General features: G+C 38.6%; 1 long non-coding RNA gene across 1 annotated transcript; it reads right to left on the reverse strand.

Moving 5' to 3' along the window:
- Nucleotides 1-1,153: 1,153 nt before the first annotated feature.
- Nucleotides 1,154-1,799, reverse strand: LOC145807452 (uncharacterized). Its single transcript, XR_014350564.1, has 3 exons — nucleotides 1,677-1,799; nucleotides 1,499-1,588; nucleotides 1,154-1,369 (listed from the first exon to the last, which is right to left on the reverse strand). It is a non-coding gene; the product is annotated as an uncharacterized LOC145807452 (long non-coding RNA).
- Between the last annotated feature and the right edge of the window lie 70,290 nt (nucleotides 1,800-72,089).

Below are 72,089 nucleotides of genomic sequence, written 5' to 3' on the forward strand. Positions count from 1 at the left end.
CTCACCAAGTCGGAGAAATTCTTCCTCTCCAAATCATTTAACCCAGAGAAATTCATAACTCAGAAATTCCATTTTTTGTCAAATTCATCCAAAGAAATTTTCCACCATCAGAGAAAACTATTTGGGCATTGTGTTCTGAAATTTGAAATTCATGCAATGAAATTTTCCAGTGGCAGATAAAATTACTGTGTGCTTTGTGTTTTGTTGAGTTTGATGATTGTTGTACCAACACAAAGTATTACAGATTACATGATCATATAGGCATCCCCTTGGGACGATACAAGTTAAATTTCTCTGTGAATTTCTGGTAGTTCATACCAGAGAAATTTCTGTAGACAATTTTCTCTGGTAGACAATTTTCTCTGTGAATGACAATAATATATATATATATATATTTAACCATCGATAGGTATGAAATTTACATTAGTCGAAATAAAAAAAAATATGAAATTTAGATTAGTCAAGAAAGGATATATACATATATGTCAAGGATCATCATTCCTTCAATGTATCAACAAGAAAGGATATATGCATATATGTGAGACAATTTTCTCTGTGTGGATATGTACATTGTCTTCCTTTCACTAGTTTCACTATTACATTTGTGGTTCTTCTGGAGGTATTTCAATTGGTTCAGTCCATGACCGGCCAACTTCGGTCACAAATCTCTCTATGAGTTCTGCACTCATCAACCTTATCTCTTGTGTGGACAATTTGGAGCTGATAGGTTCATGCTTGCTATATTGTTTCATTATATAGCAGACAAAGAGGCCACAATCCAGACTTCATACAAATTATAGGTATGGTTAGTTTTAAGAAACATGCAATTCAGATTATCTTATTTATAGATGTATGAAACTTACGAATCGTTTTCTTGTTGTGGAGCATTATTGACATACTCAAAGTCGTAACTTGTGTTTTGTGAGTTTATTAATTTGAAAGAGGGTTGTGATTGAGCGTCTCTTTCAAGGCAAGCTTTCAAAAAATTCTCCACGTAATCTTGCTACAAAAAAATAATTTTTATATAACAGAGAAATTTACGGACAAGTCAATAGGATTCTATGAAAATTATCATCACATAAAGATGATGATGAATCAGAGAAATTTGCACTCGTTACCAATTGTTTGCATCTTTGACATATTTGTCTTCTGCATTATCCCTCCTTGGCCTCAGTGAGTTGTAGAACCTCCATAAATTGTCTTGTTTGTCCAGGACAAGCAAGGTCCAGTGATTTCCATGTGTGGACTTCTCATTACCTCCAGTATTTATTGGGAAATGGAGGAACCTGTAGTTCCTCCATGCTGTTTCAATATGCTTGTCAAATAAGGACACTCGAAAAGTTTGATTTTCTGTCATCTTGATGAAATTCTGTGTTCAGAGAAAATCAAAAAATGGTTTTGTTATGACTAGTGACACAACTGGCTTCAAGAAGTATATTAAGAAGAGAAAGTAGTAAGTAAATTCCAGAGAAAATCAAATAAAATAGTAGTAACATACTAAGCACATGGATGTGAAAAAAAATGAGGTTGGTTGTTGTCTCTCTCTCATTTGGTCAGCCAAAAGGATCTCTCCATAGCCATCAATGACCTGAAAAATATGATTTATAATTGTAATATTGTTTTATAAAGGCTGATGGAATATTGTAGAGAAATTTTGATGAAAGGGAAAGACTTACATTGTTGGCAATTTCTTTTTGCTTTATTAGGTTTCCAATGTCTTCAAAGGTAATGAGATTCAACTCACTTGTCCAAATTAAAGCTCTACAAGATGACAAAGAAGGGATTGAATTGTTGTTAATGCAACATAAGTTTGTAATTTGTTGTTTGTCATGTTCTATTTTGTTTGTTGTACTTACTCAAGCCCAGATACATTTGATATGTGCTGCAAGATGTCTTTTATATGATCTTTTATCAATCTGGAAATTGGAAGAGTTTGTGGAAAGACCCAAAATTTTCTGATGTTTATAGGTTGAGGCAAGACGTACGCATCAGCATCAAGCACTTCTTTGTCCTTCGTGCTTTGCTCAAATTGCTTTGCAGCTTGTTTTGAAGCTCTAGTCACTTTCGCAACTTTGGGATATTGGAATTCTGGATCATGCTGCTTTTCCTTCCTTTCTTTTGCCTTTAAATTTTTTATCATTGACGTCGGATCTTTTTTGACTGTAGACAGTGAAAATATTAGGAAAAGTGAAATTTCTCTGAAGCAACAGATGATATTTCAATATGTAAATTTATATAATTCAATATTTTGCAGTTACCATAGAGTTTCTTCTTTTGTTTCGGTTGTTGTTTGTGTGGCATTTGTTCTTGTTGGGTTGTTGGTTGTTGTTCCACTTGCATTCCAACTATACACAGTGAAAATCAAACAAGCCCCAAAAATGGAATAAGAAAATATACAGAGATATGAAATGAGCAGTAGAAATATAACTAATGTGTTCAGAGAGATATAACTTCCAGAGAAATTTACCAATGACAGAGAAAATTATAATAAATAGAAATTTCTCTGAGTTATGTTGGCACAAGGACATAACTTTTTGTGGCTCAAGATTTTCACTGACCTTGTGGTTGAAGTTGTGTTGGTGTTCGGTATGGTTGTGTTACTAGTTGGACGGATAGTTCTTGAACTTGTTCATGCAATTTAGCATTTTCAGTTTCAAGCTCCGAATTTGAACACCTCAACTGTTGAATTGTTTTTGTATCGTCTGCTTTTTCAACCTCCAACATCCTTAGTTTCATTCGGATTGTGTTTTCTTTTTCTTGAAGTTCTGAGTTATGTGATGTCAGGATTCTTATTGAAATATCCTTTTCAGCAAGTAATTCAATCCAATTTTTGTCTTCTTCTTTTTTAGATTGAGAAAGTGCCTTCAGTCTTTGACGTAGATTAGCAATTTGGGCATCTTTTGATTCCTCAAATTCTTCAGGCTGATGCATTGTTGAGCCACAAATGCCATCATGTTGTTGGTCCATCAGCTCATTATTTTCTTCTTCATCACTTTCATCCTTGTTCTCTTCTTGTTGTTCATCTTCTTCTTCATCTTCTTGTTCACTGTCTTCTTCTTTCTGTTCATTTTGTTTTTTGTCTTCTGGTTCTATTTCTTCACTTTCTTCACTGGTTTCTTCTTCTGTGCTGCTTGCTTGATGTTCTTGTCCATTGCTGGCTTCGTATTCTTCTGTGTTGCCTTCTGCTTGTTCATTCCCTCCATCTTCAGATGGATCTTGTAATGTCTCCTTGAATATGACAATTGCCTTTTTTAATTCTTTCTTCGTCTTTTTGCCAAGACAGAACTCCTCTGATGGGTTTTTGACTAGCTGCTTGTTATCAATCTGTAACAGGAGACTCTTTTATTAGAGAAATGTTACAAAATTCACTGAGAGAAAAAATTCAAATAAGGAAAATAAAATTCATCTAAATGATACTAATGGGAAACAAACTTCAGAGAAAATTGTATGGGCCGGACAAAATTAGAGACATGGAGTTAATTTTATGAGGCAAAGAAAATTATGAAACAAGCAACATAATTTAGATATCAGAGAAAATCAATCAAGGCATATAAGTTAATGTTTTACTATAATTGTGTCAGAGAAATTTGAATTCCAGTGAAAATTCATTAGAAAGGTAGAAATAAACAGTGTTTATCAAAGATGCAAGGCACATAAGTTATAGGCAGAGAAAATTACACACAAGGAGATAAAATTTGATGGGCCAGAAAAAATTATGAAACAACCAACATAATTCAGATATTAGAGAAAATCAATCAGGGCATATCAGTTAATGTGTTACAATTGTGGTTAGAGAAATTTGGATGGCAGAGAAAATTGATTACAATGGCAGAAGTAGACCAGTGGTAAGCCAAGAAGAAAACATAAATTGATAGTTCAGAGAAAATTGATCTTAATCAATCAATGCACAAGGAGGGAAACAAAGCAGTGGTCAGAGAAATTTTGGAATTTCACTGAGATTTCAGTAGCAATAGGAATCTAACATGTCGAGGTGCAAGAGAGTGGACTTGTGTCTTCTACAGCTGTTTCGTCAAGGTTTGCAGGTTCCACTTGGCACATCTTGGGAAGTCAGTTGTGTTACTGTCTTCCGAGTCAATGATAGTTGCATGTTCACATAGCCAATACTGTGATGAAAATGAAAGTAAATAAAATTTTGTAAACGCACAAATTTGTAAGTATGATAACTGCAAATTTGAATGGATATTATACTTACCAGCAATGCAATGACACACCCCGTAACTTTTTCTGGAGTTTTGTGCAATGCCATGATAGAATCAATCAATGTTGATGTGATTGCTTCCGGCCAATCATACTGTTTCATTGATTCAAGAGGTTCCACATACTCTATAAAAACCCAACCTATTGAATTCTCACTTGTTGCAAAAAATAAGGTAAGACACAAGTACAATGTAACAATGATTGCTACATCTTTGAAGTCAGTTGGTTGCTTGCCTTTCATTGCTTTGACCAAGGCATTTTTAAGAACAGGACCAGTGAGCCTTGTGTCCTTTTGGAATCTTCTCCTGAGGAATGTAGATTTTGGCTTTTTAGAGTATCTTAATGACATGGCTCCTTTACCTCATTCCAAACCAAAAATCAAGGTCATGTCATTTGTTGTAAAGGTCAGGTTCTTCTTCCCAACTGTGAATGCTTTTATTTTTTCATTGTAACATTGGATTATGGCAACTACATCATCATCGGATTTCCTAGACTTCTTTGGATCCATCCTTCCAGTGGTTAGAGCTTGGATCAAATACCAGAATGGGGTCTTTTGAAGCTCTAGAAGATGTTTTGAATTGAATTTAAGTGTTTGAAAGAAGGAGACGACATATGAGAGGTTGGATCGGAATTGAATGCTGTAGTGAGCTCTCTTTCTGTGGAGTTTAACAGGTTTTTTCCCCCTTGAGCTTGAGTCTTTTGAAGTTGGGGTACTCATCTGGATGCTAGTTACTTCATCAGCTTGGACTTGTGTGTTTTGGGGAGGAGTTTGTGGTGTTTTGGTGCTGGTTTTTGATCTTAGATGATAAGAAGACTGAGAGAGTTGTTCTTTCTTGCTTGGTGTTTCTAGTGTTTTGCTGCTGGTTTTTTATTCTAGTCCATAAGAAGACTGAGAGAGTTTCTGTTTTTTGCTTGGTGTTTCCGGTGTTTCGCTGCTTTTACGTTTTGCCATTTCTAGACAATGATTAAAACATAGAGATTTCAACATTAAATCCCAGAGAAAAATGGACATGTCAGAGAAAATTACAGATAAGAGAGAAAATTACAAAAAAGAGAAAATTGGAGATGGAAGAGAAAATTACAGATAAGGGAAAATTACAGAAAATTGTACATGCCAGAGAAAATTTGACATGCCAGAGAAAATTGGACATTAAAAATTAAATGTCAGAGAAAATCAACACAGCATCATAAACATGGGAGAGAAATTTTCAATAATTGTTTAAATTATATATAGAAGTAAATATACCAGAGAAAATGAATGATAGAAAAAAGTAAACATGGCAAGCGAAAGAAAATTTCCATTCCACAATTAGCAAAGATAAAATAAACAAAGTAATGTAAACATGCCACTGAGAATTACACCATATTGAAATCAAGAATTGAACAAAATAAACATACCAGAGAAAAATGCACATTCTGGAGAAAATTACACATTCTTGAGGAAATTTCCATTCCAGAGAAAATTTCAATTCATAATATTAAAATGCAAGAGAAATTTACATACACAACCAGAGAAAATTAACCATGATAGAGACACTCAAGGGAGGAAAGTGGTGTGATGTGGTCAGAGAAAATTATAAATACCAGAGAAACTTAGAGAGGGGCAAGAGTGTAATAGACATTGCAGAGAAAAATACATATTCCAGAGAAATTTACAAAGCAGAGAAATTCATAGACAAAATCACAGAAACATGTTCAAGAATAAGATCAAAATTCAGAGAAATAACTTTTTCTCAAAGTACACATGGCAGAGAAAATTCAAAGAAGAAACATTCATTCCAGTCCATAATATTAAAATTCCAGAGAAAATTAAAAATGACAAAGACACACAAGGGAGGAAAGTGATGTGATGTGGTCAGAGAAAATTATAAATACCAGAGAAACTTAAGACAGGCAAGAAAGCAATAGACATTCCAGATTAAGATAGACATTCCAATTAAAAATACATATTACAGAGAATTTTACGGAGCAGGAAAATTTATAGACAAAATTACAGAAACATGTTCAAGAATAAGATAAAAACACAGAAAATTATTTTTGTGAAAATAAACATGCCAGAGAAAATTGAAAGAAGAAACGTACATTAATAAAAAATCAGAGAAATTCAAATGCCAGAGAAATTTACAGATAAAATCACACAAATATGTTGAAGAATAAGTTCAAAACACACAGAAATAACTTTTTCCAAATTCAGGTAGCTTTTTATTACGAAATTGAAACCCTAATTTATGGAAGGTTATTATAAAATGCTATTAACTGTGTTTCTAGAGAAAATCTAGTTGTATTGTAGAAAAACTGACCAGAGTTAGGATGAAACTTGAATGACGAGCTGATATGGCCCGAGATAAAGATGCGACGTGACGAAGATGGATTGAGATGATGATGAGCAGTGAAAACGAAGCTTTAACCTAGGTTAGGGAAATTTGTGAGGAAGGAATGGGAATGATTTTTGGAGAAGATAACGAAGCTCTAATGTTGATGGTGCAGATGATGTTGAAACCCTAATTCTGTTGTTCTCCTGTTCGTGAAGATACTGGATGTTTGTAATGTAACTCAGACGTCGGAATGAGTTTGTTTCTGTGTTGATTTTGGCAAGGGTATTTTGGTCCACAAAATAATTAAAAACGCGCGCCAATTTGTTTCAGGGACCTGATGCATGACTATCTTTTTGGGTGTCCTTTATCCTCTAAATTGTTATTATTAGGGACCTTAAAAAAAATCCCCTTTACATAAATAGATGGCCACGGCTTTTCTTTTTGTCTAAGGTGCTGGGCTCAACTTTTTTTTAATTTTAAGGAAAGAATAGAAGAACTGTAATAACAAAAAGGAAAATGACAAATGGAAAAATAAAAGTACAAGTCTCAACAATCTCTTATAGTCTATAGATATATAAATAAATCATGGTTGCATAAGAAATGATCATGATTTATTAAGTCAATTAAATGATGGAGAAATTTTCATTTTTACCCCTATACTTTGCCTTAATTTTCAATGACACTCTCAGACTTCAAATAATTTAAATTTTATCCTCAAAATTTTTGAAATCATATTGTTTTTACCCTTACTGTCACATTTGAAATGGAAAATTTTTTTTTTTAAAAAAAAACTAGATTTTGGCCCCAAATTTCAAAAGAAAAATGCAAACTCACCATCTTTCCCCACCTCTTTCACTTTTTCCTTCAGCAACCTTTATTCCCAACCGTTTCCCACTTCTGCCACCCCCTGAATTACTCAAATCCCTCGTCACCCTCTACCTCCGTCCTCCGATGTCATCTTCCACAATGACCACAAATTTTTATCCATAAATTAAAATCATAAATGAATGTCATTGATACATTAAAGAAACCATTCTGGGTTTATCAATGAAACCATTCTCAATGGCATGTAATCCAGAACCATATTACAAAAAACCCTCATCGACTCACCAAAGAAACAATTTTTTACTAACCCATAAATCATTGTATTCCGCAAAATAGTGTCTAGTTTAGGAATTTCATCAAACACCTTATATGTAGATAAAACCTTTGAAAAATTAAAATACATATCAACAAGAGCATACCCAACGAACAAATCTAAGCAAAACCCATCAATAAGTGAATGGGAATGAAGTAACAAGCCTACTTTTTCAGACAACGAAAACGATGTGTATACAATGAAAGCATAAGTAAAGTTATCTGGCTTAAGGGTTGTGTTTGTATGAAGATAAAGATAGACAGAAAGAGCATTGTAAGGTGATTTGTTCTTTGAGAAGCCTCTGATGAGGACATTGAAGAGGAATAGATCAGGATTAGGAAATATGGAATAGAGAAGACTTGCGTGGTATATGTGATTGAGGTCTGAGAGCTTGTGGGTGAGCTTAGTGACCGTTATGAGGTTGTTATAAAGGCCGTTGATGTCAAGACCCAAATTCGCCCCTATAGGTTTAGCGTCTTGACCGGCCAGTAATCCTAAATTACCTACGGCCTCCATACAAATAAACTCTTTAATATAATACGGGGCTTAGTGGAAGTCTAGAATAACATAAAAAAATTTACATTGAGCCGTGCATACATGAAACGAACTTCATATCATAAGTAAGGATTCACTCTTTATATACGTACACCACATTAGTTCCAAATATTCACATCTTATAGTTATACAAAACCCAAAGATATACACACATACAAAAAGTATTTGTCAAGCAAAAAGGATTCAACTAGCATGGCTCCAACTGAGCCTAGTTACTTCTCTTGGAAGCTCCTCAAAAGGCTGACCCAGGTTGACTCTAGGCTTTCTTAATTTTAATGTTCAGCTTGCCACCTACAAATATATAAATAAATAGTGAGCTAGGCCTAGTGAGTAATAACAGAATAAAGATGTTATATGAATGAAGCTCAATAACATTGCCAAACCAAATTTCATTTCTGTTCTCAATAATTCATTAACTTCATCAAGATCTTTCGCTATCATTTTATGTGGTACATCCATGAAGTAATAACATTCCAATGATAATGGATCATAACTGTCTAACACTAGAGATCTCTGTGTGTCAATCAATCCAAAAGCCATGGTATTGTTTCCCCCAAGCAAGGGCCTAACTATGATATTGTCTCCCCTAGGCAAGGGCCTAGCCATGGTATTGTCTCCCCTAGGCAAGGGCCTAGCCATGGTATTGTCTCCCCTAGGCAAGGGCCTAGCCATGGTATTATCTCCCACAAGCAAGGGCCTATGTTCAATAGATGCCACAATACCATTTCAAAGCAGAACTTCATTCATCATTACAAATTAACTTTTCAATAAACTATTCAATCAATCACATTACGATTTCGAAAATAGTAATCATTTTGAAAATAAATATAATTTGAACATATCTTTATAAAGTTACTACTCACAGTGGTTTGTGTTGTCACCAAGCCTCGGACGTCCACCTAAACAAAGCACATAACAAAAGCACAATTGAAGCACCATTTCATTTCAATTCAATTCTCTTTATGTGTTTCTAACTTATTCCATGACTATGTGAGTCCAATTGGTGCCTAATAGTACTTGAAATGACATGAGGATGCAAGTATGCACTTAAAAAAGTTAGTCAAACTTTGCTGAAAACAGGGTCTCTGGTCGAGCGCAACTTCCTTTGCTTAAGCGGGGGTTTAAAAATAAGGGTGGTTGCTCGATCGTAACTTCTGTCGCTCGAGCGATCTGCACACTTGGCAAAAGTACTGGTTGTGTGAAATTCCCGCTCAATGGTCACTCAGGCGGAAGACTGAGTAAAAAGGGTCCTCGTTCGAGCGCCACTTTGGTCGCTCAAGCGATCTGTAAAATTTTGTAAAACTTCTAGGAGCTCAATTTTCATGCTCGAGCAACACTTTCTTCACTCGAGCGGACAGTGCGAATTATGGAATTTCCAGAGCTGTGTTTGAAGTTCAAAAATGATATTCCAAGCCCCAAAACTTGTATTTCTGGTACAAAAACATGGAAAATCATTATATAACTTGAAAACACTCCCAATTTGAAACCATTTACTCAAAACCATGATCCATTTAATAACCCAAAATTTGAAATTCTACATTATGAACCATGCATGCATCACATTGAATTTGTATCTTCTTATATCTTTCCAAAACTTGATCAACCTACATGACAAGTATGAAAGCATGATAAAACCCTCAAGTTAAGTTGTAAAAATGCCATGCATGTGAAAATTTCATGAATTCTAACTCAAAATGTACATGCATGTATGCAATTCAACTCTTCTTCACCCAATTCATGGAAATCTAACACATATCTCCAAATTACATGCAAAAGAGTTCTAGAACTAGTTGAATTAAAGTTCTCCATGCAACATTTCCAAGAATTAAAGGTGGATTTCATACCTAGTGTTGAATACAAGTGTAATGCTAGCTCAAATCTTCAAGTCTTCCACAAATTCTCTACAAATTCTCCTTTCTCTCTCTAAGGTGTTGAGTTCTTCCTCTCCCTTTCTCAAAATCTCAGCCAAATCATGTATTTGAGTCTATTTGAGCTTATGTAGCTCATATATATGTAGGTAATTAGCTTAAGTTAATTAAGCTTAGTTAGGACTAATTAATCCCACTTAATTCTAATGAAGTGTAATCAATTACTTTAATTATTTTGATCCGAATCAAATTTCAATTAAAGTTGCCATAAAATTCTAAATATTCTAATTAGCCTGTTGGGCTAGTCAATTTCAGTTTCTGAAGCTGTCTTGGCTCTCAATTTCTGTCTCCAAGTTATCAATTCGAATAGATATTTCATGTAAAAATCGATAATTACAAAATTAAACATGTAATCACATAAGTAAACACACAATCATGCAATTGGACTTATTAAAATAACATAACATACTAGTTTGGAGGTTAGGGTCGTCACAGTCTCTCCCCCTTAGAAAGGTTAGTCCTCAAAACTTAAGTTACCTTCCAAAGGAAATAAATGCGGATATCGTTGCAGCATCTCTTCTCCTTTCTCCCAAGTGGCCTCCTTTCCATAATGTTCTTTCCATTCGACTTTTACCATAGGGATTGTTTTGTTTCTCAATTGCTTCACTTGCCGATCAATGATTTGCACGGGCCATTCTTTATACATCATATTCTCGTCTAGAGCAATCCAGTGGTGATCAATCACATGGAACGGATCTCTAAGATACCCACGAAGCATGGATACATGGAAAACATTATGCACTTGTTCCATTCCTAGTGGCAAGACAATACAGTAAGCAACAGGACCTAACCTCTCGAGAATCTAAAAAGACCCAATATAGCGAGGAGTTAATTTTTCCTTTCTGCTAAATCTCGTCTGCTCCTTCATTGGTATTACTTTGATAAATACATGATCTCCCGCTTCGTACTCTAAGTCCCTTCTTCGCTGATCCGCATAACTTTTTTGTTGGCTCTGTGTAGTTTTAAGCCTCTGCTGAATGATTTTAATCTTTTCGGTCGTTTCTTACACAAGTTCGGTTCCATAAATAGCCCTATCTCCAACCTCTGTCCAACAAATTGGCGATCTATACTTTTTGCCGTATAGTGCATCATATGCTGCCATACTGATGCTAGTGTGGAAACTATTGTTATAAGTAAACTCAGCCAATGGCAAATATGTTTCCCAGCTGCCCTGAAAATCCAAAACACACGTACGAAGCATGTCTTCTAAGGTCTAAATAGTTCTCTCAGTTTGCCCATCGATCTGTGGATGAAATGCCGTACTAAACCTCAATTCCGTTCCCATTGCATCCTGTAGACTATGCCAAAATCTAGAAACAAATTTAGGATCCCTATCTGATACAATAGACACTGGAACCCCATGCAGTCGAATAATTTCATCAATGTAGATGGTAGCAAGTCTATATGTAGTAATTGAAGTCTTTACAGCAAGAAAGTGGGCAGACTTAGTTAGTCTATCAACTACAACCCAAATAGAGTCCATACCTCTAGGTGTTTGAGGTAGGTCAACGATGAAGTCCATGGTGATATGCTCCCATTTCCATTCTGGAATCAGGAGAGACTGAAGCAAGCCTGCTTGTTTCTGATGCTCTGCTTGCACTTGTTGACATTGCAGCATTTAGAGTTGAAGTCAGCAATCTCTCTTTTCATGTTGGGCCACCAATATACTAATTTCAAATCTTGGTACATCTTGGTGTTTCCTAGGTGCATAGCAAACACGGACTTGTGGGCTTCCTCCAAAATTTTCCTTTTCAAATTCGCATCATTTGGAATACACAATCTCCCTTGAAATTTCAACATGGAATCTTCAATTATGAACCCCGATTTAGGCTTGGTGTCAAGCTTATCACAAATCTTCTTCAAAAGCTCATCATACATTTGTTTTTGCTTAATTTCCTCAATAATGGCAGGCTGGGCAAATATCGCAGCTATCAAGCTATCTTGTTCAAAATGCACCACTTCAATTTCGAGTTTTTCAAACTCCAGTAGCAGCTCTCTCTGATCTGTGAGTAAATAGGCAAGATTCCCTACATTCTTTCTACTAAGTGCATTTGCTCCAGCATTGGCTTTACCCGGATGATAGTGAATTTGCAAGTCATAGTCCTTAATTAGTTCAAGCCATCGCCTTTGACGCATGTTCAACTCTTTCTGTGTGAAAAAGTATTTCAAGCTCTTATGATCGGTATACACTTCACATTTGGCCCCATACAAATAGTGACACCATATCTTTAATGCGAACACAACTGCAGCAAGTTCTAGGTCGTATGTAGGGTAGTTCAATTTCTCAATTATAAATGCACATCAATTGTAAATTCAATTTCTCTATCCGCCAGTTGTCCAGGTAATTCATCCGAAACCACATTGGGAAAATCTCTCACCAGTGGTATATTGTCTAGAGTAATGTTCGCAGTGGGTTCGGTTATTACACTACACAAATACCCTTGACACCCCTTATTCATTAGTTTTTGGGCTTTCATGGCAGATATAAGGTATGGTGGTGGAACTACCCCTTTTCCCTCGAAATAAAATTCATCTTGCCCCGGAGGTTAGAATATCACTCATTTCAAAGCACAATCAATAGTTACATGGTATTTAGTTAGCCAATCCATTCCCAAAACAACATCAAAATGTCTCATGTCTAAAGGTATTAAATCAGCATGCAAAATAGCATTCTCGAGAAATAATTCACATGCAACAAATACAGTTGAATATAGCATGGATCCCCCCGTAGGTGATGCAACACATAATATATAGCTCAATGTTTCCATAGGTCTATTTAAGATTTCAGCAAAAACCATAGAAACAAACGAATGTATAGACCCTGAATCAATTAAAGCATAAGTAGGTTTACCACAAATGGAGATTGTACCTGACACTACTGCCTCAGTATTTGGAGTATCCCTCAGAATCAGTGCAAAAACCCTTCATTGCTTTTGTTCATTTCTTGTGGTAGATGGTGTTGCAACTAGTTTTGTTGTGGGAACTGATCTAATTGAGCTTGTGGCACCTCAGTTGCCACCCTGATGTGATTGTGTACAATCCTTGGCGATGTGTCTCATCTTTCCACAGTGATAACAAGCTCTTGATGCACGGTAGCAAACACCCCAATGTTTCCTTCCACATGCGGTACAAGTTGGCATTGAATTACCACCTTGGCTTGAACCAGTATTGCTAGAACTCCTATATTTGAACTTTTTATTTGTTGACATAGCCCCCTTATTAAAATTTTGTTTTCTGCCCTTCCACTCAAACTTCTATTTGCGATTAGCCACATTACCTTCTGTTATCAGTGCCCTATCAAGTACATCCACATATGTTGGCAATTTGAGCACATTGATTTTATCCAGAATTGGGTCACATAAACGTCCCTTAAATTATCTAGCCTTTTTGTAGTCTGTATCTACCATATAGGGTGTAAAACGAACCAACTCCATAAACTGAGCCTCATACTCGGCAATTGATTTGTTTCTCTGCTTAAGTTCCATAAATTCAGACACCTTCCTGTCCCGCACACATTGTGGGAAATACTTTTCATAAAAGATCTCTACAAATCGAGCCCAAGTAACATCTTTATTCTCATCTCGAACCAACATCCAATAACGCCTTGCATCATCTTCCAATGTAAATGCAGCTAGTTGTACCTTCTGAGCTTCGGTACATGGGAATTCTTCAAACAACTTCTCAATCCCTAAGACCCAAGCCTCGGCCTTCAGTGGTTCAATTCCACCATGAAACACTGGTGGCTTCATCTTCTTGAACTCTCTAGTCAGAGCAATAGTACATTCCCCTGTCTGACACTCAGGAGTTGGAGGCGGTACAGACATTGGAAGTGGAGGTGGCGGTTGTTGTTGTTGTTGCCACTGCTGTTGTTGTCTAATGGCTTCAGCCATGTCCTGCATCATTCACTTCATTCTATCCAGTCTTAAGGAGGTCGCCTCCTCTAGTTCATCACCTCCTGTTCTCACCATGTTCTATATAAAACTTGTATTATAATAAACACAAAATATATATTCATGCACGCAATTGCATATATATATATATATACGCGAAATCATCTCACTCAATATTTCAAATGCACATGAATGTAATCTTGAAGTCTTTTCTGGACCCTCTATAGCTCAATGGATAAGTGAGTGAGATATAACTCATGCTCTGATACCACTCTGTGAAGACCCAAACCCGCCCCTATAGGTTTAGCGTCTTGACCGGCCAGTAATCATAGATTACATACGGCCTCCATACAAATAAACTCTTTAATATAATACGGTGCTTAGCGGCAGTCTAGAATAACATAATTTTTTTTCCATTGAGCCGTGTATACATGAAAAGGACTTCATATCATAAGTAAGGATTCACTCTTTATATACGTATACCACATTAGTTCCAAATATCCATGTCTTATAGTTATACAAAACCCCAAGATATACACACATACAAAAAGTATTTGTCAAGCAAAAGTGGTTCAACTAGCATGGCTTCAACTGAGCCTAGTTACTTCTCTTGGAAGCTCCCTAAAAGGCTAACCTGGATAGACTCAAGGCTTTCTTAATTCTGATGTTCAGCTTGCCCACCTACATATATATATATAAATAAAAAGTGAGCTAGGCCTAGTGAGTAATAACAGAATAAAGATGTTATATGAATGAAGCTCAATAACATTGCCAAACCAAATTTCATTTCTGTTCTCAATAATTCATTAACTTCATCATCAAGATCTTTTGATATCATTTTATGTGGTACATCCATGAAGTAATAACATTCCAATGATAATGGACCATAACGGTCTAACACTAGAGATCTCTGTGTGTCAATCAATCAAAAAGCCATGGTATTGTCTCCCCCAGGCAAGGGGCTATATTCAACGGATGCCATAATAGCATTTCAGAGCAGAACTTCATTCATCATTACAAATTAACTTTTCAATAAACCATTCAATCAATCACATTATGATTTCGAAAACAGTAATCATTTTGAAAATAAATATAATCTGAACATATCTTTATAAAGTTACTACTCACAATGATTTGTGTTGTCACTAAGCCTCGGACGTCCACCTAAACAAAGCACATAACAAAAGCACAATTGAAGCACCATTTCATTTTAATTCAATTCTCTTTATATGTTTCTAGCTTATTCCATGACTATGTGAGTCCAATTGGTGCCGAATAGTACTTGAAATGACATAAGGATACAAGTATGCACTTAAAAAAGTTAGTCAAACTTTGCTGAATACAGAGTCTCCGCTCGAGCGCAACTTCCTTCGCTTGAGCAAGGGTTCAAAAGTATGGGTGGTCGCTAGAGCGTAACTTTCGTCACTAGAGCAGTCTGCAAACTTGGCAAAAGTACTGGTTGTGTGAAATTCCTGCTCGATGGTCGCTCGAGTGGAAGACTGAGCAAATAGTGTCCTCCCTCGAGCGATCTGTAAAATTTTGTAAAACTTCTAGGAGCTCGATTTTCACACTCGAGCAACACTTTCTTCGCTCGAGCAGATAGTGCGAATTCTGGAATTCCCAGAACTGTGTTTGAAGTTCAAAAATGATATTCAAAGCCCCAAAAGTTGTATTTCTGGTACAAAAACATGGAAAATCATTATGTAACTTGAAAACACCCCCAATTTGAAACCATTTACTCAAAACCATGATCATTTAACAACCCAAAACTTGAAATTCTATATTATGAACCATGCATGCATCACATTGAATTTGTATCTTCTTATATCTTTCCAAAACTTGATCAACCTACATGACAAGTATGAAAGCATGATAAAACCCTCAAGTTAAGTTGTAAAAATGCCATGCATGTGAGAATTTCATGGATTCTAACTCAAAATGTACATGCATGTATGCAATTCAACTCTTTTTCACCCAATTCATGGAAATCTAACACATATCTCCAAATTACATGCAAAAGAGTGCTAGAACTAGTTGAATTAAAGTTCTCCATGCAATATTTCCAAGAATTAAAGGTGGATTTCATACCTAGTGTTGAATACAAGTGTAATCCTAGCCCAAATCTTCAAGTCTTCCACAAATTCTCTACAAATTCTCTTTTCTCTCTCTAAGGTGTTGAGTTCTTCCTCTCCTTTTCTCAAAATCTTAGCCAAATCATGTATTTGAGTCTATTTGAGCTTATGTAGCTCATATATATGTAGGTAATTAGCTTAGTTAGGACTAATTAATCCCACTTAATTCTAATGAAGTGTAATCAATTACTTTAATTATTTTGATTCGAATCAAATTTCAATTAAAGTTGCCATAAAATTCTAAATATTCTAATTAGCGGGCTAGTCAATTTCAGTTTCTAAAGCCGTCTTGGCTCTCAATTTCTGTCTCCAAGTTGTCAATTCGAACATATATTTCATGTAATAACAGATAATTACAAAATTAAGCATGTAATCACATAAGTAAACATACAATCATGCAATTAGACTTATTAAAATAACATAATATACTAGTTCGGAGGTTGGGGTCGTCGCAGTTAAGGATGATTTGAGTATGGGTTTGGTTGCGATGAGAGAGAGTGGTGGCTTTGTAAATGAGATTTAAAAAAAAGTTCCAATTGCAAATCATCAATTTATGATAATGACAACAAAACTACCAAGAAATAGCGCCTAATATATATATATATATATATATCTACTTCTATTTAAATGCTATATAGAAAAAATTCTTAAATTTTAGTTTTCAATTGTCATTTTTGTCCCAAACAAATCCGAACAAATCCTAATCAAAACCCAATTTGAACAATAACCCATGAACCTCCTTACCTTTCCGAACCTTCGAATTGTGATGTCCTGGGTTTTGGGCTTGAATAGTATTGTGTAGTGCAGTAGTATGTATTTCTTTCGGTGTTTTGTTCATCATTTTGAGTCGTTGAAATTTCTTTATACTTTACTTAACCTCTCGTAACTTTTCCGGGTTGAAAACTTTGAGTTTTGGGCATTTGAACTTGCCTTGATTTGCAAAATCAAACTTTGGTTTCTGGGTAAAACTGCTTGTGCGGAATTAGGAGTCGCTTGAGCGGATTCTCACAGAGTTTTTCAAAATTTTTAGTGGTCTTTGGGAGGGAAACTGCTCGGGCAGATTTTGGTGGAATTTTCTAGGAAGCTCTCTAGAGCAATCCTCCCTTAAGGATGAAATTTCCACTCGTGTGGATTAGAAATTCTGCTCGAGTGGAATTCAAACCGCTCGGGCAGATTTCGACTCGTCTGTCTTGAAATTTGTGCTATTTTCCTCAAAATTGATGCTAAAAATGTGTTTATACAGATTTTTTATTTCTCTCTCTCTCTCTCTCTAAATTCATCTTTGCTCTCCCTTGTCTCTAAAAGCACACCCAAATCTAACTTCTCTCTAAGATCTAGGTCAAATCTTCAAGAGTTTGAGAGGGCTTTTTATACCAAATCGATGAGGGCTACGAGAGCTATGTTTATAACCGATTGGATCGTGTTTTTGTTGACTTTGATTTATAGGATTTTCTTCCTCCTCATCTCCTAAGCTTGAGGTAGGGATTTTCTTTGAGTTATATATATATATATATATATTTGCAAGTCTATGGTTATTTTGATATTGGTTAGAGTGTGTTGAACTAGGGTTAATTTTTATGAGATTGTGTTTTGCTCAAAGAGGGGTTTTTCTCAAATCTTTGATTTATGAACTATGAGAATGTTTGGGAGTTTCATGAGTAGAAACTTTATTTTAAATGAGGAAACCCTAATTTTGTAAAACCCTAAGCTTGAAGAAGTTGAGAAAAGAGTAGTATCAATGAAAACTATGAGTTGTATGATAGTTGGGGTTTTAATTGCATAAAATCTTTCAAAAAGAGAAAACTCTAATTTTCCTTGTGATAACTTATATTTTGGAAATTTGGAGAAAACTTGGGATTTCGTGAAATCATGAATTGTTGAGATCTATTTTTTTTTGGAGAAATAATGAAAAAGTTGTTATATTTACCCGTATTATTGAAATCTCTTGTAAGAGAGAAATTGATATTGAGAAAATAGTGAATGGTATGTTGTTATACTTATCTTGGAAGGATGAAGATTGAGAATGATGAGTTTCATGTTGAGAATTATTTGGTTTTAAAGGGAAAAGAAATGTGTTTGATGATATGCTCTTATCTACCTCTTGGAATATATATTGTATACATGTATATTAAGTAGATACGTGGAAATTGATCACAATGGAATATTGTAATGTTGGGAAAGTCCAAGGCATCAATATAGATATATGTTGCATTGGCACTTTTAATTATCATCACTTTTTGAATTGGCATTGTTGAGATATTTAAATGGAACTTTATTATTGTATTGGACATTGCATTGCCATTCCATTTTATCATTGATGCAATTGATTTTGAATATTGCATTGGAAAAAGTATTGCATTGAGAAAGGAAATTATTTTGTGAAACATGATTCGTATTGAACCATTTTGGGGTAAATACGGTGGAAAATCCTGTTAGGGGGTGTAGTTTAAAAAATTAAGTTGGCGTGAGTGTCCTTGGTGTAAGACCAGAAAGACACGCATGCAGGTACCTAAGCCCTTCGATTAGAAGTTGGTAAGGTAGGATTTGGTAGTGCCTGATAAGCCTAGTTATAGACACTAGCCCTGGGGATTTGCTTAAGTCGTATTTATCACCCCTTGTGCTATATGGAAATCATTGGATTGATTATATTTTAGAACGAGCATTGTGCATGAGATTTTCAAAAGCGAAAAATTATTTTTGAGCATGGCATGGCATGTGCATCCATTTCTTGAGACTGTATAATGTATATACTTTGTTAAGAATTTTCTGCTAGGCTTTGTGCTGCCCTTAGTGGATTTGTTACAGGAAAAGCTGTTGTGATCCACCCAAAGTAGAGGCACGGATAATTGTCTTGGGAGCACGAGGCTCTTATCTCTTGTTGTTGTTATGTTGATAAGCCAAGGGCTATATTTGTATGGGTTAGAAAGCCATTTACTTGTAACCATGCTTAAGCCTCGAAACGTGTAGCCCATGGAGGCATTATTTTGTGTTTTAATTTCTATTGAATCCTCGTTACATGCTGCCAAATATTGTCTTAGAAATTATAAAAGCATAATGGTATGTGGAACCCTTGCATCTCTTGTATAAATGTCTTGAATATACATGTATAAGAAGCTTGATTGAAAATTTTATGATTCTTTAGTTGTAAAGGATTCATGATTAATGAGGATTAGGAATTATTGATGAGTTCATCTGTGTTATCATATGTTAATTTTGGGGGCATTACACGAATAGTCCACACAAACCATAAGAATAAAATAAAGTATGGTGGTGGTGGTGAGGGAGAGAGATGGGTTTTGGGTTTGAATTTGAAATTATTTGCATTGGGTTGAAAGAGTGGAAGCTAGGTTGTAGCAATTATGAGCATAAGAGAGAAAGCTGCAGTCACCGATGGTGGCCAGCGGAGTTGTAGAGGTGCAGAGAGGAGAGAGAGTGAGTTTAGGTAGGAATGGATGGGCCAAAATGTAATTTTTTTAAAACTTTTTTCGTCTCAAATGTGATGGTAGGGGTAAAAATGATACAATTTCAAAAATTTTGGGAGAAAATTTGAAATTATTCAAAATCTAGGGGTGTCATTAAAAATCGAGGCAAAGTATAGAGGTAAAAATGAAATTCTCTAAATGATGAGAAATATCTTTCAATGGACATGTTTGATAATATTATTGTTGAATAGAAGAGTAGTTATATTGTTTTTTTATTATTATGTTAAATTAAAAATTTTAATAATGGGTAGTTGTAATTTATAGTATTATAGAAGTAATTCATATTTTAAACAAAGCTTAGGATGTATTTGCAATTTACCAAAAAATAGAAGATTCATGTTTCACAACTGACCAAAAGTCATTGCATAATTACAAGAAACCCTTCATCCAAATTAATATCACCAATATTAGTAAATATTACAAAAGAAAAGGGCAAAATGAAATAACTAGAATACAAGCAACCAAATAGTAAATAGAGAAAATTTTATTTTTATTCCTATACTTTGCCTGGATTTTCAATTACACCCCCAGACTTTGAATAATTCAATTTTACCCTCAAAGTTTTTGAAATCGTATAAATTTAGCCCCTACCGTCAAATTTGAAATGGAAAAAGTTAAAAAATCATTTTTTGGCCACAAATTTCAAAAGAAAGATGCAAACTCACCCTCTCCTACCCAAACTCTCCCTCTCCGGCACACTCTTTGACAACTGACACCACTATGACCACCGCGACCCTCACAATACCATTGTCGCAAACCCACTCACCCTTCTTGTATTCATACATAAACACAGCCACATTATTTGCATCAAAATTAGGACCCAAGTATAGAAAATTGTGTGATTACCAATCGTGGCCAAGAACAAAGAGAACCAGGAATATGGTTCCTGAGCTGCCTAATGAAGAGGGTAAACAAGCCAGTTTTGAAATATGCAACTATTGCAGCCAAGCCAAAAACAACACAAACATCTTCGACAACATAGCTCATAGTCGTCCATTGATTCTTAACCCAACAATGCTTCAGAATGGTGGCTCAAATTTTGGCCAATTTAAATGGCGGCGGCGTGCTTCGGTTGAATTCAATATCATCTTCTTCCATAGATGCAACACTCAATGGAGCACTCACGTTGATAACTCACTTTCTCTCTCTACAAAACCAAGTCGGGGGAGAGATTGAAGGACACTTGAGAACCCACTTTCTCTCTCTATAAAACCCAGTTGAGGAAGAGATTGGAGGACACTTAAAATCTGTTAATTTCTTGTTTACATGTAAAAAACTAATCTTTGATTGGTTAGGGTTGATGAATCCAGTTCTGGGTCTTGCAAAGAGTTAAGGGAGAAGTCTAATACTGCATTATGATAATACCCAACTCGCTATTGAAGACCCAGATGGAGTTTACACTAGGGTTTGAATAGATAAAGTGAAAGAGAGAAAGAGAGAGAACAAAGATCCTCAAGCAGAATATCAGAGTAAAGTATCGAAAGGTGGTTTCTTAGGTGGGTTTTGTGGAATCTGCAACCCCAATGGCAAGCCAACCCAAAAGATTCAGACCCAAGAGAGCCGCTGTTATGATCTATCTCTTTGAAGGGGACGATGATGATCTTCATGTCATTCTCACCACACGATCTTCTAGACTCTTCACTCACTCAAGTTAGTAGTCAAAGTGTACTGAAATTACATTTATGTATATGTATATATGTATATGTATATGTGTTTGTGCTATTAAGTGAAGTGAGTGTTTTTGGTTGATGATGATCACTGTATTGAGCATGTGTTGGGATTTTCTGCAATTAACCAAGTGGGTTTTGTTTGATTTAGCAAATAGGTGTGTTTGTTGTTAATAGTTATGGTGTATGCAACATAATTTATCTAGAGATGACTAGGATTTGGAAGAAATGTTGGTTTTTTCAGTTTATCAATTGGGTTTCTAGTTTATTGTGTTTTTCTCGTTTAAGGAGCTGATTTTGCTCTGGGGATGGTGGTTGTGTGTAAAGTGTGGGTTTAGACACCCCATTTTTGACTAGCCATAAGACATGGGTGCATTATTTTGAGTTCCCAATGATGAAGACGAGATGTGTTAATCTTACAAGTTATGTGGCAAGAATTTTAAGGGTCAAGCTTTAAACAAGTCAAATGCTTGCTTTGGACAAAAGGTTTTTCGACCAAAATGGAAACCTCTTTCAAAATGAGTTTAGTGGCATAATTCCAGACATTACCACAATGTTTTAAGGCTCATATTTTCAAAATCAAAGTGTTGCATCCTTCAAACAAACTGAGCAAAGGATATAGTAAAAATGAATAGAATGGATGAAATCCTCTGAAATACCTGTTTCTCTGCTCAATTTAGGCTAACCTTCCTTTGTTGATTCAATGGTGTATTATTTGACTGGCCGGACAACATATGATGGCCGGTCAAAAATGCATTTAGCCGGACACCAAAGGGCTCAACTGGCTGAATATTCCTGATACAGAACATTTTCAGGAATTTTAGCTTGTCCAACACACTTTCCACAAATATCTCAGATATTTACACCCTGGGCTCTATATATAGAGCTCGCCAACCTCTTTCAAAGGGGTTAGAAAATTTTGTCAAGGCAGAAGCTTTGGACCACTCTTTCTTCCTTCTTCATTCCTTACCTACCACCCTTACCTTTCAACACTCAAACTTCATTAAAGCTTAATCCTAAGCTCTTTGCTGAGATACTTGGACATTATACAATACATCTAAAGGACTTAAGGGAACATAAAAGAGAGTTTGTAAAAAACAAAGGGACTCATCCTCTTTAAGAAGTGAATAATTGCACTTTTAATCACTTTTCTCTTACTATTCTTTCAGTTCTTATCCATATTTTCATTATGTAACTGTTGTAAGTCCTCATGGATATGGAGGGAATAAGATTTAGCCACCCATTCATTGAGTTGATAGCTCTTTGTTTCTTTTCTTGCTTTCTTTAGTTAATTTTCATTGTTGTTATGTATTTTGGATCCTTGTGGATGTGTTTGGGAGTAGTATTTAGCCATCAATTTGCAAGTTCAATATATAAAATAGATTGCTTTGTGTTTTTTACACCCTTTCTCTTAACTTATCCTATCATTTGAGCATGTTAATCTATGTGTTTCAACCTATGCTTAATGATAATGAGTAAGAAGGTTGTTTCATGAGATTACTTAGGAGATTTTTGGGATTTGATGTTGAAAAGCTTGTATTTTTCCTTTTTATCAGTTGTTTTTGGAAGCAGAACAAGGCATTTTGGGTCAAAGGGTACTGGAATCTCCCTTCTCAATCATTTGTGAACATAGAGAAGGATGGAAACATCCTTGTTTTATGAATAGATGAGGGGTTTTCAATAGTTTTGATGAACCCCTTGTTTTAAAAGCAAAGCTTCCACAAGAAATGATTTGCATTAATTTACGCTCTTCACTTAATAGCATGGATTTGGGAATTAACTGGCTCTTATTCACAAAGAGAAGATGTAGATTTCTATTAATTTATTGGTCTTGGATTTATTCTTGTTTTGATCCATTTAATTTGTTAATTTTTGGCAAAATATTTATTGTGTTTGTCTGTTATATCATTGTTAAGGGTTATAGCCCATCTATCTCTTCCTTAAGTAGTTTCTGCGAGAGGAAGAGGTAGAAGGGATGAACACTCCTTTGAAAGTGCCCATGGTCTCTGTTCTGGAATCCTTGCATAAATCCAGATTATGCCTGAAAGAGAGGTTCGGTCGATCCATTTTCTGTTCGACCAACTACTATTATGCATGGCCTGCTATCTTTGTCAAGAATAGAGCATACAACTTATAGGGGGTGGTCTCTTGGGTGGTACTGGAGCTGCTGGTTGATTTATTTTATTTATTTAGAATAATTGAGAAGATTCAACAATAAATTGGTTGGATTAATTTAATGTTGTAATAATTTCTCTAATCCCCTTTCTTTTCTTCTATTAATCATTCATTTGTTGTAATAATCTCGCTATCCTCCCATTTTCTTATTCGAATTATTGTAATAATCTCCCAACCCCACGCTTTTAAACCTTTTTACTTATATGCTTTATGTATTACATCACGTTTTTATTTGTCATACCTGTATGTTGCATCAATGTTTCATGCATTCAGGTCCGGTTCATTTGCATTTGTGGAGTTTATCATTTTCAAATTGAATACATGCGCTATCCCATGCCTTGAGATGATATCCATGTCGTATCCTAGTATCCAGACTCCTAGATGCATGTTATGTATATATTGCATTAGTTGATTGTATATAAGATCATGCATGTATATCAAAACATTTTTAGGACTTACCTTGGAGTACTAGGCAAGAATTTTTGGCTTTAGCATGTTGCATGTGCATGTTACTTTCCATATATGTCGCTATATCATGAAACTAAGTGCTTAAATGAAATATATCTGTTTGAATGCTGGTGGATGGATGTTGTGTTGGTTGTCTTGGAATGTAATTGATTCTTATGCTTTTGAGTTTGTATAAAAAGGTTTTTCAAATGAAAATGCATGAAATCAAAGCATAACTAAAATGGCCAACAAAATCTATAGTTGCATGCTTAGATAGTAATAATATCATTAATAATAATCGGAACATGAATATATATTGATTATAAAAATCACATCATGACTTAGTAGGGGCCGATCTTTTGATCGGGTGAGTAGGGTGCTCAATCAATGACCTTCCCCACTCATACGTAGATTCTTGAGCCGAGACACTTTGGTTATGACGGACATTGGCCTCTGGTACAAGTCACGGGTTTCCTAGTTTTCCCAAAAGATTAGGACGCGACTTTGAAATCTGGTGATGTAGTCCTTTTCTTGGCACACTTTGGCAAAAATAGATTTTCTATAAAAGTTGCCATACTTGGACTCTCATTTCCTATTTCACATTGCACTAGTGAGACAACATTAAGAGATTGAGAGGCTGAACTATTGGGTATGCTTGGTAACCCTAGAGGCATCCTATAGTTTTTGGTGATTCTGCTGGGGAGACTAAGAGAACCTGACTCAAACTTCATGATGTGGATTTTTTATGGTCATCTATATATTCATTGCATTTCATGCATGGTGCACTTAAGTCACTGTATTTTCCATTTGACATCTCGGACGGCTTGTCGGACATGGGCTTCGTTATGTTGGGAATACAAGCCTCGGATCTGGATCACCAACGTACTGTTTGATCCTTTCTTCACTTGTAGGTATCGGGTAGGATAGGTATATCAGTGTCTCGCTGAGGTACCCTTTTGACCAGACTGACTAAGTACATATCTTGAGCCCTAGCAACTTCCACAAATTGGATAGGATGCTATCCTATGTCTAAGATGTAATGATACCATTTGATTGAATAGTGGAGCCCAAGATTATCTCCAAAACTAGGACAAGGTAACCCATGCCCCCATAAGGGTGTTGTTTGCCTTATCTGTTATGTGTTACGTGTGGGGGATTTGTACATGGGTTTTTCAGTTCAAATCAGTGGTTTACAAATCTTGGTGATTGGGTTAAAAGTAGTTCAGTGGGGTATACAGTGATTAGTGGTATAGTAGTCAGTGATTGAGTCGAAATGCTGTTGGATTTATATCTAATATATATGTTGTGAGCCAAAATGCTGTTGGATTTGTGTTTGATGTATGTTTTGTTTTCTTTGTTTGTTTTTCTTTTTCTAGGTAGTTAGTTCATCATAACTTTAGAACATTCTGACATCCCTCAAACCCTATGGACTCGTGCTGGTAGATTATGCAAAACTACAGATTTAGTTCACGGTCAGCCAGTGTTGGTGTCATTTCCATCTGTATCTAGAAGAAGAGTCAGGCAAGTACAATTGGTTCAGAGTCCGCATCAGTCACCCTTCAAATCTCCTTCTTAGATTCTGCATTAGTCACCCCCCAGATTCTTTTTACCTAGCTCCCCGGTAGTCCGTTCTCCAGTTCCTTCCATGGCTTGGAATCCACCAGATCTAGTGGAAATGATCGCTAATCTCTAGCGGTCTATGGACAATATCCATGATATCCAGTTCCTGATCCATCCCTACTAGTTGAGAATTTCCTAGGCCTTGACCAACCAGAGAAGCTAGCTTAAGCTTAAGCTTTTAAAGCTCCTACTGTTGAGGGGCTCTTTCCTCTTGATATTGTTGAATTTGATCCGGCTATGATGAAAATAGCCAAGTTAGAAAAATTGTTCAAGAAGTCTTATGGGATCAATTCTATTCTCGATATTGAGGATGGTTACACTGAAGCAACTGTCATATTGCTGGAAAGATTCAAAATGCCGCATGTGGGTAGGTTTGATGGATCAGGAGATCCCATGGTACACATCTAGATGTTTTTAGATATCTTGAAGGCCATGGGTTTAACTCGATCCTAAAAGCTATCTTTATTTAGTCAAACTTTCTTAGGAATAACTACCACCTGGTATGCAAAATTGGAAGATTCGATAAAGCAAAGTTAGGACAAGTTGGCTAAAGCATTTATCACTCAGTATTCCTATAACACACAAATAGAGGTAACCACTCGGGACATGGAAGTAACGCATCAAGAGCCTAAAGGGAGTTTCGTTGAATTCATAACAAGGTGGAGAGCCAAAACAGCTATGATGACTAACAGGCCTTAGATGGTGGTGAGAAATCTTCACGACAAGATGCTACAAAAGATGATAGTTCTCCCACTTTTTACTTTCAAAGATTTGCATGTGATAGGAGTTCAAATTGAAGATGCCATGAAACAGGGAATTATTGTAGATGAGAAAGAGCCTGTTAGGAAGACTTTCGTTTGTGGTTCCAATGTTACTAGTAGTAATAACACAGCCACGAAGCCTTCAGAAGTAAGCACTGTCACCACTTCAATTAAAATAGCCAATCCATTTGCCGATGTCAACCCATATCCCTATAACCAAAACCGACTTCTGAACCGTATCTTCCATCCACTCTATATGTCCCCATCCTGAGCCATGAAGGTGTTGGTGGAAAGAGGCTAGCTAAAGCCTCTTGATCCCTGATCTCTTCCTGACTCTCTTTCCCCCAGGCATGATGCATACAAATATTGTGCCTTCCACCAGTAACATGGCCATGGAACCAACCGGTGTATTCTTCTCCATCATGAGATTCAGGATCTTATTGACCATAAAGTCATAGCTCCACCGCAAAAGCCAAATGTCACCACCAACACACTGCCTACCCATGACCGAGTATCCCCACTTTCCTGCATTAACCATATCCATACACTACCCCTTACTTTTAACTCTGGTATCTACATTACCTAATCCCACTTACCTAGACTTAAGGTTTACATTCTTGAGAGCACTGATCTGTGCATGATAGATGTACCTCGATCCTAAATAGAACCTGAAAAAGTTGTGGTGGCAGTGTTACCGCCATCCAGAAAGGGAAGAATAGAGGTAGAAAGGAAGGAGAGAGAGATAAAAAAGGAGACAGAGCCTAAGGCATAAACAACAGAGGTACTGGTGATAGAGACAAGGAAATTGCCGGAAGGAGGATATGATCCTAGGAGGTATACTGTGCCAGTTGACTATCCAAAACCAAAGGTTGTCCTGCCTAATACATTCTCCATTAATGTTATCAGGGAAGATGTACCTGAGCAAGGGTTTGATGACTTGACTGATTTGGAAGAAGATTTGGATAGCCTCTACTTTTTTAAAGAGAAAAACTTGGGAGAGGTACAGATTGAATGGTGGAACCTGAATGATCTAGCTAGTGTTTATGGTTGGGCGAGTAGTGAAGAGGATTTAGAAATAGAAGGAAGTGAAGATGAAGTAAAATATTAGGCACAGATTAGTAAGAAAGTGAAAGGGAAGGGAAAGATAGGTGAAAGTAATAAAATCGGAGAAAGTATTAAACTAGCAAGGTCAGAAGCAGAAAAGACAGAGAGGGACGCACTAGATAGGATTGAAAATGAGACATTAGAGGTAGTTGAGGGGTAGCACCGGAATCGGAGGAAATTAGGCCCACTGGATCGACATCTAAGGAAGAAAGACAGAGATCCAATCTGGCATGGGCACATTTAAGAAAAATGGAGATTTTTGCAGAGATCTGGTCAACGTCACTGTACCAGCCAAAAGGTGATGATTATAGAGTGGGAATGATATAAGTTGAATCGAATAATTGCTTGTTTATAAGCAATGGAGAGTGGTGAGAAGATGATGACCTTGGTCTGGCTCATACTGATTAAGGTTGAGGAAACAATGCACTGGATGATGTCTAGTACTTTGAGAAAATTGACCATCTAACTAGAAGCAGGCTTTTCTTTAAGCCCTCACACCTAGACCAATGTGACGACCTTAACACGCATATCATAATTATATTTATTTAATTATATGCTAATTTGTAATTATGATATGTACCATGTGATTAATTTGTGTACATCTGTCTGATCTAAAAACTATCTGTTATGATTTCTGTTCAAAATTCGAAATTGAAGGCTTAAATGATTTCCTAAATTGAAATTGGCTACACGAATAGACTAATTGGAATTTTTAGAATCATTTGGTAAGTTTGATTAAAAATTGATTCAGTTTAATAAATTAAGTTGTGTTTAATTAGCCTAATGTTCTAATTAATATATTAAGCTATCCTAGCTATATATATGTGTATTATGAGAGCTTTGAGCTCATTTTGTTCATTTGAGTTCACAAAATTTGAGATACATTTTAGAGAGAGTGAACCCTTATTCTAGAGAGAGAAAGTGTAGAGATTGAGGAAGAACTTCAAGAATTTTCTAGAAGGACCAAGATTGTGCAAGAACTAGTGTATTTGAAGGCTCTAGGTAAGAATTTCACTCTTAATTCTTGAAGATAATTCATTTTATACTTGAGTTCATGGAGTTATTATGATCATTTGCATATATTTTGTTAAAGAAGGTCAAGAAGATGATGAAGCTTTACATGCATACATGAATATGTTGAGTTTTACCACTTTGAGTTTGATTTTGATCATCCATGCTGAAATTGTGAGTTAATTTGTATATGCATCTTTGGTTCATCATGTTTTGGCCTTTAAATTCATGTTTTGAGAATCATGGAAAAGATTTTTGTACATGCATGGAACTTTTGAGCTCAATTTTGTTAAATTCATGAGTTTTGAGAATAGAGTTTGGAAAATCTTGCATGCATTAACTTTTGAGTTCAATTTTGGTTGAAACAAAGAGATTTTGAGCAAATGGTTTTTAAGGGGTCATGTATACATGTTTTCTAAAGCAACTTTATGTTTTTAAACGAGCCATGCATGACCCAAGGTTTTGAATTTGCATTTGGAAGTTCAAACTTTCAGTTTTGAAACCCAGAATTTTGCCAGACGCGAACTGAGTATATGTTTTGCATTTGTTCGAGCGACCAATAGTTGGCTGAAGTGCATATCAAACTCATCCAGTACTTTTGCAGACCTTTGTGACCACTCGAGTGACCAATAGTTGGCTTGAGTGATGAACCTATTTCAGCATATTTTGTAAAGATTTTTTGTGTTCATATTTCCATCCACATGTCTTTCTGATAGTTCTTAGGCATATTATGTGTCTCATTGAGGATTAATAAATAAGAAACCAACATGAGTAATTGAATTAGAAAAGATGAGACAGTTATTCGATTCGAATATGTGTTACAATGTGTATGGTTATGTGTAATGTGTAGGTTTGGCGTTGAAGTGGATCATCGAATTAGTTAAGGTGAGTAATGTCTTTGTAAAGATATTTTTGTACAAACTACTTTGAAATTGGTTTTGCTATACAATGAATTATGAAACCTATATTTTGTTATGAATTATGAGATATGATATGTTTTTGAATGAGTACTTTTCAGACGCTAAGTTATGCTTTGAAACTCTGATTTGTGTACCATGAGATAAGTTTTCTAAAAATGAGAATTTGCTAAAGAATGAATGAGTTTCCTTTTGAAAAACGATTATGAAAATGTGCTCTGATCTTCGGTGACTACTGATTTGTCTATGATTCGTAATTGACGTTCTGTATAAGCTATTGATTTGATATAAATGTTCTGTATGATGTCAATCTGTGATGATCATTCTGCATGACTTTGATAGTAATCATTCTGTATGGAATGTACACGTAATTGACGTTCTGTATGATCTCGATAGTAATCGTTCTGTATGTTATCTACACATAAAAGACGTTCTGAATGAGCTCATCAAGTATAAGGCATCAAATGTGATGTTCTGTATAAGTCATCAAAGACATGTTCTATATGAGCCATCCAAGTGATATTTTGCATGAGTCATCAAGTGAGATGTTCTGCATGAGTCACCAATATGGGTGTTCCGAATGAAGTCATTCTATATGAAAGCTCCGTACGGTATTTCGATAAGTTAAATAAGGCCTTCTGACACTTCGCTATGTGTTAAGTTATGAAAGGTTTGTCAAACTGTATTTGTTATTATGTATTTTCAAAACATGCTTTAATTATGTCAAGAACTTTGTATTGTTTTGATAAGTTATAAAACTCATTCATTTAACCCCTTTACATTGAGAGTACTCATTGGGCTTCCAGCTCACTTCGTTTATATATATGTATGTAGGTGAGCATCAAGAAGTTTCGCATCAGAGACCGCTTTGGTGTTAGCCTTTTGTGAAGCCACCCGAGTTGTGCCTCTACGTTGAGGCCTTAGTGTTGCTTTGGCCAAGCTTGAGAATTTTTGATTTTGTATAGTTTGTGATGTTATAGTTTTGATCTTGAGTTATATATCTACATGATAAATGCTTGTAAATATTATGATATGATGTGAGATGTAGTGTGTATGTTTCTGTTCATAGCATGTATGCACAGCTCAATGGATAAAGTTTTATATTCTGCTTCCGCTTCAGGCCACGTATGTTTAATTATATATTTTGCTAATTCTATCTTTAAGGCTGGGTAATCTGAGATTATTGGTCGGTTATGGCCTAAACTTTTAGGAACGGGTTTGGGTGGTGACAACCAAGGTGAGCTATCAGGAAAAGATGCAGAGAAGGTGAAAGAGAAGAAGGAGGAGGAGGAGGAAGATCTGGTCCTTAAACAGTTGCAGAAGATCCAAGATAACATCTCGATCTGGGGGCTACTTATGGCATCACGAGAACAACAGCAAGCTATATTCATAGCTTTGAGTAAGGCCAAGTTGTCAACAGATACCATGCCAGATTAGCCGGTGTGATTAATCACACCATTTGAATCAGTTTCAGCTATGACTTTCTCGGATAAGGAACTTTTGCCAGATGAATTCGCGCATAATAAACCATTGTATATGTTGGAGTGAAGGAAGAAGTGGGTCCTTGTGGTCCTAATTAATACTAGGTTAGCCATAAATGTATATCCTCTGCGTACTACTTACGTGATAGGGTTGAAGCCATCAGGCTTGTACATAAATGCGTGTCCTTCGCGTATTGCTTACGCGTTAGGGTTGAAGCCATCAGACTTTGTGCCTACAAGTCAGTTGCTCTGGGCATTTGATAACACTAGCCGAGAGGTAATGGGTACCATTAGAGTGCAAATTTTGGTAGGGCCATTTGAGCATGAAGCCGAATTCCACGCTATGGATGTTTTAGCAACATTTAATTTGTTGTTGGGCCGGCCATGGTTACACTAAATGAAAGCGATTTCTTCTACAGTACACAACTGGTGAAGTATCCGTACAATGGAGGGATTACTACTATTTTCAAAAACTCATCAATTCATTCCTCACCGGAAGTTACCACGCTAGTACTAGAGATAAACACATAGGGAAGAGGAATATTTTTTTTTTCACCTTGGCTGAGGCCTAGTTGGTTCAAACTATTATGGCCAAATGAGAGGGGATGTATTTGAGCGCGCAATAAATCTATTTTATAAGTAAGTTAGGGCATATCCCAAGTATGAGGGTAAAGGTGTTGTTACGGAAGGAGAGGTTGCCTATAATCCACATTCTTTTTGGTTAGGGTACAAACACACCAAGGAGGACTAGAAGAACAAAGGGGAAGAGGTGAGAGAAAGGGTCAAGACTAAGAGAATTGGTCAATAATATGAATTAAATTATAAACCAATCTAGGGGACCTTAAATGGACATTTTATTAAAGAAGGAGGGACCTTAAATGGGCGTTTTATCAAAGAAGGAGAGGACTTTCCCTTTTACGGTAATCTTGAACCATAGGTCAACCATGAGACAAAGGAGCGTCTCCCCGGATTTGAGATTTTCTTTGATCACCAGTTGTTAGAGGCAACTGTTCAGACAAAGGCAAATGGGACAAAGTGGAATTGACACTGGCCGACTGTGAAGCTAGCACTGAATTGTAAGGTTTAGAGGATGTCAGTATTTTTGTGATTGGGAAAGGATCGTTTATGGACTGTAGTGACCTTATCTTGGATGTATCAAAAGCACCGCATTTGACTTGGCAACTCAAGAAGGATTGGATCATGGAGTCTGAATCTGATAGTGAGTCCGAGTCTGATTCTATTGAGTTTGTAGAGTCGGGGTTAGACTCGAGTTCATTTGGTAGTTCTAAGTCAGGCGGTTCTGGGGTTGATAACCTAGACGTCACTGTGTTGTCTCGATCTTATTTTTCTTTTGAGTCCACAGTAACTGCTGAACCACGCTTAGTGAATGAGAACGATGTCAATTGTGCTTTTTTTTTTTTTTTTCTGTGCTTTTAATTCATTGCCTTGACCAGGATTTTCAAAACTTTGATAAAAACAAAGAAGAATAAATTCTTTGGGCTTTGAAAAATTTGATTAATTGGGAGGAGGAAAGAGTGATGAGATTGTTCAAGTTGATATGGGTGCTGAGAAGGATCCTCATCTGGTCCAGCATGATTCTACGTTGTCTTAGAGGAACGCGAGCGATTAGTCTCTTTGTTAAAAAAATTCAAAGATGTTTTTGTGTGGTCTTACGAAGACATGCCTGAAATTGATCTTGAGATTGTCTAGCACAGGATCCTTCTTTACCCTGAAGCTCGACTTGCTAAGTAGAAGCTCTATAGAATTCGGCCAGACTGGGCATTGAAAATCAAGGCAGATGTTACCAAGTAAATCAACGCGGGGTTTTTGATTATATTAGAATCTCCAACTTGGTTGGCAAACATTGTGCTAGTTCTAAAGAAATATGGCAGATCAGAGTTTGTGTCAACTTATAGACTTGAATAAGGTTAGCCCTAAGGATGATTTCCCATTGCCACACATCGACGAGTTGATGGACTTCACTGCAGGTCATGCTTTACTTTCATTCATGGATGGGTTTTCGTGGTACAATTAGATCTCTACGGCACCTAAGAACAGAGATAAGACGACATTCACCACTCAATGGGGGACTTATTGCTATTGGGTCATGCCGTTTGCATTGAAAAATATAGGGGCCACTTACCAGAGAGCAGCAGCCACAATACTGCATGACATGATCCACAAAAAAGTTGAAGTATATGTGGATGACATGATTGTTAAATCTAAGGAATGAGAAGGCTATCATGCTACATTGAGGAGGTTCTTTGATAGAATTTGGGAGTATAAGCTAAAACAGAATCCACAAAAGAAAGATGTTAGGGTTTTTGATCACGCAGAATGGCATTGAGGTTGGCCTATCCAAAATCAAGGCCATCTTGGAAATGCTGCCACTAATGACTGAAAAAAAGGCACGAGGCTTTCTAGGAAGAGTGCAATTCATAAGAAGGTTTATCTCAAAACTACCCTTGACTTGTGAACCACTATTTGACTTGTTGAAGAAAAGGTAGAAGTTCCAGTGATGATCGATGCAATTTCGCTTTCGAGCAAATCAAGCAGTACTTATAGAATTTGCCTGTGTTGTCATCGCCTGAACTAGGGAAACCTTTGATGTTGTATGTGTTGGTGACTGAATCTGCTGTGAGTTAGATGTTGGCGTAGGAGTTAGAAGGACGAGTGGAGAAGGCCATATACTACTTAAGTAAGAATATATTGGAATACGAGACCCGTTACACCCTTTTGGAAAAGGCTTGTTTGGCCTTAGTTTGGGCTACTACGAAGTTGAGGCACTACCTGTTAGTACACTCGATGATTCTGGTTTCAGATTAGATCCCATTAAATATCTCTTTGAGAAACTAGCATTTAACAATTGGCTGGCTCGATGGTTGCTTTTGTTTTCCGAGTTTGATTTCAATATGTCATTATTAAATCTATCAAGGGGAGAGCTGTAGCAGAGTTTTTTTGGCAAATTACCTAGTCGAAGGAGAATAAGAGGCAGAGTATGTGTTCCTAGATAAAGAGATCCTGCAATTAGAAGAGGACAACTGGAAATTGTATTTTGACGGAGCAGCTAATCAATATGGATATGAAATAAGTGTATTGCTTATAACCAATAATTCCCATGTACCCTTAGCCTTCAAGCTTCGATTCAAAGTATCCAACAACCAGGTAGAGTATGAGGCGTGCATAGCAGGATTGGAAGTAGCCCTAGAACTAGGGGTAATATGATTGGATGTAATTGGGGATTCAAATTTGGTTCTATCTCAAGCCAATGGTGATTGGAAAGTGAAGGAAGAGAAAATGAAAGTCTATTATCAGACCTAGACATGCTGATCCCGAGGTTTGAACGATTAACATTTACGCACTTAGTGAGAGAGAACAATTGGTTTGCCGATGCTTTGGCAACCTTAGCCTCAATGGTAGATATACCAATTGGGGTGAAGATGCATTTGATTCTCATAGAGCAAAGGTATGCGTCGGCATACGAGATGATAGTTGCCATAAAGAAAACTCAAGATGAAAGTCCATGGTATTTTGACGTTTGAAATTTTCTAGAGAAAAAGGTGTACCCGCCAGGGGCAAATGCCAAAGACAAAAGAGGGATATGGTGCCTGGCCTTTCAGTTCATCATCTATGGGGACAAGCTATACAAGAGGGGTTATCTAGGAATACATAAGTTATGCGTGGAAGAAGAAGAAGCAAAACGCATCATGGAAGCTGTCCATGGAGGGGAGTGCGGGGCTCACATGAATGGTATAATGTTGGCAAGGAAGATCCTCAGATAAGGATACTGCTGGTTAACCATGTAAAGTGATTGTATCAGTTTTGTTTAGCGATGTCACAAGTGTTAAATTCATGCCAACTCCATGAACATTCTGCCATCAAATTTGTACAATATGACCTCACCTTGGCCTTTCTTAGTCCGAGGGATTGATGTTATTGGGGCAATTACACCATTAGACAGGAATTAATCCTAGTAGCATTTGATTACTTTACTAAATAGGTGGAGGCACAGTCGTATTCAGTATTGGAAGCATCACATGTGGCCAAGTTCGTCAAGAACAACATCATCTATAGGTATGGGGTTCCAAATGAGATTGTTTCAGATAACGGTTCGCACTTCAAGGGAGAAACGATTAATCCGCTTGAGAAGCATAATGTGGCCTTTCATAGTCATCAACCTATAGGCCACAGACCAACGAAGCCATTGAAGCAACGAACAAGAACATTAAGAATATCCTATGTAAGATGGTGGAAACCTATAAAGATTAGCCAAATAAACTACCTTTTGCACTATGGGGATATACGATGTTGGTTTGAACATTTACTGGAGCAACTCTATTCTTTGGCATATGGGATGGAGGCTGTATTGCCAATTGAGATACAGATACCTTCGCTAAGGATCATGGTGGAGTGTCAGATAGCAGAGGTTAATTGTTAACATAATAGATTCGAGGAGTTGATGTCATTTGATAAGAGAAGGTTGAATGCACTGTACCATATGCAAGGGTACTAGTGTAGAATTACCCGAACATTCAACAAGAAAGTTAAGTCCAGAAATCTGAAGGAGCGAGATCTCGTGTTAAAGGATAATCGAGCTCCAATTTATGATCCTAGGGGCAAGTTCAAACCTAATTGAATTGGGCCTTACATCATCAAGTCAATTTGGTCAGGAGGAGAGTTATTCTGATGGATCTGAATGGACTAGAGTTTTCACAGTCGATCAACATGGACAAGTTAAAGAAATACTACCCGCGAGTAGCTCGCTGGATCAAAAACCCGAAAGGGCAACCTAGGCAAAAGTTAGAGCATAAAAAAGGAAAAATGAATAAAATAGAACTTGCGAGGTTGGAAAATCCAAAAGGGTGGCTTTGGCAAAAGTTAGAATGCAAGAGGAGAGAGTAAACACCTGAGTGAACCCTAACCGTGAACTATGTAAGACCTGATTCCAATCTATGGGATACGTAGGCAACTTCATCCTAAAATTCGGCCCTAACCATTTCTAGTTCGATTGTCCTACCCATGTTTGATCCGTTCATAGTTACCAAGATCCAGAGCAGGTTGTCCAAACCTTCGTTTCTATGATGAGTTCAGTTTAGTGGGAGGAATTACAGAAAGTCCTGTCCGGGGTGTTGATTTGGGGTTGTTCATTTTGTGGTGTTAAATAATGGCAATTTACGAAAATGTTTTCGATGCTTTTAATAAATTAACTGATCTTCTCAAAAACATCTTTTTGCAAAAAAAAAACCATTCATAGGACCCAAGAGGAAGCTTTTCAATACCCACAATCTTTGATTCCATGATTTCAAAACAAAAGTGGAACAAACATGCTTGTATAACTCCCATATTAATCAAAGCCTTTTACAACAGAAAACTAAAAGGTCAAAGCAATAAACTAGGGGCACAGTCAAGTCAAGTCCTTTACCTCATCCCTGTTGCATCAGATGACTTTGCTGCCAAAGAGGCACTCGCTGGAAAGGGTATGACTGAAATCATCAGCAGAAGCAAAGAGCTCTCTCATCCTCCAAACAGTTGCATACTGAGAGAGGTACCTAGCTCGAGACAGAAATGACGCTGGATACTCGATCCCATTTGTAGGGCGAGTCTGGTCATGTCCAAACTATCGCTTAAATTGGAAAGGGAAATGAAAGACGCAGTGTGTCAATCCGATCAATTGCACACCCGGTTGGCGAAACATGTTGTATGTCATTTGAGACAAGTTCAACCAAGGTGTAGACACCCCATTTTTGACTAGCCTTGGGACTTGGGCGCTCCCTTTTAAGTTCTCGATGATGAAAATGAGAAATGTTAATCTGTGCAAGTTCCACAGCAGGAGTTTTAAGGATCAAGTTTTAAACCCTCCAACGACCTATTTTGGACAAAATGCTTTTTGACTAAAATGGAATCTCTTCCAAAATGAGTTTTTGTAGGTGCAACTCCAAACGTTACTGCAATGTTCTGAGGCTCATATTCTCAAAATCCTAACATAGTATTGTTTCAAACAAACCAAGCAAAGAATATAATGGAAATAAATGCGAATGATGAAATTCCCTTAAATACCTGTTTATCTTTTCGATTCAGGCTAACCTGGTCTTGTTGATTTAATGATGTGCTACTGATTGGTCGGACACCATATGATGGTCAGCTACAAAAGCACTCGGCCGATCACCAGGAAGTTCGGGCGACTGAATGTTCCGGGTGCAGAGCATATTTGAGAATTTTAGCTTGTTTGGCTTAGCCACCAAAAATATCTCAGATATTTATGACCTGAGCTATATATATAAGAGCTCGACAACTCTTTTCAAGAGGTTAGAAACCCTTGTCCAAGGCTCTAAAAACCTCTTGCCTTTCTCTCCTCTTAACCACACTTTCCATCTACCACCTTCTTGACTTTGAACATCAACAATCCATGGAAGCTTGACCCTAAGCAACTTGTGTTTAGGCTCTTGGACATTAAACAATCAATCCAAAGTGAATTGAGGGAATTAACAAGGGAGTTTGTGAATCAAAATGGCCTATCCTCTTAGGAGGTGATTTTCTCATAATCTAAGTCAATTTTCTATCTCTCTTTCTTCAATTTTAAGCTTCATTTTCATTATGTGATTGTTGTAAGTCCTCATGGATGTGGAGGAAATAACTTTGGCCACCTATCCATTGAGTTGATAGCTATTTCCATTGTTTTTATGCTTTTCATGGCTTCAACTATGTAACTCTTATTTATTTTGGATCCTTGTGGATGTGTTTAGGATTAATTTTAGCCATTCATCCAAAAGTTCAATAAGTAGAGTGACTCTTCTCCCTGTTACACCACTCATCTTCATATGTTTTGACCTTTGGCTCAATGAAAGTGAGTGTTAGGGGTTGTTTCATGAGGTTGCTTGAGTGATCCATGGGATTTGGTGATGAAAAGTGTTGTTCCCTTTCTTTTCAGTGAGTATTTTGGAAGTAAACAAGAGATTCTGGGTTAAAGAAATTGAAATCTCCATTCTTAATCATTTGTGAACATAGATAGGGGTGTTGTCATCCTTGTTCTATGACTAAATGAGGAGTTTTTCAATCAGTTTGATGAATCCCTTGTTTTAGTAGGCAAAGCTTTCACCAAGAAATTATTTGTGTTAATCTATGCTCTCTACTTAATAGCATGGATTTGGGTATTGATTTGCCCTCATTCACAAAGAGAATATGTAGGTTTCCATCTATTTTTCAGGCTTGAATTTGTTTTGATTTTAATCCATTTAATTTGTTTCTCTGGGAAAAATATCTGTTGTATATATCTGTCTTTGTTTTTATAGCAATCCTGGTATAGACCCGACCCATTTTGGCTATTGTTGACTAGGGTTTCGTGGTTTTGTATTGTTGTTCATGTCTTACTTCCCTTATACATCCTTGAATTTGGCTATTGGATAGTAGTGGTTGCGTTTGGAACAAGTTGGTTGCTTCGTTTTCAAACTTTTGTTGTCCAAAATTTTACTCCTCCGCTCGAGCGTCACTTTTTGCACTCAAGCGGGCTTTGTGAACTCTCAGTACTTTTGTAGGTCTATAAAACTACTGGGAGAGTATATTCTATGCTTGAGCGTGTAGATACCCCATTTTTTGACCGCTCTTAAGATTTGGGCGTCTCAGGTTGAACACTCAATGATGAAATACTACGCTATACAAACGTTTAATTTCCTCAGCAAGAAGCTTCGGCTTTGAGCTTTAGAGCCTAGAAGCTTACACCTCTATTTGGACCAAAACCTAAATTTTTTCTAGCTTGACCACTCAGAGGCCTGCTGGCCAATAGGTGGTCGGCAGGCTAACTTTTATTGGCTGACCGTTCCCCTACATGGTCGGTCGGCCAACTTTCTCGGCTGGCAGATATTTTGCTGCCAGCTGTTCCCCTATGTGCATGCACTGCACCAGCTAACTCAATGTAGATATTTTCGACAGAGGCACCTATTTTTCTATATATACTTGACCATCCCTCTTGATTTTAGGTTAGAAAGATTTGTTAAAGCTCAAAAATTTACATACACTCCCTAAACCAAAATTTTGAGGCTCCTTGCTGAGGTTCTTGAGCTAAAATCTCAGTCCTTCAGAGTGAATATCTTGTGGTTTGTGAACAAAAGAGTGTTGTGTCTTCCCTTCAAAGGTATAACTCTTGCCATCTTTTGCCTACTCTTCTCACCTCTTTTTCTTGGTTTTCTATACTGCTTTTGGACTGTTCTTGGTGGGCTGAAACTTGTGATTTAAAGCTACCAAAGATGGAGGGGTTAACCACCCTTTCTTAAACCTTATTCCATAAACTTTTATCCTTGTGTTTCCCACTTGTTTCTTAACTTTTGGTCACTGATTTTTAGAGTTTTCAGAGGCTAAAACATGTGGTTTTATAGTCTAAAAAGTGGAGGGGTTAGCCACCCTTCCTTAGGCTTGCTTACTAGCTTTAATTCTCTTTCATTTTTGCTCACTTTTTTAGCTTTTCAAACTAATTTTTCAGCACTGTTTTATGAGTTTTGGGACTATTTTGATGTGTTTACTTCGTTTATGCTTTGAATGTTATGCTTGTATTGTTGTAAGTCCTTATAGGTTTGGTGGTTTAGGCCTTAGACACCAACCTATTTGAGTCGATAGCTTTTATTTCATAGTTTTCATTTATGTGCTCACATTTGTAATAATCATCTCTGCAACCTCCCTCATTTCTTGGTTTTCTTTCTTTTTTTTAGAGTTGTTTCAAACAATTGATTGTTGTTCAAGGCATGAGAAAGAGACCTTCCATGCTTAATAGTTTAATCTCTTTGGAGGTTCATTACCAAGGCATTACACGCTCTCATGCTAAGGACAACTTCTTGTTTGACACTTCTTTTCATTAGTGGATATAACTATCACTTTTGGACAAAACGAATTAAGTAATGGAAAGGTAATGTTAAAAGAGGTTGAAATTAGATTAAAAGTGGAAACAAGAGCAGTAAACAACATCATGCAACGATGTTGCGACAATTGATGGTTTGTGGACCGATTCTACTCCTCCTATGATCAGTTTCATGATGGGGAGAGGCAGAGAGGAGAAACATCACCTGAAAACACTTTGTTTTTGCTCTATTTCCATTATGTTGCAGTAGGGCAAGAACCAAAAATAGCGGCCGGCCAGCCACCTTTCCATCTGGCTGACCACTTTCCAAGGTCAGCCGGCCACCTCATTTTAGACAAGCAGTGCTATTTTCATGGTAGAACAGAGAAGAAGCAGGAGTGAAAACAGATTAATTTTCTGACTGCAAAATAGAACAGTTCTGACATCAAAACAAAGGTGTTTTCGAGCAGATATTCTTCTTTATACATGTGCGACTTTTTGATTCCCGTAGTCCTTTAAATAATGTTTTAATAATAATATGTTGTATTTGATCGGTCACTTCATCCAAAACTTGCAATAGCTAGTTAACTTGGCATTAGTTCTTTATTCGGTGATGTAATAATTAGATTAACTTCGGACATTCATTTGGACCCTCTTGCATGCGGGCACACTTGTAATATTTGTGTATGTCTTCCAACCCTCATTTCTTTCTCCGTTTTATTTATCCGCTTATAATGGTAGCATCATGTTTTACATTTTCATATCATTACCATGACTTGAATCCATTTTCACATGCATTAGGTTCGGTTCATCATTCTAACCTTGTTATTATTTCCCACTTAATTGAATACATGCACATGCTTTGAGTTAAGCCATATGCCATGTTAATAAATCGAACCTATTAGTTGCATTTTGTATGTGTTGCATTTAGTCACTTGCATATTAGAGCATGCATTTTTTCTAACCATTTTCTTCTATTTTGGCTTGCCTCGGTTGAATACTAGGTGAACATTTTTACTTTAGCATATTGCATGTATGTTAGTGTTGCCATATCAAGCATGTCACCATGAGGCTAAGTGCTTAGTTGTTATATCTCTTGAGTGTCGGTGGATGAAGGCTTTTTTGCTTAAATTGGAATGGTTTGATACATGTACATATGAGCTTACTTTTTTAAGTAGCTCATATTTAAAACACTTTTCGAAACAAACATAAAATCAAAACGTTTCAAAGTGGGTGAATTAGCGTATACTTGTGTGCCTCACATAGTAATGCTAGCATAATAACCGGAACAAGAGCATATAATGTCTATAAAAATCACATCATGATTAGTAGAGGCCAATATTTGATCGGGTGAGTGGAGTGCTCAATTCATGACCTTCCCTTCTCATACCTAAGTTCTCGAGCCGAGACACTTTAGTTATGATAGACAAGTGGCCTTTGACAGGAGTCATGAGTTTCCTAAATTTCCCAAAAATATTTAGGTGGCGACTTTGAAATCTGGGAATGCAGTCCATTTTGGCATCTTTTATGATTAAATGAATTTTTCTAGGATTTGTCGAATTTGGACTCTTTTATGTTTTTTCTATTTCACATTGCACTTGTGAAATCAGATTCAGAATCACAGGAGTCCGAACTGTAGGGCTATCATATCCGAGAAGACTAAACCCCTCCGAGGGGCACGAAAAAGCAGCAGTAGTTTCTGGCGACTCTGCTGGGGATTCAGAGAACTTGACTCGAACTTCATGATGTGAAATGTTATCTACATAATATATGTTCTTTGCATTCCATTTGCATTGTTACTTTAAGTCACTGTGTTTTCCATCTGCTATTCCTAGACGGCTTGCTAGAGGCTTTCCTAAAAAGCTTGTCAAAAGGCTGGCCAGTCGTGGGCTCTGCCATGTTGGAAACACAACCCTTGGATTTGGATTGTTGTCATACCGCTTGATCCTCCTTTCACTTCTCAGTGTTAGGTGTGAGAGGTATATTAGGTAATCTTACTGAGGTACCCCTTTTTGACCATTCGGACTAGTTGCATATAGTAAAGCCATAGTGACTGTTCCAAGTTAGGGCAGGATGCTCACCCTTATACAGGTTTTTGTGAAACTACTTGCTTGAAGCAGTAAAACCCTAGATCATGTCAAAAAATCTAGGACATGGTAACCCTACCCCCACATAGGGATGTTTTAGGTCTCTTTACCTGGTATGTGCTTTACAGTGAAACTGTACAGAAATGCACCGTATCAGTGGTACCAAGTTGATATTAGTTTGTGGGGGGAGGGGGAGGGTAGAATTGAGTGGGAAATGCAGTGCTTCAGCTGTGATTATATTTGTTGCGAAATGGGCCGAAGTGCTGTCTGATTTTGATTATTGTTTTCCTTTTCTTTCTTTTTGCTACGTAGTTTACAATCATAGCTTCAGATAGACCCAATATCCTCTAAGTTTTGTGGACTCTCTCTGGCAGACTTTGCAAAATCCAAGATCTCGTTGACTATCAGCCAGCGTTAGTCTCTCTCTCACCAGTTGTTTGGAGGAGAAGAATCAGACAGTTTTCACCAACACAGAGTACTCAGCAATCACCTGTCCATTGTCACCCACTCAGCTCACTGATAGCTAACTCTCCCAGACCAGTAATGGCGCCCAGTAGTCCAAAATAGGCTGCTGCTATGATGGCAGCTTTCCAGAGAACCATGGATACCTTAAATCAAAGGATAGTCACTCAAGATGAAACTATCGTTGAAATGCAACGCCCATCTGGGGCATCTGCATGTATTTTACATCTAATCTTGGCTGCCCAGTCGAATCCTGATCCACCTCCACCAGTTGAAAACTCTCAAGTCCTAGATTTTCAAGAGATGTTTGCACATGCTCCAACTTACAGGCCTCTAGCACAGCCCCAGGGAGGACTCCTTCCCTTCGACATCAACGACATTGATCTGGCTATGATCAAAATCGCCAGGCTAGAGAAGGCGCTCAAAAAATCCCAAGGCTTTAATTCTATTTTGTATATTGAAGACAGTTATATCAAGGCCTCGATCAGATTTACAGAAAAGTTCAAGATACCTCACATCGATAGATTTGATGGTAGTGGAGACCTTATCGTTCATGTTCGCCTATTTTCAAATGTCCTAAGACCAATGGGCTTGATTCGGGCTCAGAAACTGTCATTGTTCGGAAGAACTCTATCGGACGTGGTAGTTATCTGGTACGCCAAATTGGAGGACTCAACGAAATGAAATTGGGAAGAACTATCTAAGGGGTTTGTTAATCAATACTCATATAATACTTAGATAGAAGTAATAATCAGTGAGTTAGAAGCAACCACTCAGAATCCCAAGGAACCCTTCATTGACTTTGTTGCAAGATGGAGGGCAAAGGCAGCCAGGATGACGAATAGGCCCTCAGAAAGGGAACAAGTCCGGTTGGTGGTTCAGAATCTCGAGCCAGATATGTTACAAATAGTGATAGTAGCGCCATTGTCTACATTTGCTTCTCTGCACGAGTTGGGGGTCCAAATTGAAAGTGCATTTAAGAAAGGCATCATTTAAAGAACCAATGAACTGGCAAAAAGTTCATTTACTAGGAATACCAATGCTAGCAATAGCACTATTCCTCAGCCTGCTGAGACCAGCACTGTCGCCACAACGGCCAAAATGACAGATCTCTTCGTCGTTACAACCTTACAACCCATTGTTCCAAATTGGAACCAAAGAACCTTTACTCCCCTTCACATGAGCCCAGCCCGTGCTCTTAAACTGCTAATGGAAAAGGGGCACCTCAAGCCCCTTGACCCTCGACCTCTCCCTGACCCACTCCCACCTAGAGACGATCCCACCCAATACTGCATTTTCCATTAATAACACGGTCACCCTACTGATCGTTGCTATCGCCTATGTCATGAGATCCAAGATCTCATCGACAATAAAGTCATATCCCCACTCTCCAAACCAAATACGACCACCAACCCACTTCCCGCCCATGACCAAGTCTCTTTACCCAGAAACATCAACCTTATCCATACACTGCCGCCCACCTTTAATCCCAGCGCATATATCACCCCATCCCATCTACCTAAGATTGAGTTGGTTATTCCAAAAAGTACGGATATGTGCATGATGGATATAACACCTAAAACACAATTAGGGCTTGTGGTGGCGAAAGCGGAAGAGAAGAGGAATACACCAGAAAAGGGTTGTCTGACACCCAAGTTATGGAGAAGGGGGCCTCATTTGCAGAAGAGTATGACCTCAATCGGTACATTGTAGCTACTGACCAGCCAAAGTCTATAATCATACTGCCAGATTGCCTCAGCATCAATGCCATTAGGGAAAATGAGCTGGTGCAGAATCTAAATAACTGGCTTGAACAGGGTCTTGATGACCTGGCAAAACTAGAAGAAGACTTGGAGAATCTCTACTTCTTCGAGGAAGAGGATATATGCAGTGTCCAGATTGGTGGTTGGATTCCAGTCATCCTGAATCCAGTAAAGGATGGTTGAGTGGCGAAGAGGAATTTGAGACAAAAGAGCAGATGAAGAGGAATCTGAAAGTGAAGGAACTTGGTAAGAATAGCAAGGCTGAGGCCATGCCTGTGACTGAGAAGGAATGAGCGTTAGAGTAGTTCCAATGGGAGAGAACAGAGGAAATTTAGAAGAAATAGCCTGGAAACAGGGAAAAGGGAAGAGAAAAGAAGAGGCTGAGTCAGCAGCGGACGATGTCCAACCTCGAAAAAGCCCGAATGGGAATCCAACGACAGGGAAAGGATGTCAAGGAAGCTCAAGCAGTACCAAAATGCAGAGATTGAATTTGCTGTAAAAAAGGAGTGGTGTGTTGACGGAAGGCATGATGTAAATATGATCCGGGTGGAACCTGGTAATAACCCGGCAATAACTGCAGGGGAATGGTAGGATGACAGTGATATGAGCGATGCATATATTGATAGCGGGTGAAAAGTCGGTATCCCTGATGACACAGGTTACATAGATGAGATTAACTATATGATTAGAAGTGGTCGGTATTTCAAACCCCTGGCTCTAGATCAGCCAGAATCCTCCGAGAAAGAGGCTGGGAAATGAAAGGAGAAAGACATAGAGAAAGACCTAGTCTTAAAGTAACTTAAAAAGATTCAGGCGGATATATCGATTTAGGGGCTGCTGATGGCTTCCCGAGAGAGGCATTGAATAGAACTAAGCTACCTATTGACACCACCACTGATCAACTAGTGTCATTGGTCACGTCTGGGGATGTTACTCCAGTGTTGTCTTTTATAGACAAAGAGTTGCCACCTGAGGGTGCTAACCACAACAGACCCCTATACGTAACTTTGGAGAGCTAGAAGAAATGGATCCCGGTGGTGTTGGTGGACACCGATTTTGTAATAAACGTATGTTCGGCAAGGATCGCTTACGCCATAGGTTTGAAGCCAGCTAACTTCATGCCTACAACTCAAGCTGTTCGAGCCTATGACAACACCAGTCAAGATGTCATGGGGACCTTCAAGAGCCAAATACTGATTGGGCTGTCTGAGCATGAGGTTGAATTCCATGTTATGGGCGTGCTGACAACTTTCAAGTTGCTCTTGGGAAGGCCTTGGTTGCACCAGATAAGGGCAGTTTCATCAACGGTTCACCAACTGGTGAAATATCCATTCAAGGGTGGGATTGTTACTATTTATGGCAATTCTTCGATCCACCCTCCCTCGGGAACCACCACGCCCTTGTTAGAAATAATGCATGGGGAAGAGGATGTGTTCCTTTTCGACTTCTCCTTAGCAGAGGCCCAGTTGGTACAATCTATCATGGCAGAGGATCATGGGAACTATGTGGGTGCCCAGTCCATCAATATGATAAATAAACAAGGGCACATTCCCAGATCGGGACTGGGTAGAAGTGGCAAACATAGAGATACTATCGCTAGAGAAATGAGTTACAACCCCCATGCTTTTGGGCTAGGGTACAAGCCGACTGCAGAAGACTGGAAGAGAAAGGGAGATGAATTGAGGAGAAGAATTAAAGCAAAAAGGGCAGGGAGGCAACATGAACTGGTCCACAAGCTAATACAGGGAACCTTGAACGGACGCTTTGTCCGCCAAGGGGAAGATTTCCATTTCTGTGGATTTTCTAAGCCATGGGTCGAATGGGAAACCAAGATAAGGTACCTGGGATTTGAGATCTTTGATCACAAATTTTCGGATAGTAAAGAAGAGAATGAGCAGATTGACCCGAGTATCGGTACAGAGCAAGGCAAGAACGCAAGCTCAAATGTCGATGACGAGGAGCTACTAGGAATAGAATTGGCTAACCTTCTGACAGAGTCTAGCACCAAGACTGAGCTCGTTAACTTGGGGGGACAGTGTTACTGTCTTTGTGATTGGGGATAACCAGCGGCAAACTACTCCAGTCTCATCATGGACCCAGTCGAGGCGCCATGTCTGGTTTGACAATTTGAGATGGGCATCATTGGAAGTTCTGAATCGGATAATGAGTTTGAATCTGATTCCACCTAGTCTGTTGAGTCGGGATCAAATTCGAGTCCTTCTGAGGAGTTTGAGTCTAGTACTTCTGGGGGTGGTAACCCGAATACCAAAGTCCTGTCTAGGTCTTCTTTTCAGTTTTTCTTTCGAGTTAACTGTAATAGAGGATCCTAACTTTATCAATGGGAATGCAGTAGATTTCACTTACTTTTCTGTGCCTTTAGTTTGTTGCACTAATCTTGATTTTCAAAATTTTGACTTAAATGAAGAGGAAGAAATTCCTCGGGCCTTAAAAAATTTGGTTGACCACGAGGAGGAGAGGCGTGTTAAGCCCTGCATAGATGAAATCGTCGCAATTAATGTGGGTTTTGAGGAGGATCCCTGCTTGGTCCAGATCGGGTCCACATTGTCTTCGGAGGAATGCGAGTGTTTAATCGCTTTATTAAAAGATTTCAAAGATGTTTTTACGTGGTCCTATGAAGGCATGCCTGGAATCGATCTTGAGATTGTATAGCATCGAATGCCTCTTGAACCCGAGGCCCGACCAGTCAAATAGAAACTCTGCAGAGTTCATCCAGATTGGGCGTTAAAGATTAAAGAGGAGGTCACCAAATAGATTGATGTGGGTTTCTTGATGGTATCTGAGTACTCAACTTGGTTGGCTAATATTATTCTGGTTTTGAAGAAGGATAGAAGAATTATGGTTTGCATCGACTTTTGAGATCTGAACAGAGCTAGTCTGAAAGATGACTTCTCACTGCCACACATCGACGAGTTGGTAGACTTTACTGCCGGCCATGCATTGCTATCGTTCATGAATGGGTTTTCCAGGTATAATTAGATTTTGATGGCACCTGAGGACAGAGAGAAGACTACTTTCACTACGTCGTGGGGTACTTACTGCTACAGAGTCATGCCTTTTGGGTTGAAAAACACTGGGGCTACATATCAGAGGGTTGCGACTACAATCTTGCACGATATGATCCATAAAGAAGTTGAGGTGTATTTGGACGACATGATTTTCAAGTCTAAGGAGCGAGAAGACCACTACACTGCACTGGAAAAATTCTTCGAACGGATCAGGGAGTATAGACCGAGGTTAAACCCATAGAAATGCACCTTTGGGGTGATTGCAGGAAATATGCTGGGATTTCTGATTACGCAGAGAGGAATTGAAGTAGATCCTTCCAAAATCAAGGTCATTTTAGAAACGCCACCACTAAGGACTGAAAAGGAGGTGCGCGACTTTCTGGGTAAAGTACAATCATAAGACGGTTTATCTCAAAATTAATCTTGAATTGTGAACCACTGTTTGGTCTATTGAAAAGGGAAAAAAGGTTCATATGGGGTGATCGATGTCAGTTTGCCTTTGAACTGGTCAAGCAGTACCTTCAGAATCCACTAGTATTGTCGCTGCCAAAACTGGGGAAACTACTGATCCTATATTTGTCGGTAACAGATTCAACCATGGGGTGCATGCTAGCTCAAGAATCAGAGGCTAAGGTAGAGAAGGCAATCTGCTATCTGAACAAGAAGATGCTGGATTATGAGACCCACTACACTCCCCTGGAGAAAGCTTGCCTAGCTTTAGTATGGGCGACAAGGAAGTTGAGACACTACTTGTTAGCTCACTCTGTAATTCTGGTTTCGAGATTAGCTCCCATTAAATATCTCTTTGAGAAATCGGCACTTACGGGTAGGCTAGCTTGTTGGTTGCTTCTTCTCTCTAAGTTTGACCTCAAGTATGTCATGCACAAATCAGTTAAAGGGAGAGTTGAAGCGAAATTTCTAGCAGACCATCCAGTGGAAGGAGATGAAGCAGTGGAGTATCTATTCCCAGATGAAGACATTCTGCAAGTAGAAGATGAAACATGGACAATATACTTTGACAGAGCATCTAATCATTATGGTTATGGAATAGGTGTGTTGCTCATAGCACCCAATGATTCCCATATACCCTTGGCTTTCAAACTCCGATTCAAAGTGTCCAACAGTGAAGTAGAATATAAGGCATGTATTGCTGGATTGGAAGCTGCCCTAGAACTAGGGGCAATAAGGTTGGATGTCATTGGAAACTCGAACTTGGTTATTTCTCAAGCCAACAGGGATTGGAAGGTTAAGGAAGACAACATGAAGATTTATCATCAGACCCTAGATATTCTAATTCCGAGGTTTGAAAAACTGACGTTCACACATTTTCTGAGTGAGAACAATTAGTTTGCTGATGCGTTGGCAACTCTATCTTCCATGGTAGACATATCGCTTGGAGTAAACATGAGCCTGAACATCATTGAACAAAAATATATGCCTAGTTATGAGACCATCGCCACATAGATAAGGTTCAAGATGAGAACCCCTGGTATTACAACATTTGGAATTTTTTGGAGAAGGATATGTATCCACCAGGGGCAAATACTAAGGATAAACGGGGAATACAACATCTGGCCGTCTAGTTCATCATCTGCGGGGATAAGCTATACAAGAGAGGCCATCTGGGAATGCACAAGCTCTGTGTTGAAGAAAAAGAGTTAGAACGTCTCATGGAGGCTATCCATGGAGGGAAGTGTGGGACACACATGAATGGTGTGATGCTGGCCCTGAAGATCCTCAAACAAGGCTATTATTGGTCAACTATAGAGGAGGATTGCATTAGTTTTGTTCGGCGATGCCACAAATGTCAAATCCATGCCAATCGCATGAACATTCCGTCGTCAAATCTCTACAACATGACTTCACTATGGCCTTTCTCAGTTTAGGGAATTGACGTCATCGGGGCAGTCTTGCCAAAGGGCTCAAATGGACATGAATTCATCTTGGTGGCGATCGAATATTTCACTAAATGGGTGGAAGCTCAATCTTATTATGTGTTGAAAGCGTCACACATGGCCAAGTTCAACAAGAACAACATCATCTGCAGGTACATGGTGCCAAATGAGATCATCTTAGACTATGGTTCGCACTTCAAGAAAGAGGTAGTGGATTTGCTAGAGAAATACAACGTGGCTTTTCATAAGTCATTCGCATATCGACCACAAACTAATGGATCCGTTGAAGCCACAAACAAGAATGTCAAGAACATCCCGTGAAAGATGGTGGAAACCTACAAAGACAGGCCGGATAAATTGCCTTTTGCACTCTAGGGTTATAAGACGTCAATTCGAACATCCACAGGGGCGACCCCCCTTGTAGCTGGCTTTTCATGCTTCTCTCGGATACGACTAGCCCTACAGTTTGGACTCCCATAGTTCTAAATCTGGTTTCACAAGTGCAATGTGAAATAGATAAACACTAATGATTCCAAATCTGGCAAATCCTTTGGAAAATCGATTTTGAATCAAAATGCCAAAAATGAACTGCATTACCAGATACAGAGTCGCCACATAAATGTTTTTAGGAAATTTAGGAAATCCTACACTCGTGCCAAAGGCCACTTATCTGTCATCACCAAGAGTGTCTCGGCTCGGGAACATAGGTATGAAAGGAGAAGGTCATGAATGGAGCACCCCACTCACCCGATCAAAGATCGGCCTCTACTAATTATAATGTGATTCTTATTTATATTACATGCTCTTGTTCCGACTATTAGACTAACTTACTATGTGTTGCACACAAGTATAGACTAATTTGCAAAAGTTGAAACACTTTGATTTCATGTTTGTTTGCAAATTGTTTTGAATATGTATCACTTGAAAAAGTGATCTCATATGTACATTTATCAAATCATCCCAATTTAAGCAATTAGCCTTCATCCACAAGAATTCAAGAGATATATCATTTAAGCACTAGGCCTCATGGAAAATATGATTGACATGGCAACAATCACACGCATGTGATATGCCAAAGCAATAAGTGCTCACCTAGTACTCCAAGGCAAGCCAAAAGAAACAAAATAATTAGAAAAATGCATGCTCTATTATGCAAGTGACTAGTGCAGCACATAACAAACTCTGAGAAACCCTCCTTTGATTCCTAACGCATTGCCTCAAGATCACGAGTTGTGACCTCGATCTGTGTGTTGTAAGAATATTAGGCAACAAAGGATTCGGCCAACTCCTACCAACTCTGTTTCACAGAGTCCTCCAATTTAGCATACCAGATGTCAGCTATACCAAATATGGTCCTGCTAAATAGCGACAGCTTCTGAATTCTGGTCAAACCTATTGGTCGTAGGATATCAGAAAACAGCCGTAGATGTACCAATGGATCTCCAGAGCCATCAAAACGGTCAATATGTAGCATCTTGAACCGCTCCGGCAAAGAAATGACGGATTCAGTACATCCATCCTCAATATCTGGAATGGAGCTAACCCCCTGCACCTTCTTGAATAGTTTTTCAAGTTTTGTTGACTTTGAGTAGGGTCGGGTCAAACTCGAAATCAAAAGGCACCTCAGTCTGGTGAACTGGAGCTTTAGACATCTGGACCGGGATAGGATCTGCCTGGACGGAAAGAATAGGGACACCCTTAGCTGGTGGATCATGAGCTGTAGCAGCATTGGCAGTGGTACTGGGCATAGGAGAAGTGACATTAGGTGTATGCGAAGCAAAAGCTGTAGCAGGATTCTATTGTTGTTGTTACAACCTATTAGTGACCTCAGTTTGTCGGGTCATATCCTGTTGGAGTGAATCTACTATTTGCTAAAAACAGATCAGTAAATCCTCTAGATTTGTCGGAAGCTGAGCTATGATAGGAGTAGATGCCCGGGATGAGCTGAACAAAGGTGATCTAATTGCTGAATGTCGGAACAGTGGAGCTGATGAACCCTGTCTGGCTCTTCTTCGTCTTGCCACCGGTGAAAAATCGAAGCAAACACTGGCTGCCTCAGAACTAAATTTTGACTTGACAAAGTCTATCGACACGAGTTCAGAGTACTTGGAGGATATCAAAGCCTTCTGAAGCTATAGTTCCAGGATTACCTTGCAAAAGAGAAAACAGACAGCACCTCAGCCCAATTTCACTAGAATAGATATGATCATAGCTTAGTGACTGTACTACCCGCTTAATTCTGCCCCGAAACATATACAAACCGTACCACTGATATGAACATTCATGTACAGTGTCACTGTGAAGCACATACCAGCTAAAGATAGCCAAAGCACCCCTATGAGGGGGGCAGGTTTACCCTGTCTTAGTTTTGTCATGAACTATGGTTTCACTACTTCAAGCAAATAGTTTCACAAAATCCTGCATATGGGTGAGCATCCTGTCCTATGTCGGAACAGTCACTATGACTTTACTATATGCAGCTAGGCCGAATGGTCAAAAAGGCGTACCTCAACAAGACTACCTAATATACCTCTCAAACCTAACATCGAGAAGTAAAAGGAGGATCAAACGGTACAGCGGTAGCCCAGATCCAAGGGTTGTGTTCCCAACATGGCAGAGCCCACGACCAGTTAGCCTTTTGGCAAGCTTTTTGGGCAAGCCTCGGGCAAATCATCCAGAATAGTAGATGGAAAACATAGTGATTTAAAGAACCAACTTAATATGCAATGCAAAGAACATGTATAGGTAGATAAAAAATTCACATCATGAATTTCAAGTCAAGTTCTCTAATTCCCCAGCAGAGTCGCCAGAAACTGTAGCTGGCTTTTCGTGCTCCTCTCGGATATGACTAGCCATACAGTTCGGATTCCCATGGTTCTGAATTTGATTTCACAAGTGCAATGTGAAATAGATAAACACTAATGAGTCCAAATCCGGTAAATCCTTTTGAAAATTGATTTTGAATCAAAATGCCAAAAATGGACTGCATTACCAGATACAAAGTCGCCACCTAAATATTTTTGAAAAATTTAGAAAACCCAAGATTCATGCCAAAGGCCACTTATCTGTTATCTCCAAGAGTGTCTCGGCTCGGGAACATAGGTACGAGAGGGGAAGGTCATGAATTGAGCACCCCACTCACCCGATCAAAGATCGGCCTCTACTAATCATGATGTGATTCTTATTTACATTATATGCTCTTGTTCCGATTATTAGACTAACTTACTATGTGTTGCACACAAGTATAGACTAATTTGCAAAAGTTGGAACACTTTGATTTCATGTTTGTTTAAAAAAGTGATATAATATGTACATTCATCAAATCATCCCAATTTAGGCAATTAGCCTTCATCCACAGGCATTCAAGAGATATATCATTTAAGCATTTAGCCTCATGAAAAATATGTTTGAGATGACAACAATCACCCGCATGCGATATGCTAAAGAAATAAGTGCTCACCTAGTACTCCAAGGCAAGCCAAAAGCAACAAAATAATTAGAAAAATGCATGCTCTAATATGCAAGTGACTAATGCAGCACATAAAAAAAAGTGACTAATAGGTTCGGTTGTCTAATATGTCATGTGAATCACTTTGATAGCATGCGGTGGCGCACGTATTCAAGAAAGTATAAAATGACAATGTCGTTAGAGTGATGAACCGAACCTTTATGCATGCGAGACAAATGGATGCAAATCATGGAAGATGGTAAAAGAAACATGATGCTCTACACTATCCATTATAAGCGGGTAAATAAAAGGGAGAAAGAATGGGGGTTAGAAGACATACACACAATATTATAATTTGCCCTCACACAATAGGGTCAGAATGAATGTCCTAGCTAATTACTACGAATTAACTAACTATTACAAACAAAATCAAATAAATTAACTACACTAGCTAATTATTACAGGTTTGAACGAAGCTAATTAATTAAGTACAACAAAAAATTAATTAGCAGAACTAGAGTTAAACTAACCAATTAATTACAATTAATTATTACAAGTCTACAATTTAACGGGCCCCGAGAAATGAGGGGTAGCTCATGCATGAATGAGGAATTTTCCACTCAAAAATGCCCTTTGTTTGGCTGACAAAAGGATTCTGTTTTGCAGTCAAAAAATTGCACTGTTTTTACCTTAGCCTCTGCTCTGTTTTGCAAGGAAAAAGACACTGCATGGTTGACAAGAAGTGGCCGGCCGTACAATAAAGTGGTTGGCCAGCCACAAATGCTTGGTACTGCCCTGCTGCAATAGACATGAAACAAAGCACAAACAGAGCATTTTCAAGGGATATTTGTCCACCTTGCCACTCCTTATCGTCAAATAGATTAAAGGAGGGGTAGGCTCGATTCACAAACTATCAATCAACGCAAATTCATTACGTGATGATTTATGGATCAAGGGACAAAAGCTTAATAAATGAAGCTAAAAGACCAACAAAAACCTCTCTCTATCATGATATTGATTAAGAGAAATGGTTGACATTGAAACTTGAACCATTTTTATCACTAGCTATAGCTTGACTTTCGTGCTCCTTTCGCAAGATGATAAGACCTACAGTTCGAACTCTCGTGGTTCTGAATCTGATTCCACAAGTGCAATGTGAAAAAGATAAACACAAAAGAGTCCAAATCTGGAAAATTTTTTGAAAAATCGATTTTGAATAAAAATGCCAAAAATGGAATGCTTTGCCAGATATAGAGTCACCATCTAAATATTTTTGAGAAATTTAGGAAGCCCGAGACTCGTGCCAAAGCCACTTATCCGTCATCACCAAGAGTGTCTCAGCTCGGGAACTTAGGTATCAGAGGGAAGGTCATGAATTGAGCACCCCACTCGCCCGATCAAAGATCGGCCTCTACTAATCATGATGTGATTCTTATTTACATTATATGCTCTTGTTCCAATTTATTAGGCTAACTTTACTATGTGACACACACAAGTATAGACTAATTTGCAAAAATTGGAACATTTGATTTCATGCTTGTTTGAAAATTGTTTTGAATATGTACCACTTCAAAAAGTGATCCCATATGTACATGCATCAAGACATCCCAATTCAAGAAATTCATCTACATGCATTCAAGAGTTATATCAATTAGACACTTAGCCTCGTGGAAACCATGCTTGTCATGGTAACAATCACACACATACGATATGCTAAAGCAAATAAAAACTTACCTAGTACTCCAAGGCAAGCCAAAAGAAATAAAAGAGTTAGAAAAATGCATGATCCTAACTAATGCAATATGACTAATACATCACATACAATATGCAATTACTAGGCTTGACTGCTAATATGCATGTGAATCAATTTGATAGCATGGGGTCAAGCACGTATTCAAAGAAGTGTTTAACTAACAATGCAAGTTAGAATGATGAGCCGAACCTCATGCATGCGAGACAAATGTATGCAAACATGGGAAATGCTAAAAGAAACATGATGTGTTACGCTAACAATCATAAGTGAGTAAATAAAAGGGAGAAAGACGTGGGGTTAGAAGACATACACATTATTTACAATCGTGTCCTCGCGCAGGAGGGTCCAAATAAACTAATTATGCTAAGCTAATTACAACGAATTAACTAACTATTACAACAACAAATTTTACTAACTATTCTAGCTACTTAAATAATTACAACGCAAAATTTAATTAATTACACAAATTAACTAGCTACTCTAACTAATTAATTACAACATGACTCATTAATAATTACAACACAAGATGAATTAATTATTCTAATTAATTACAACGCCTAATTAACTAGCTAGTTATTACAAGTCCACAAGCTAACGGGCCTCGATAAATGAGGGAAATGCTTATGCATGCACATGATTTGCCCCCCTGAGAAAGAGTCCACTGTTTTGCTGCCAGAATACCTCTGTTGCATAGTTGGAAAATTGCACTGTTTTTCATCTCAGCCTCTGCTGTGTTCTGTTCCAAAAAGGGTACTGCTTGGTGTAGACGTCCCCGAACGTCCCGGGAGGAATGAATCCCCGTTCTGTTCGTTTGTGGGTTTACTACCGTTCGGACTCAAATTATCACGGTTCTTAATCTGATCTCATAATGTGCAATGTGAGATTGATAAATCACCAAAGAGTTCAAATCCAACAAATCGTTTTGAGAAAACAGATTTTTAGAAAGAAGTGCCAAACATGGACTGCTTTGCCAGATACAGAGTCGCCACCTAAATATTTTTTATGGGGGAATTTAGGAAACCCTGACTCGTTTGCCTAAGGCCACGTGTCTGTCATCACCAAAGTTGCCTCGGCTCGGGAACTTGGGTATGATTGGGGAAGGTCAGCTATGAGCACCCCCGCTCGCCCGATCCGAAGATCGGCCTCTACTAACCATGATATCTAGTTTTGAAAACGTTATGTGTTCTTATTCCGATTAATTAGCTAATCTTACTATGTGATGCGTACAACACAAAAATATAGACTAGATCGCCTAATTTGGAACAAAGCATTGCATATCCGTTTGTTCGGAAAATGGTTTGAAATTTGCTACTCGCAAGTAGGCTAAAATACAGATTTCAACGAGTTGTTCCAACTCAAGCAATCCAACCTTCACCCACAAGCATTCACCCACATGATTTGCCCCCCTGAGAAAGAGTCCACTGTTTTGCTGCCAGAATACCTCTGTTGCATAGTTGGAAAATTGCCCTGTTTTTCATCTCAGCCTCTGCTGTGTTCTGTTCCAAAAAGGGTACTGCTTGGTGTAGACGTCCCCGAACGTCCCGGGAGGAATGAATCCCCGTTCTGTTCGTTTGTGGGTTTACTACCGTTCGGACTCAAATTGTCACGGTTCTTAATCTGATCTCATAATGTGCAATGTGAGATTGATAAATCACCAAAGAGTCCAAATCCAACAAATCATTTTGAGAAAATAGATTTTTAGAAAGAAGTGCCAAACATGGACTGCTTTGCCAGATACAGAGTCGCCACCTAAATATTTTTTATGGGGGAATTTAGGAAACCCTGACTCGTTTGCCTAAGGCCACGTGTCTGTCATCACCAAAGTTGCCTCGGCTCGGGAACTTGGGTATGATTGGGGAAGGTCAGCTATGAGCACCCCTGCTCGCTCGATCCGAAGATCGGCCTCTACTAACCATGATATCTAGTTTTGAAAACGTTATGTGTTCTTATTCCGATTAATTAGCTAATCTTACTATGTGATGCGTACAACACAAAAATACAGACTAGATCGCCTAATTTGGAACAAAGCATTGCATATCTGTTTGTTCGGAAAATGGTTTGAAATTTGCTACTCGCAAGTAGGCTAAAATACAGATTTCAACGAGTTGTTCCAACTCAAGCAATCCAACCTTCACCCACAAGCATTCAGGTAGTAATATCACATAAGAACATAGCCACATGGTAAGCATGCTGTCATGTTAACATTCACACTCATGTGAGATGCTAAAGCATAAATACTTACAGCGTACTCCGAGCCAAAACAAAGAACATGCTAGCAATCAAACGTATGATCCAAGTTTATATTAAATGGCTAATGCATCGTAGGCAAAATGCAATCTAGAATAAGCTTGGCTAATCCTAGGATGGCATGTGAAATGCAACAAGTAACATGTATTCAAGTTAGATTTGAAATACTATGCAGTTAGCATGATGCGCCGAGCCCGACGCATGCAATACTGATGAATGAATGCACGCATGCATAGCATAAGGTATGCTAAATTAAATATGCCCTAGTACTAACCATCAAAAGCAGGTAAGTAAAAGGGAGAAAGAAGTGGGGGTTGGAAGACATGCACACATATACCCACACTTATTACACATTCGCCCTCGCTCGGAGGGACCAAAAGAATAATACAAATTAATTAACCTACAAGCTAATTAATTATTAGAGACCACTTAACTAGTTAAGCAAATTAACTAAGCTAAGAAAGCAATTAAACAGCCTCAGGAAGAGGGTTCAATGCATGTGTACTCGGGTTTGCTCGGAAATCCGTCACTATGCACAAGCTGCCTCTATTTACCCTACTTTGCTCTTCTGAAAATTGCACAAGTCCCAAGGAACACTCTCTAAACACTGTGGAGCATCACCGACCATGGTAGAAGGGTCATCGACCAAATATTCAGCTCTCGGCCATCCATCATTGGTCGATCGGCACTTTATGCAGTCGATCGGCCATATTTATCTGTAGAATCCTGTTTTGACAGCAGTAGAGGGCAAACATGGCATGCCAATGCATTTCAAGCAAATGTTTGCACAAACACCCTCCTTATCATGTTCATGACTCAAAGGACGGTGGTCCTCGACCCTCGGGCCACCAATCGCGCATTTGAATGCGTGATGGCCAAAGAGGCCAAGTTATGCATTTTAATGTCAAATGAAATGGAAACCGAATAAATACATAAGGCCAAACCTCTATCACTTAGACATGTGAGCTAAGTATGCAATCATGAGCATGAAAGCAAGTAATGTGTACTAAGCACACAACCTAAACAAACAAACATGCAAGGCATGTAACAACATGTGCAAGCTAACAAGCATGCAATATGCAATGTGAACATGCAAACATGCAAGACACGTAACATGTTAAGCAACCAAGACAAAAGGAAGAAAACATGCTAAATGCAATGTGATTCAAGCATGCAACATATGCAATAGGCCAAGTATGCAATAACACACAAGGCGAGCATGCAACAACATGCAAAGGAGGGACTTACATCAAGATGGACAGCTCTCTACTAGGTCCAAAACAGTGGCCAAATGCTAAGGAAATGAAGCCCAAAACACATACAAACATGCATGCACACATGGCCCAACTCTTAAGCATAAAGAAGCAACTTTTAAGCACACTTAAAAGAGGATAAACATGGACTAATGGCAAGCATAGCAAACTCTGAAAATACATGAGGAATGATGCCAAATCAACCTATCAATGCAAGCAAGGCATGCAACTATGTCCAAAACTCAAGGTAAGCTAAGGGGCTTAAACCATAGCTATATGAAGCAAGTCCCAAAGGGCCATGGGGACTCAAAACCACCCCAAGGCAGATCAAAAAAAAGGGTCAAAGGCACACTTAGATGGCATCTAAATGGCCTAAGTCTAAAGGCATGCAAAAGGGTTCAAACATGGAGCGTAAGATACCAACCTCTTGAAGCATTAAAGGAGCATCAAATGCAAGCATACAAGCATACCACAAGGACTGAAATGATGTTATAAGTGGTGCCAAACCACTGAAACAAGCCAAGTAATGCATGTTCAACACTCACACACCCAAGGCTAACAAGCCAAAATGCAAGGTGGCTATGCAAAGCATGTCATGGATGGCCAAAACAACTCCAAACAGACCTTAAGCATACTAAGACATGCATAAAAGCTTCACAAAGCTAGGCCAAAAACATGCTAGAAACAAGGCTCAAAGCACAAAGCATGTTAAGGCAATTCATGGCATTACAAGACAAGTATGCAAAGCAAGCATGGTGTCTCTAAACCAACTTAAAACAGTGCTATATCATGGCAAAATAAGCACAAATACTAGCTAAGACATGGCCAACATGAACTCAACAATGGTGCTCACACATGAGGCTAAAATGACAACTTTTGAAGACAACAAGAAGAGGGGATAGCCCTCTCCTTCTTAGGACCTCAAAGCACCATCCCCACCACTGAAGTCCCTCTGGATTTCAGTGGTGAGGAGGCCCAAACAAGGTGGTCCCGGAGGTCACCAAAATAGCACAAAATGGGGGCCAAACAAGGCCTAAGAGGGGTCAAACAACCCCAAACACCAAAACAACCTTAAACAACTATTTTAAGCACTTAAAATCAGAACTTTTATATGTTATAAGTTAAGCTTAAAAATAGATGCAAGGATGGCTAAAAGCCTATGCAAAAATGGAAAATAAAGGGGTAAAGTTCTTACCCTTGAAGACCTTCTTCACAAGGACCACTCCAGCCCCTTCTCCAAGCTTAGATCAACTCAAGAACTCTGAAAATCACTCCTTAGTACCTCAATAGCTAAAGGAAAGTGTAACTCTAGGTGTTTGTGTGCAAAACTATGAACAAAACACCTTAGCACACACACAAAGAGCAAAAGAGAGGGAGAGATAGAGATAGATAGATACACAAGACCTAACCCTAATTCAGACCTCTGGACCTCTTTTTTGTAACCCTTGAGGAGAGAGGAGAAGGCCTCCTTTTATAGAGGATCACTCTTGCAAAGCTTACAAAACAAGCTAAGCAAGAGTGAAATCCCTCCATACACGTGTATGAAGGCGGTGCAAAGTAGGTGCCAACTAGCACAGCTAGCACAAAATATCTGCCAAAAGCAGATGCACAGTGGTCGGGTAGCCAAAAATGCCAAATTGACCAAATAAATGGTTGACCGACCAAACAGAGTGCCGACCGACCAAACATTTGGCCGATGGCAACAAAACAATGGCCGGTGGCCTCAAGCCATGGCCGGTGAGATGTGGGGATGGCCAACAAGCCATTCCCTGCTCCTCAAAAGCAAAACACAAGTGCTTGGTGCAAAACCAAACACAAAACAGGTAAGTCGAGAGGTCTTGAGGCAAGGCGCGTGGCCGAGACCTCCGAGAACTCAAGACGAACACGAACATGGATGATCACTAAGTGTTCAAGTCTTGAGGATGGTAAAAAATGGGGTGTCTACACTTGGTTTGACAAAAGTGGCCGGTAGGCCAGAAGTGGTGGCCAGCCAGCCACTAAAAGTAGTCTGCCATCTAAAAAAGGTAGTCCGTGGTTCTTCTTGCTGTAACATAAAGCATATAGAGCATAAAAAGAGTATTCTCAGGGGATGTTTGTCCATCCTGCTTCTCTTTATTATCAAACAGCTCAAAGGAGTGGTAGCCTCGACTTGCAAGTCATCAATCATCGCAATTTCATTGTGTGACGACTTATGAACCAAGGTACACAATTTCAATAAATGGACCATAAAAGACTCATGAACCTCCTCCCTATCATGAAATTGATCAAGTGAAGTGGTTGACATTGATTCTTGAACCGTTTTCATCACTAACAAGTTTGAAACAATTCAAGACTCAATGGGTTCAATTAACGTCTGATTGAACCCAAACCATTTGATTATCTTGGTCCATTTTATTCCAATTTTAATTGCCTCTTTTAATTACCTTTCCATTCTTTAGTTCATTTAGTCCAAAAATGAAGATTAAGTACCCTAATAGAAGGAAGTGTCAAACAAAGGGTTGTTTTAGGCATGAGAGAGATGTCATGCCGTTAGTAGTGAATCCCTAAAGGGATTAATCCATTACGCACAACAATCTCAATCTCAAGCTTAACCAACCAATCGGTTGAAACAACTTTCAAAGCAAATGAAAGGTCAGAAATGAGGGAGGTTGCAGAGATGATCACACGTGCGGGAAGCAAGAAATAAATGCTACCAACTCAAATAGGTTGGTGGCTAAGGCTTAAACCTCCAAACCTATGAGGACCATTACATTACAAGCATACAATACACAACATAAATGAAATAACCAGCCTAAAACAGTCCTAAATGAAGCTAAAATAGTGCTGGAATTGAAGTGAAAATAGATAAAAGAGTAAGCTAAAATAATGGAGAAATTGAGCTAGTAAACAAGCATAAGGAGGGGCAGCTAACCCCTCTATTTCTGGGACCTCAAAACAAGATTTTTAACCTTTGAAAAACTCTAAAATTCATTGGTAAAAAGCTGGAAAAAATTTGATGAAGAGATGGGAAACACAAGGGGAATGGCTTAGGAGATAAGGTACAAAGAAGGGTGATTAACCTCTGCACCATTAATAGCCTTAAACCACAAGCTTCAACCCATAAAAATAGTCCAAAAACAGCAAGAAAAGAAAAGGAAGAAGTAGTGTAAAGATAGTCAAAGTTATACCTCTTGAAGAGAAAAAACTTATTGTTTCACAAACCACAAGGCTTTCACTCTCAAGGGCTAAAATTTGAGCTCAAGAACCTTAGCAAGAAGAGCGAAATTTTTGGTTTATGAGGCATAGAGAGAGAGTGTATAGGTTGCAAGATAGAGAGAGAGAGAGTGTGTGCTATGCAAGTATTGGAGTTTTTGGAATTTTTTCTAACCTTAATTTCCTTCTCCAAATTTTTCTAACCTTAAAACCAAGAGGGAAGGTCCCCTATATATAGAAATATATGAGCCTGAGTCGAAAATATCTATATACGAACAACTGGTGTAGTGTGGAAACAGCTAGCAGAAAATATTTGCAAAAATCTACTTTTTGACAAAAGTGGCCGGCAGACCACTAGTGGGGGACACTTGGCTGGCCAAAACATTCAAAATGGAAAAAATTTGCACAACTAGCCGGCGGCCACTATTAGTGGCCAGCCAGACAAAATTAGTTTTTAGGCCCAACTTCAAACGGGCATATCTCCCTCATCTGGACTCAGTTTTAGGTGATTCTTGAGTCTAAATTGAAGCCCCGGAAGTCTAATTTCCAATGGTGGTGGCCTCACATCTAAAGTCTAAGTGTGTAAAAAATATATACCTATTTTAGTGAAGGCTGCTCATTTTTGGCTTAACAGTTTGATGCCCAACCTTTCCCTCAACTAGTTTTTTTCCCTCCCCTCATATTTTCTTCAACTCCAAACCTCTAAATATGATGTTTTGAAAGATTTTTCAAAGAGTTCACCTCCCTTGCATTTATTTCCACTTTGTCCTTACTTGGTTTACCTAAAAGTGCAACATTTTAAACGAAATGCGAGCCTCAGAACATTGTAGAAACATTTTAAAAAATATTTTGGAAAAAAGGGTTTTAAGATAAAAAATAATTTTGGTCAAAAATGGGGTGTAAGGTTGGGATTTAGAAGCTCTTCTTGGTGAAGAAATCGAACATTTGTACAGCATAACTTTCATCATCGAGTGATCAACTTAAGGCGCCCAAAGTCTTAAGGGCAGTCAAAAATGGGGTGTCTACAGTTGCCCCTCTTTGATAAAGGTTGATGTCATGAAATGACGTGAGTGAATGTCAAAGCCTGAAGATGACCCATTTTGACAAGGTCGTAAGACTTGGGCAAACAAAGAAAATGCAGATGCAGTTGGTTGAACCCAAGGGTTGCCTACGTATCCCGTTGCAAGGAATCAAACTAGCATAGTTCAAGGGTATGATGCAAAATGATACACAATACAATGTAATAATATAATCAAACCACAAGCAGTGCTTACCACACAAATAACATAAAAGGGATGGGGATGCAAAATCAAACTACGTTTAACACAGAAAAGAAGTGGGCACAGCCAAACGACACCTAACACAGGCTAAGTGCCTACATCCTCAATATTGGCCTCAGCGCAACATGGATGCTTACACATAACAGAATCATGTTTCAACGTAAAAGGGGTGCGAGCACATGCAAAACTATGTGTTTCGCAAAAAGAGTACAAGTAATTGGGTGGTATGATATAAGTGAGGAATGATTTGTTGAGGAAAGATAATGATCCTAAATGTTGAATGCAACAAGACGAAGTACGATGCAATGGATGAAGTGAATAAAAGCACAGGTCAAACCGTGCCTTACTTAGAAAAGGCATGGATACAAAACAGACCACGTCTAACATAGAAAAGGTGTCGACACCTTCAATATTGGCCTCAACGCAACATGGGTACTTACACATGATAGAACCACGTTTCAATGAGGGAAATGTATGAGCACATGCCAAACTAAGCTTAACATGGAAAGGATGGAGGTGGTAAAATGGTATGATGTAATGAATTCAATGGATAATGTAGATAATGAATAGGGTGACATACTCCAACCACGCTGGAATCGTGAGAGGAAAGAAAAACAAATTCTAAACATGTTGAAATCATGAGAAGATGTCCAACTGATCAAAGTCACACCTCATACGTCCTGAGATACTCTAACCACACCAAAATCGTGAGAAGAGAAAGAATAAATCCCAAACACGCTGAAATCATGTGAGGAAGGGAACATTCAAACCACGTAGTGAGTAGAGGTCCTGAGAAAATCGCTTAGGGTTGCGTTCCACGCGTCCTGAGATAAATTCTAAACACGCTGAAATCATGTGAGGAAAGGAACACTCTAACTATGCTGAAATCGTGAGAAGCGGTCCTAAGATGATGCAATAGATGCAAAGAATATGATGAGATTGTGCAATAGATGCACAAAAGTTGATAGTGATTGTTCGACAAATGCACGAAGGTGATATGATTGTGCGATAGATGCACGAAGGTGATGTGAGTATACAGTGGATGATGTTAAGGAAATGCAGTAAACAAACAAAGTAACACTTTAGAAAGAACCTCATACGATGAGTGGCAATGAACTGCTCTACTCTGATGGGAATCTCCCTCTTGTGTTCTTCGAACTCTTACCTTCAACTCACAGTTCAAAGGGCCTCAAATGCTGACAAGGGGTAACCTCTGTAGGTAGAAGCCATGGATACCGTTTTTCTTTTTGATCATATTCACAACTTTCCCTATTCTCCAATGGGGTGACAGATTAGGTTGGTTCAGTATCCAGAATTAAGGTGCATATATGCTACTTCAACCTATAGGGCTGTCATACAGATTTCAAGCCGAGGATTTACCCCTAGGTATTTAAACTAGACTTTAGTCTCGGAAATTCCAAACCTTTGCATTCTTGGCCTCGGCCATTCAAACTCTAGTTTCCACCGGCGTAGTTGGTCTCCTAGGAACTCATTGCAAACACAACCAACACACCTCTAGTGGGGAATAGTGCTCAGGGAGAGTACTTTTGATCCCCATTCTGGCTTGAAGCAGGCTTGAGCTTGAGGTCAAGGTACACTCATACTTTAGAGAAATGAAAAAGCCTAAGAAGGTGCATCCGGAATGCAAACTTGGAAAATGCTGAAGTTGAAACAAAACTCAGATGCTCCAATTTTCCCTTTTCTTTTTTTGCTTTGTAGTCCGAAACCTATATAGCTTCAAATAGATCCTTGTTTTATTGCCCCGTCTGTTGATCAAGGTTAGACCCTGCAGTTTATGAAAGAAGGAATTCTGTTTTGTATATCCTGTTGGGAATGGCACGGCACTCTGAGCACAAAACGATTTATTTTTGAATTTGAAACTGAGAATGAGTTCTCAACCGGGTATTGAGCATACGACTGACCACAGTCAAAACGACCCAACAAAGAAAAAGCAAAGTAAAACAATTTAAACACATCTATTTACACTTAAAACGATTCAAAACAAGAATAAAAAAAAAAAAAAAAAAAACAGACACAACACTTAGATGTTTGCTTTCCATCGGTAAGAGACCTCTCGGTTCACGGGAAGCCCACTGCTTCTCCAAGTACTATTTCCCACCCTTTCTCATTTTGTGATTCTCACATCACTTTGGCACTCAATCTCTTTTTCTCTGAAAAGCTCTTTCCTCACTTTTTCTCTCAGTGCACATCTCTCTATTATTTAATCTCTCTTTTTTTTTATCCCTTCCCAGGTGTGGTTGATGGATAAGCTAGAAGTTGTGAGTTCCTTTTGGTCATAACTAATGAGTTTCTCTCACTGAGGGGTTGTGGTGTGGCTGGATATGCAGTAGATCTACAACAAATATTGCTTGGCAATGCCCCTGGCTTAATTTGGCCGAGATGAGTTACAACATGTCTCGCCAGCCAGGTATATAGTTGATTGGTACTTTCCCATTCTTCCTCAGACGCCAGTCTAGGAGTGAGCAGGCCTATCTAGATGAGAGGGTGGAATACCTTGCTCCATTTCCAGTTCGCGCTTCAAACTTAGCTCGGTACCTTGCTCTTCGAAGGATAAGAAGTTTTTGGCCCCCTGATGCTAGCTTTAGTTGTGCCCTTTCTGGCGAATACACTGACAATGGGGAAAAGACAAAAAACTTGGCTCGACTATGCCCCTAGTTCATTACTTTTACCATTTTTATTTTTAGCTTTCTACTAAATTTTGACCAGCATGGGAGTTAGATTAACATGCTTGTTCAGTTTTCTGATTTGAAATCATGTAAGTCAAACTGTAAGTACTGAAAATTTTCCTTTTTTTGGGTCCAAGAAATGGTCCGGGTTTGGAAAAATTGAATAATTTTCTAGAAAAGCAGTCAACTTCATTAAAAATCCTCAAAATTGTTTTTGCAAATGGCCACTGCTCGACCAACGTGGAATTAACTTGTGAGATGCGCAACCTCAGATCCGAACTTGAATTGTCTTGCAGCTGAATCTTCTAATGAAATAGGACAACTAAATTTGAACGAAGATGAGCCAATTGGACATGGATAGAATAGCCGAGTTGAATAATCCAATCAACACGGATGAGGCAAGCAGGCTGAAAATGGTTGGGGCCGAACTTCAAGATGAAGTAGCCTACGTATCCCAAAGATGGGAATCAGGCTTTGCGTAGTTCCTGGTTAAGGTGCACTCGGGTATTAACACTCTCTTTTTGCGCTCTAACTTTTACTAAAGCCACCCTTTCGGGTTTTCAACCTTGCGAGCTCCATTGTTCTTTTCTTTTCATTTTTCTCTTTTCTCTTTTTTCTTTGTTTTTTTTTGTTTTTTTTTGTTTTTTTTTTTTTCATTTGCTCTAACTTTTGCTTGGGTTACCCTTCTGGGTTTTTGGCCTAGCGAGTCTCTTAAGGATAGAAAAGTTTAACTTGTCCATGTTGGTCGATTGTGAGATCTCTAAGCCATCTGAATCCACGAGAATGGCTGATGTCCCTGACTAAATAGTCTTGATAATGTAAGAGCCCATCCAATTGGGTCTGAATTTTGTCCTTAGTGTCGCAGATAGAAACTCGATTACCCTTTAGCAAAAATTTTCTTCTCTCAGATTTAGGTTTTGGCTTTCTAGCCGATCTCCATTGACTTTAAGAAATGATCCATTTTTGAATCTTCGATCGCATTTGACGTTTTTTGCCCCTAGTTCAAGGGCTGCTTCTCATCTAGCTATGTAAGCTTTTTCTATTGACATACGACCTTCTTGCCCCTAGTTCAATGGCGGCTTCAAATCCGGCCATGCAAGCCTCATATTTGGTTGACCGTTGGACATTCTAAATCAAGGTTTAAAGTTTTAAAGCAAAGGGGTCGAATTTCGACACCGAGAGTGATTTGATACTGTACAATCTCAAGACCAATTCTAGGCATGTCTTCATGGGACCACACAAAAATGTTTTTCAAATCTTTTAATCAAGCTGGGATCCTTCTTAGTACTCACATTAACAAGCATGACCATTCATTAAGGGCTTAGCATGCCTCTCTCCCTCTCAGTTGATCAAATTTCGCAAATCTTGAGGAATTCCTCCCTCTTTGTTTTCATCACAGTATTAGAAAAGTTTTGAAAAACTTTGGTCAATGCAATGACTTAAAGGCACAGAGAAGTAGGTGAAAAGTACTGCCGTTTCATTTAGATCATCTAGCTCAACTGGCTCAATTTTAGAAACAAACTCAAAAGAAAGAGTGAAAAAGACAAACACAAAAACAAGACAGTAATGTCCGACACCCCCGAAATCACCTAACCCTAACACAACAAGACTGACTCAATACAACAAGACTGACTCAAAAGAACAAGACTGACTCAATACCTAAGTCAAAAAGAAAAATAAATAGCATTTTCACATTGTTAAAAACAGTGCGTGCCATCCACCACATCTAGAGTAAATTGAGTGCCTATCAGCAGGTGGTTCATCCCTCGATCACAAAACTAGCCACATTATCCCCCAAGTTCATTGATCCATCGCCGATAGACTTTGTAGGACACGGTGGAGTGATGACCTTATTGTCAATCAGATCCTGAACTTCATGGCGAAGGCGAAAACAACAGTTAGAGTCATGGCCGGTTTGTTGATGGAAGGCACAATACTTGGTAGCATTATACTTGGCTGAAAGGGGATTATGGAGATGCCGAGGGTCAAGGTGTTTGAGATGGCCTTGTCCTATGAGGATTTGGAGAGCTTTGGATAAGGTTATAAAAAGAGGATTGAAGGTGCAACTACCAGTCCTGCGAGGATTGACAGAGGGTTGGCGGGTATTGTTTGGGTTTGGAGGAGACCTCCTACAGGTGTAGGATTGGAGTTGGAAGGGGTGTTTCTAGTCAGGTATCCCTTTTCATGGTTTAGCCCCGGATTCAATGTGCCCCTAACCTGAATGACAAAAGTGTCATCCATAGTCTTTGCAACAACTGCAAGCACTTGTTGGTTGTTCAACCCTTTGGCCTTCAAAGCCTTAGTAGCCCACTAGAGATGTGCATAAGGATCAATACTTGCCCGGCCTTGTTCTTGGCTCTTGCCTTCACTTTGCCAAGGGATTGGTTTGCTATACCGGAGCGAAGCCTAGTTGTTGTCAACATGTCATCACCCAGACTTGAGATAACTTCGGGTTGGCCTTTTTCAAATGCAGCTCCCCCCCAGATTGGAGAGCTTTTTGGCATGAACTTTCTAGCATGTGATGTGGTCGATGATGGAGCCAAAATCACAAAGGCTAAATCTGCCACAGTTCTCTGAAGATCTTCAATCGTACTCATTAGCTTAAAAGTAATGGGTTCATAGATTTGAGATGATTGGGGTTCAAGTGCATCCATCATCACAAGTCCGTGCTTTCTGGAATAAACACCTCAGGCTTGGGTAAACGGGTCGGGGTGATATACTAGGGTTGTAGGTGGATGGTAGTGTATGGATTAGGTTGAGGTGTAGAGGTACTCGGTTAGGGGTGGCATAAGATCTTTTTGGTGGAGCTATGATCTCGTTGTCAATAAGATCCTGAATCTTATGACGGAGGTGGATGCAGCGGTTTGTATTATGACCGGGTTGTTGATGATAAGCATGGTGTTTAGCGGGGTCATATCTTGATGGAAGAGGATTTGGGAGGAGTCGAGGTTCTAGGAGCTCTAGGTACCCTTTTCTAGTAGCGTTTTCAAGGCTTGAGAGAGACTCATGTAAAGAGGATCGAAATTTTGGGCTTGGGGCCAAGTTGAAGTGGTTGGTTTTTGGCCATTGTCAGGAAAATGGTTTTTGATGGGAGTGGTGATAGTGTTTACTTCTGAGCATTTCGTAGATGTGCTACCATTGGAACTGTGAACAACATTCCTCCTCATAGGTTTATTACCCTCCACAATGATCCCTTTCCTGATGACATCCTCAATTTGAACCCCAATTTCATGGAGGTCCTTAAAGTTGAATAGTGGGAGGACTATCATTTTCTGCAGTAGCCTTTTGTGTAGATTTCTAACAATTATACGGACTTGCTCTTTCTCTGGAGGCTTGCTTGCCATCATAGCCACCTTTTCCCTCCATCGAATAACAAACTCTAAAAAGGCCTCTTTCAGTTCTTGACACGTTGCCTTAAGATCACGAGTTGTGACCTCGATCTGCGTATTGTAGAAATATTGGGCAACAAAGGATTCAACCAACTCTTGCCAGTTCTGTTTCACAGAGTCCTCCAATTTAGCATACCAGATGGTAGCTATTCCAAGCATGGTTCTGCTGAATAGTGACAACTTCTGTACTCGGGTCAAACCCATTGGTCATAGGATATCATAAAACAGATGCAAATGCACCATTAGATCTCCCGAGCCATCGAAGTGGTCAATATACGGCATCTTGAACCACTTCGGTAAGGTAACTGCCAGCATTAGCTGTGGTACCGGGCACAGGGATAGCCATAGTGGGTACATGTGACATAGAGACCGCTACTGGCTGCAATTATTGTTGCTGTAGCCTAGTTATAACCTCGGCCTAACGGGTCGCGTCATGCTGGAGGGAGTCAACTGTTTGCTGCAGATGGAGTCATAATTCCTCCAGATTTGTCGGAGGCTGAGCCATGATAGGGGTAGATGCCAGGGATGAGCTGAACGAAGGTAATCAGCCGGTGAATGTCGGAGCAGTGGAACTGGTGAACCCTGTATGGCCCTCCGTCGTCTTGCCACGGGCGAAAGTGAAGCAAACACAGGCTGCCTCTGAACTAAATTTCTGACCTAACAAAGTTTATCGGCACGAGTCCAGAGTACCTTGGGGATATCAGAGCCTTCTGAAGCTTTGGTTCCAGGACTACCTTGCAAAAGAGAAAACAGACAGCACCTCAGCCCAATTTCACTACAATAGATATGATCACAGCTGAATGAATGTATTCCCCTCTGAATTCTGCCCCACAAACTAATACCAACTGTACCACTGATATGAAGCACCCCTATACAATTTCATTATAAAGAACATACCAATTAAAAGAGAGCCCAAACACCTCTATGAGGGGATAGGGTTACCCTGTCCTAGTTTCTTCGGGAACTAGGGTTCACTGTTTCAAACACGCGGTTTCATACAATCCTATATTCGAGTGAGCATCCTGTTCTAGTTTGGAACAGTTTCTATGGCTTCATTATACGCAGCTAGGCCAAATGGTCAAATGGCTACCTCAACAAGACTACCTAATATACCTCTCATATCTAACACCGAGAAGATAAAGAAGGATTAAATGATACAACAGTAGTCCAGATCCAAGGGTTGTGTTCCCAACATGGCAGAGCCCATGACCGGTCAGCCTTTTGGTAAGCTTTTGGGCAAGCCTCCGGTAAACTGTCCAAGAATAGCAGATGGCAAACATAGTGACTTAAGCGCACCAATACAAGTGCAATGTAAAGAACGTATAAGTGTAGATAAAAATTCACATCATGAATTTTGAGTCAAGTTCTCTAATTTCCCCAATAGAGTGGCCAGAAACTGTAGCTCTACTTTTTCTGCACCTTTCGGAAGACGATAAGCCCTACAGTTCGGACTCCCGTGGTTCTGAATCTGATTCCACAAGTGTAATGTGAAATAGATAAACACAAAAGAGTCCAAATCTGGAAAATCTTTTGTAAAATTGATTTTGAATAAAACTGTCAAAAATGGACTGTTTTGACAGATATAGAGTCGCCACCTAAATGTTTTTGGAAAGTTTAAGAAACTTGAGACTTGTGCCAAAGGCCACTTATCGGTCATCACCAAGAGTGTCTTGGCTCGGGAACTTAGGTACAAGAGGGGAACGCCATCAATTGAGCACCCCACTCGCCCGATCAAAGATCGGCCTCTACTAATCATGATGTGATTCTTATTTACATTACATGCTCTTGTTCCAATTTATTAGGCTAACTTTACTATGTGACACACACAAGTATAGACTAATTTGAAAAAATTAGACCATTTGATTTCATGCTTCTTTGAAAATTGTTTTGAATATGTATCACTTGAAAAAGTGATCTCATATGTACACGCATCAAGACATCCCAATTCAAGCAACTAGCCTTAATCCACAGGCATTCAAGAGTTATATCAGTTAAGCACTTAGCCTCTTGGAAAGCATGCTTGTCATGGTAACAATCACACACATGTGATATGCTAAAGAAAATAAAAGCTTACCTAGTACTCCAAGGCAAGCCAAAAGAAATAAAAGAGTTAGAAAAATGCATGATCCTAACTAATACAATATGATTAATGCATCACATACAATATGCAATTACTAGGCTCGGCTGCTAATATGCATATGAATCAATTTGATAGCGTGCGGTGAAGCACGTATTCAAAGAAGTGTTTAACTAAAAATGCAAGTTAAAAATACAAGTCCATAAGCAGACGGGCCTCGATAAGTGAGGGAAATGCTTATGCATGCACATGATTTGCTCCCCCCGAGAAAGAGTCCACTGTTTTGCTGCCAGAATACCTTTGTTGCATAGTTGGAAAATTGCACTGTTTTTCATCTCAGCCTCTGCTGTGTTCTGTTCCAAAAAAGGTACTGCTTAGTTTGACAAAAGTGGCTGGCAGGCCAAGATTAATGGCCAGCTCGCCACTAAAAGTAGCCTACCGTCCAAAAATGGTGGCCTGCTGGCCACCAAAGCTTGGTTCTTCCTGCTGCAACAAAAAGCATACAGAGCACAAACAGAATATTCTCAGGGGATGTTTGTCCATCCTTCCTCTCCTTATCATCAAACAGCTCAAAGGAGGGGTAGTCTCGACTTGCAAGTCATCAATTGTAGCAATTCCATTGCGTGATGACTTATGAACCAAGGTACACAATTTCAATAAATGGACAATAAAAGACTCATGAACCTCCTCTCTATCACGAAATTGATCAAGGGAAGTGGTTGACATTGATTCTTGAATCGTTTTCATCACTAATGAGTATGAAATGACTCAAGACACAATGGGTTCAATTAACGTCTGATTGAACCCAAACCATTTGATTATCTTGGTCTATTTTATTCCAATTTTAATTACATCTTTTAATTACCTTTCCATCTTTAGTTCATTTAGTCCAAAAATGAAGATTAAGTCCCCTAATAGAAAGAAGTGTCAAAGAAAGGGTTGTTTTAGGCATGAGAGAGATTTCATGTCGTTGGTAATGAACCCCCAAAGGGATTAAACCATTAAGCACAACAATCTCAATCTCAATCTTAAGCTTAAACAATCAATCGGTTGAAACAACTCTCAAAACAAATGAAAAGTCAAGAAATGAGGGAGGTTGTAGAGGTGATCACAAGTATGGAAAGCAAAAAATAAATGCTATCAACTCAAATAGATTGGTGGCTAAGGCCTAAACCTCCAAACCTATGAGGACCATTACACTACTAGCATGCAATACATGACATAAATGAAATAACCAGCCTAAAACAGTCCTAAATGAAGCTAAAATAGAGCTGGAATTGAATTAAAAATAGCTAAAAGAGTAAGCTAAAATAATGGAGAAATTGAGCTAGTAAACAAGCATAAGGAGGGGTAGCTAACCCCTCCATTTGTGGGACCTCAAAACAAGATTTTAACCTCTGAAAATTTCTGAAATTCAGTGGTAAAAAGCTGGAAAAAAGTTGATGAAGAGATGGGAAACACAAGGGGAAAGGCTTAGGGGATATGGTACAAAGAAGGGTGATTAACCTCTCTACCTTTAATAGTATTAAACCACAAGTTTCAGCCCATAAAAACAGTCTAAAAATAGTTTTAAAATAGCAAGAAAAGAAAAGGAAGAAGTAGTGTAAAGATAGTTAAAGTTATATCTCTTGAAGAGAAATAACTCTTTGTTTCATAAACCATAAGGCTTTCACTCTCAATGGTTGAAATTTGAGTTCAAGAACCTCAGCAAGAATAGTTAAATTTTTGGTTTAGGAAGTGTAGAGAGAGAGAGTGTATAGGTTGCAAGATAGAAAGAGAGAGTGGTATGTAAGTATTGGAGTTTTTGGATTTTTTTCCAACCTTAATTTCCTTCTCCAAATTTTTCTTACCTTAAAACGAAGAGG

Source organism: Camellia sinensis, chromosome 14, assembly GCF_055761805.1.
Source record: "Camellia sinensis isolate YWXY chromosome 14, ASM5576180v1, whole genome shotgun sequence".
Lineage (NCBI taxonomy): Eukaryota > Viridiplantae > Streptophyta > Magnoliopsida > Ericales > Theaceae > Camellia > Camellia sinensis.